Source organism: Melanostigma gelatinosum (genome assembly GCF_949748355.1).
Source record: "Melanostigma gelatinosum genome assembly, chromosome: 9".
Lineage (NCBI taxonomy): Eukaryota > Metazoa > Chordata > Actinopteri > Perciformes > Zoarcidae > Melanostigma > Melanostigma gelatinosum.
In genome coordinates this window covers 614746-686834 of record NC_136642.1, presented here as the reverse complement: position 1 = coordinate 686834, position 72089 = coordinate 614746, and the positions used below count along the sequence as shown (strand labels likewise).

The window sequence follows — 72089 nt, the reverse complement described above, 5'->3', positions numbered from 1 at the left end:
TGGCAGTAGACTTCATGATGCATCATCCAATGAGATCTACAGCGACAATAATGATCTCAACTCTTCAGAATAACAATAAAAACAAGCCAACGAGGATCCAATGACACTCATTAACATGAGGACATGTGTGCTGTATGCCTCATGCATCATGTACTGTATGTGTGTGTGTACATGTGTGTGTAGATCACATGTAGAACTAGCAGTGTGAATGTGTGTGTGTGTGTTATTCATCATCAGACATTCAATCAACTGAAGCAGTGAAGATCAATAGTGTGTGATTCTCTGTGTTCTCATCATGATCCACCTTCATCATGTTCTACAGTAATGATGTGCTGCTGTACTAATAACACTCATATCATTATGAGTGCTTTAACCTCATGTATGCAACCAGCCATCAAGAGGACATGAGAGCAAGTACACACTAAGCACACACACATGACTCAGAATGCTGAGTCAGCACAATATGTGCCATGGTGACGTGATGAACACATCCATAAGTTTATTAAGCGCCAAATCAACTGGACCAACAGCGCGGCATGCAGCGGCTTTCCCCATGTTCTCCGCATCGCCGACACTACAACAACGCAGCACTCGCACAACAGCTCAAGGCTGCATCCAGTCTGTGGGACAGGCAGTGTGGTGTTCAATGTCTGCTCCAGAAGCTCTGGAAAGAAATGATTCCTTGTGGGCAGAATGGACAGCGCTCGTACAGGAAGTCATCGTGATGTGATGACGGATCTTGGCGATGTGGAAGAAGTCTCTCCCTATAAAACGCTCATCTAACTAATATCCTCCTTCATCAGTGGATCTCTGAGGAAGGAGCTGCACATTAATGCAACAGAGGCTTCTTAGTTTGCTCCGCTGCTTTAAGGATCACGTGTGTCTCACTTTACATGCATTTCATCAACTCCCGTATAACCCCCAGTATATGCGCAAGCGCATCAGACTACCGTATGTGACGGGAGCGGCCATGTTTTCCGGGGGAGTGGCAGCTTATCCAGCTACCTTCAGTTAGCCTGCGCTGGAGCAGGTTCCAGCTTATGGATGTGTTGCCATGGTGATTTTGCCAAACTTGCTTTGTGGAACCAAAAAGCCTGACTTATGTAATCTTATCCTGAAAATGATCTGGCTAACTCAGTTAGCCACGTACGAGGAACGGGGCCCAGGTTCAGCAGGACTTGTTTTGTTGTTGTTGTTCTCTCTGACCTCTGACCTCTGACTTCCTCAGAGCCAGACAGTGCCGAGCTGCAGGAGGCCGTCAGTAAGACCACCTTCAGACACAAGTTCATCAACCTGGAAGCAGCCACCACCTATTCCATCTACCTGAAGGCCTACTCCGCTCTGGGAGGACGCCAGCAGTCCAACGCCATCACTGCCACCACACAGGGAGGCGGTACGTCCACCTTAAAACAATGTCAACCTTAAAAAACTGTCCACCTTAAAACATTGTCCACCTTAAACACTTTGACGCTGTCCACCTTAAATATCGTTCCACATGTAAATACAGTCTGTCTCTGTCTGTCCCACAGTTCCCAGTTCTCCCAGTTTCTTCACTAAGGTCCTGAACCAGACGGCCATGCAGGTGTACTGGGAGCTGCCCAGTAAGCCAGGGAAGCTGGAGGGCTTCAGACTGGAGTACCGTGGGGTTTCCAACCCAGAAGTCCACGGGCTGGAGACCTTCCCGGGACACATCAACACCCACTCTATCTCCCACCTGGGTCAGTTAAAGGAACAGTGCAACAATTCACAGTTAGTTATCCAGTTAGTTCGTTAACTAACCAGTCCAGCAGTCAGCTGATGTAGTAAACAAGATTCTGCAACAAACAAACAACCAAATAGCTCCAATGCTAAATTGCTAATGTCTCCTTTTACGTTTTTCTGATCAATGAACAACTACAAGCTATTTGATTTAGCTTGTTGGTATTTTGCTAATGTTTACTTAGCTGGATAATGGTTACTGTGTGGCTAACGGTGTCTCACTAACAGCCTAATATAGGTAGTTACAACATTAAAAGTAGGTTTAAAACATTAGCCTGAAGCTAGCATATCATCAAACATAATATGATAAAAAACAATAAAACGCTTTGTGGTTGTTGGAAGACTAGTAGTTTTCCCCTGCTTGCAGTTCTTTGTGCTAAGCTAGGCTAAACATTTGATATCATGCTAATACAAGTTCAGTGTGTTAACGAACAGCCCAGTGAAAAAATGTTCCTGTCAACCTCAAATAAAATGAATTTAGATTTAAAAGAACGACAGAAGTGTCGACTAAATAAACAGTCGCTAATGCTAACTGTTTAACATCAGTGGTTAACTTTCTAAAAGGTATGAGGACGAGGCTAACAGTCGGGTAGCCATCTTGGAATAAGTTGAGTACTAAATAAAAAGAATAACTGATAAATATGACTCAAAAATAAAATAACTAGCTTAGCATCGGACATGTAGCTGTAACAACATCGGCTACCAATGACCAGCTAACAACACCAAGCTATAAACAACATTGAGTATGCTAGCTGTTTTACGGCTGCAGTTTCCCCCTGCCTCCAGTGTTTATGCTAAGCTAGTCGTTAGCCTGTTTGACTGTTTTCTTCCTGCAGAGCCGGCAGCGGTTTATGAGATCCAGCTGGTGGCGTTTAACGGGAACGGAGACGGTCCGGCCAACCGCCGCCTCGTGTCTCTGTCTGAGGGAGGAAACAGTGCAGCAGGTAGGAGCCTCACCGTGACCTCTGACCTCTCTGTGACCCGTGAACAAACCAGTGGAACCAGTTTAACCTGCTTGTTGTCTCCACCAGCTGGTCCCACTGGTCCTACTGGTCCCAGCTGTAACTGTGATCAGTCCCACGGCTCCATGTCCGCTCTGCTGGTCGGCGTTCACAGCGGCTTCGCCTGCATCCTCTGCTGCCTGCTGCTCATCCTGCTGGGATACAGACGCAGGTAAGACCATCATCATCATCACCTTCATCACCATCATCATCATCATCGTCATCATCCTCACTCTGTTCTGGGTTCAGCTTCTTCTGCAGAAAGTCAACAAGCTGGGAGACTCCGCCCACTCTGAATGGTGTCAGAGGTGCTAAAGGTCACACACCTGAGAGCATCGAGCTGAGCCAGGTAACACACACACACACACACACACCACACAGGTGTACTTCTGTACTTGTGAGGACCTAAACTAAACCTCAACCTGAGTTGGGCCTGAAACCAGGTCTGAACCCTCAGACACCTGAAGGTTTGTCCAAAAAGTGAGGAAGAGACAAACTGTCCACGCTCAGAGAAGGATCTTCACAAAGATAGAACTACAATAATTCAAACACACACACAGATCCTGATCCAAAAAGTAAAGTTTTTGAGTCTCATTAGTGCATTTGTTCACGTTTTACGTCCTCTAATTGGGTTCTGGGTTTCGATCCCCGTTCTGGGCAGCCCCCTATTAACTTAAAGGTTTTATGTTACCATATTTTTTGTTAAATTCGAACTCAGCTCAGGATGGATTATGATGTGACTGGATAATATTTGGTGTCTAGGCTGACGAGTAATAACTTCCACCTTGTGAGAAGAGTCATGTGATGTCTAATGTGCAAACTAGTTTTCCTTTTTATACGTGTAACAAATCTTTTTTGTCGTAGTTTTCATTGACGTTACATTAGAAGAAAATCTGGGCTCTTATTTTGGTAGTTTGGTCCACGTGACATCACCTCACCATATAACATTGTCCCTGTCTGCTCCACCCACAGAGATGTGACTCCGCTCCTCCTCCAGTGATGGTCATGGTTGAACCGACTCCACCCGTCCAGCCCGGCACAGGCACCGGATAAAACACCACACAAACACACTGCTAACTCCTCCTCCTCCTCCTCCAGCCTGTGGTCACCTCCTCTCCTCCTGACAGCCTTACAGCCACTTCAGCCTTCATGAATGACTGAGATTAGAGTTTATTTTTGAGATTATTGATATGAGAGATAATGAGTCTGTCTGAGGAACTTTCAGAGAGCATCTGATACCACAAGGGAACGAAATAGTTCACAACACCTGGAGATACTTTACAACACCTCAAGATACCTCACAACACCTGGAGATACTTTACAACACCTCAAGATACTTCGCAACACCTCACAACACCTGGAGATACTTTACAACACCTCAAGATACTTCACAACACCTCACAACACCTGGAGATACTTTATAACACCTCAATATACTTTACAACACCTCAAGATACTTTACAACACCTCACAACACCTGGAGATACTTTACAACACCTCAAGATACTTCACAACACCTCACAACACCTGGAGATACTTTATAACACCTCAATATACTTTACAACACCTCAAGATACTTTACAACACCTCATAACACCTGGATATACTTTACAACACCTCAATATACTTTACAACACCTCAAGATACTTTACAACACCTCACAACACCTGGAGATACTTTACAACACCTCAAGATACTTCACAACACCTCACAACACCTGGATATACTTTACAACACCTCAAGATACCTTACAACACCTCACAACACCTGGAGATACTTTACAACACCTCACAACACCTGGAGATACTTTACAACACCTCAAGATACTTCACAACACCTCATAACACCTGGAGATACTTTACAACACCTCAAGATACTTTACAACACCTCAAGATACTTTACAACACCTCAAGATACTTTACAACACCTCACAACACCTGGAGTTACTTTACAACACCTCAAGATACTTCACAACACCTCATAACACCTGGAGATACTTTACAACACCTCAAGATACTTTACAACACCTCAAGATACTTTACAACACCTCACAACACCTGGAGATACTTTACAACACCTCAATATACTTTACAACACCTCAAGATACTTTACAACACCTCACAACACCTGGATATACTTTACAACACCTCAAGATACTTTACAACACCTAACAACACCTGGAGATACTTTACAACACCTCAAGATACTTTACAACACCTCAAGATACTTTACAACACCTCACAACACCTGGAGATACTTTACAACACCTCAAGATACTTCACAACACCTCACAACACCTGGAGATACTTTACAACACCTAAAGATACTTCGCAACACCTCACAACACCTGGATATACTTTACAACACCTCAAGATACTTCACAACACCTCAATATACTTTACCACACCTCACAACACCTGGATATACTTTACAACACCTCACAACACCTGGATATACTTTACAACACCTCAAGATACTTCACAACACCTCAATATACTTTACCACACCTCACAACACCTGGATATACTTTACAACACCTCACAACACCTGGATATACTTTACAACACCTCAAGATACTTCACAACACCTCGATATACTTTACCACACCTCACAACACCTGGATATACTTTACAACACCTCACAACACCTGGATATACTTTACAACACCTCATGATACTTTACAACACCTCACAACACCTGGATATACTTTACAACACCTCAAGATACTTCACAACACCTCAATATACTTTACCACACCTCACAACACCTGGATATACTTTACAACACCTCACAACACCTGGATATACTTTACAACACCTCATGATACTTTACAACACCTCACAACACCTGGAGATACTTTACAACACCTCAAGATACTGCGCAACACCTCACAACACCTGGATATACTTTACAACACCTCAAGATACTTTACAACACCTCAAGATACTTCGCAACACCTCACAACACCTGGATATACTTTACAACACCTCAAGATACTTTACAACACCTCAAGATACTTCACAACACCTCAAGATACTTTACAACACCTCAATATACTTTACAACACCTCAAGATACTTTACAACACCTCAAGATACTTCACAACACCTCAAGATACTTTACAACATATCACAACACCTGGAGATACTTTACAACACCTCAAGATACTTTACAACACCTCAAGATACTTCACAACACCTCAAGATACTTTACAACACCTCACAACACCTGGAGATACTTTACAACACCTCAAGATACTTTACAACATATCACAACACCTGGAGATACTTTACAACACCTCAAGATACTTCACAACACCTCAAGATACTTTACAACACCTTGAGATACTTCATAGATGTTCACGTCCTTTGATTCCAATTGATGATATTTTCGTCTTTAGACTGAAACCAAAGCAGAATTCTTCTGATTCGATCTTTAAAACAAAAGTTTGTCAGAACCTTGAATCCGGTGATCTGGTGATCCGGTTCCCGTGTGGTATCAGATGCTGACGTCACCGTTGTGGCGTCCCAGATGCTTCCTGTTGAAACCAAAACCTTTGTTCCTTCAGTTTGGGTTCATTTTTGGGTTTTTGTCACCGTCGGTGCCGAGTATCCTGAGACGATGAGGCCTTCCACCGGTCTGACCAGAGACCGGGTCCTCAGAGGATCCAGCGGTGGATTCAGGTGAACTACCTGAGCAGGTGTCGTTCGTCAGTCCTCTGAGGCCCAGAACCAAAGGGATTTATTATATCTCTGGTCAGCAGGTGACTGTGGAGGAAATCTCCTCTGCGCTGCTTTAGCCTTTTAGTGTTTGTTTGTGTCGCCGAGTTCGCCTCAGGTCAGGATGTAGAGGAAGCCGACAGTCAGCTGGTTGTTCTACCTCCCTCCCTCCCTCCCTCCCTCCTTCTGACTCCCCCACCAAACCCTTTACCTCCAAAGAGAGCTACCTCAGGCTCAACGCCAAACGCCTGAGCTACAGGCAACCGTTAGCCTCCTGATGCTGGTCAAGCTAACCTACCTCAAAACCAAAAGTCTCCTCTGGGGCCTCTTAGTCTACCTTTTTGTACCAATGCTGATGTCCTGTGCCGGACCATCACCCAAAACCCATTCGAACTCCGAATGTCGCTCCCCCTGACCCCTGGACCATCCCATCGTAGTCCTCCTCAAAGAGAAGCTTTGACTTTGTGTTCTTGTTTGACTCACGAGGGAGACTTCCTGTCTGACTCCAACAGCTTCCTCCAGTGCTGCTTTCAGGACCCCAAAAAACTGTTTCAGATTAGAAAAAACATCTTCTGAGCTCCATGAACCTGGATCGAACCGTCTAAGGTGCAAAACCTGCTCCAGATCTGAGCATATAGGTTCCAAAATCCTCTGGAGGGTGGACCATAGTCCTGATCCTCTACAGCAGAGCAACCTCATCGAAGTCTTCTTTCATCCTGGCAGTGTCTTAACTTTTGAGGTCCAACAAACTGGTCCAAAGCCTATAAACCTTCTGGCGGATGCAGGTATCAGCTTATAGAGCCCCATAACGGACCATAGTCCTGACCAGGGTCCCGGGCCATGGTCTTATCTTTAACAATCTGGGACTCAAGACTATTAGCTTCTAAATTAGCTTCTAGAACTCATTAACAAAAACCTGATCCAGATCCCAGCTTTCAGGTCTCAAAGTCTTACCCCAGATGTTACCTTTGAGCAGCATTGGGTCCCGGTTCATAGTCTTATCTTTCACGGTCTGGGAGTTTGTTTACTACCTAATTCTACTGATATTTCAGGGCTGTTAGCTTCTAGGTTTTCTTTTGGAGCTTAACAATGGACCAAAGTCTAGACCTTCAACAGTCAAAAACCTGATCCAGGTGCTCTGCTGAACACGTTTGGGTCCTGAAGCTCACTGGAGCTGTTTGGAGAACAAACCGAAACAAAGGCCGTGTCCCTCAGAAGCATCTGTCCTGGTCTTCATGGAGACGCCTCACCTCCACCTGAGGAGTTTAGTCGTCACCTGAGAGACAAACAGGTGAACCAGGAAAGTGTGGACACTGTGGACGTCTCGGTGCGGGATGTCTCGGCCCATTTTCTGTCCCGAGTTTTGAATGAAAGTTTTTTGATGTTTTATTTTGGCGGAAGGTGGCCCACTTCCTGTACAGCGTGTGCGGCCTCGTCGGCCATTTTAAAATTGACCTCTAATGTCTAAAGTTTCTCGTAGATGAATAGCAGCTTTCTGTAGAGTTTCAGCCAAAACTTCCAAATATTCTTAAAAAACAAGCTGAACGACGTCCAAAGATATAAAAAATAATAATAATAGTATTTCACCAATTTCTGTTCAAACAGTTTGTTTTCACTCTGCTTCCTGTTTCCAGAGTCGAAGAACAAACAAAACCAAAATAAATACTCACTTTCACATTTTTATATTTCAGATTAATACTTTGGAAGAAATGGAGTGAATATATATTTTCATATATTGTGACGATGTAGAGCTCCGAGTGTCAGGATGAGTTGAAAAAATAACCAAATAACTGAATGATAGAGACCAAAATACCTGAAATATTACCTCAGTTCTTTGTGTTCAGTTTGTGGTTTGTGGTCTTTATAGCTTCTGTCTGACTGTGAACCAGAGACCCTTAGACCAGGAGACCATTAGACCCAGAGACCCTGAGACCCTTAGACCCTGAGACCGAGAGACCCTTATGCTGCGTTCACACCGGTCGCGTTGATTTTTTGACGCGCGTCGAGATTACATACAAAGTCTCTGCACAGACGCGATGAGACTGGCGCGCCGCGATTTTGCGATGGCGCGGCGCGTTGGACGCGTTATTGCAGTGCGGTGGACGCGTTGGACGCCGCAAAATCGGCAAAGCGCGAGTTGAAATTTTTCAACTTCAGCGACATAATGGCGTGACGCTGTGGCGCGATAGCCTATCAGCGTTGAGTTGCTCCCCCTGTCATCACTGGCTTCCTGCCGTTGTTGAATCAGGAAATAAATCCTGTAGCCGTCTGTGTTCACCCAGAGCTCTACGATACCTCATATCAACAGAGACCGGACCAAACTATGTGTATGCATGTGTGTGTGTAAACCATACGGTACAAACAATGAATATACGCTGCCGTATTATGTCTACGTGACGTTATTGAGTGCTGGTGGAGCTGCTACGATGTTAGCATAGCCTAGCACCGATCCATCAGAGCTCCATTGAGAAGACCAGTAACCTACAAATCGGCATCATTACGTAGTTATTTCGGAGTCCCTTTTTGTCGGAGAAGACAAGTACAAATCGGCATCATTACGTAGTTATTTCGGAGTCCCTTTTTGTCGGTTTATTGCCGTTGAATCACAGCCAAATCAGTTTATGTTGTGTTCCTACAGCTGTAGTAAACAGCGACCGGTGGCTTGCTAGACAGTGAATACAGCTCGATACAATCCACGGAGCTCCTCTGAACAATATTATGAACCAGACATGACGGCGTTTGGCATTCCGATGTTTGAGGGACTTCCACAACACGTACAAAGCAGCAATTGTCCTTATTCCTTTCACGGTTGACAGCGCAAAGAAATGGCGGCGAGGTGAACGGCTTCCAGGACGATAAACCACGCCCCCTCTCCGGCGCTACGAGATTTTGCGGCGTTTGGTGTGAACACGACCGGCGGCGCGTTGGACGCGATTGTGCAGTGCGTTGGATGCTTTTTTGCAGTGCGTCAAAAAATCAACGCGACCGGTGTGAACGCAGCATTAGACTCTGAGATCCAGAGACCCTTTGACCCTTAGACTCTGACCGCCATAGACCCTTAGAGCTTGAGACTCTGAGACCCTTAGACCCTGACCCCCAGAGACCTTGAGACCCAGAGAACCAGAGTTCTAAACTAAAATGTTTATAAAAAATAATGTTGGCTGTTCTTTTTCTAGAACTTTCTTCTTTTCAGTTTTATTTTTAGAGAAAAATTCAGCCAAAATGAAAAACGTGTGAAGAAGAGCATTTAAATTATTTGTTATTATTGCAAATAATATTATGATTATTTCCATTTTACTTTTTCTGATTCTTTTTGTTAGTTGAATGATGTGAATTTGTAGAATTTAAGAAATATCGTGTTTTCAGCTGAAGGTTGAGTCACTAATGAGCCATATTTAATAATAAAACATACGAGTGATTTCTGAGCCATATTCTCCACAGATGTAATATTTTATGATGTTTAATTCAGGTGTCCTGTTGACACGTCATGTTGCACACCATAGACACTAAGACGTAGAGAACGTAGAGACCGAAGGCTAGAACCAATGAGAAAAGAGATGCTTTAATGTTTCTGATTTTCTTTTCTCTCAAAACATTTATTTTCATTCATGTGTCATTTAAAAAATAAATAAATGAAAAGCACCCCAAAGCTTTAAACGGTTGAACCGAACAGACAAAACGTGAAGAAGAGATCTATACGACGGAAGAGTTTGACTTGAGCTTCTTCTTCTGTGGTTTTGAAATGTTTCACGATCTGTTCTCCTTTCTGATGTTTCGACACATGAAAACCAAATAAAACTGAATTGAAATAGAAAACAGACGTCTTGTTATGTATTGATTAATCATTAAAAACAAAGAAAATTCAAAGTTTCTCTTCAATAAGTGTTAAAATTAAATAAAAAAATCTCCAGCGGTAATAAAGAGGTTTTTTAAGTTTAGTTTCAGCTAATTAATGTACATTGTTTACATTTTTGTGTCTATACATTTTTTTTAATTAATTAATTATTTGTTTGTTTTTAAGTTTGAAGGTGTAGAGCAGCGGTTCCCAAACTTTTTAGGCCGCGCACCCCCTTCTACATCCCGACCGGGTTCGCGCACCCCCCCCCCCCCCCCTTAATAAAAAAAAAAGAAAAGAAGCAACAGAGCCTTTTAAGCCTTCATAGCCGCATAAGAATCTGACCAATGAGAGAACAGTTTGCTCGCGCGTGGCATTTGTTTACAAGATTTAGTCCGCTGTTAAATGTTGCAGTGTGAACACAAACCGAACAAAGGAGCAAGTGCAACAAAGCAAACGAACTGAAGGTGTGAAAACGCCCTGAAACACTGCAACAAAGTTTCAATAACTTTCAGTGACACAAGGCGTCACTTTTAAAGAGCAATACGGATGCGAGCACACACGCACAGGCTCAGAGGCAGATTATCACATTTCATTTACAATTAATGAGCGACTAATCAAAAGATGACGCAGTCAACTTGGCCCATCACTTCATCCTCCAGCATCTGGACTCCCCAGGAACCTACGCCAGGATCCTGTTTGTGGACTTCAGCTCTGCTTTCAACACCATCATCCCGTCTCTGCTGCATGATAAGCTCTCCCAGCTGCAGGTGCCCGACTCCACCTGCAAGTGGATCACAGACTTCCTGTCCGACAGGAAGCAGTACATGAAGCTGGGAAAGCACGTCTCAGCCTCCAGGACCATCAGCACCGGTTCCCCCCAAGGCTGCGTTCTTTCCCCTCTGCTCTTCTCCCTGTACACCAACAGCTGCACCTCCAGTCACCAGTCCGTCAAGCTCCTGAAGTTGGCGGATGACACCACCCTCATTGGACTCATCTCTGGTGGGGATGAGTCCGCCTACAGGTGGGAGACTGACCATCTGGTGACCTGGTGCGGTCTGAACAACCTGGAGCTCAACGCTCTAAAGACAGTGGAGATGGTTGTGGATTTCAGGAAGAACGCAGCCCCACCAGCCCCCATCACTCTGTGTGACTCCCTCTATCACCCTGTGTGACTCCCTCTATCACCCTGCGTGACTCCCTCTATCTCCCTGTGTGACTCCCTCTATCTCCCTGTGTGACTCCCTCTATCTCCCTGTGTGACTCCCCCTATCACTGTGTGTGACTCCCCCTATCACCCTGTGTGACTCCCTCTATCACCCTGTGTGACTCCCCCTATCTCTCTGTGTGACTCCCTCTATCACCCTGCGTGACTCCCCCTATCACTGTGTGTGACTCCCCCTATCACCCTGTGTGACTCCCTCTATCTCCCTGTGTGACTCCCTCTATCTCCCTGTGTGACTCCCCCTATCACTGTGTGTGACTCCCCCTATCACCCTGTGTGACTCCCTCTATCACCCTGTGTGACTCCCCCTATCTCTCTGTGTGACTCCCTCTATCACCCTGCGTGACTCCCCCTATCACTGTGTGTGACTCCCCCTATCACCCTGTGTGACTCCCTCTATCTCCCTGTGTGACTCCCTCTATCACTGTGTGTGACTCCCTCTATCACCCTGCGTGACTCCCCCCATCACCCTGCGTGACTCCCTCTATCACTGTGTGTGACTCCCTCTATCTCCCTGTGTGACTCCCTCTATCTCCCTGTGTGACTCCCTCTATCTCCCTGTGTGACTCCCTCTATCACTGTGTGTGACTCCCTCTATCTCCCTGTGTGACTCCCTCTATCACTGTGTGTGACTCCCTCTATCTCCCTGTGTGACTCCCTCTATCACCCTGTGTGACTCCCTCTATCTCCCTGTGTGACTCCCTCTATCACTGTGTGTGACTCCCTCTATCTCCCTGTGTGACTCCCTCTATCACTGTGTGTGACTCCCTCTATCTCCCTGTGTGACTCCCTCTATCACCCTGTGTGACTCCCTCTATCACCCTGTGTGACTCCCCCTATCACCCTGTGTGACTCCCCCTATCACCCTGTGTGACTCCCTCTATCTCCCTGTGTGACTCCCTCTATCTCCCTGTGTGACTCCCTCTATCACTGTGTGTGACTCCCTCTATCTCCCTGTGTGACTCCCTCTATCACTGTGTGTGACTCCCTCTATCACCCTGTGTGACTCCCTCTATCACTGTGTGTGACTCCCTCTATCTCCCTGTGTGACTCCCTCTATCACCCTGTGTGACTCCCCCTATCACCCTGTGTGACTCCCCCTATCACCCTGTGTGACTCCCCCTATCACCCTGTGTGACTCCCCCTATCACCCTGTGTGACTCCCTCTATCACTGTGTGTGACTCCCTCTATCTCCCTGTGTGACTCCCTCTATCACTGTGTGTGACTCCCTCTATCACCCTGTGTGACTCCCTCTATCACTGTGTGTGACTCCCTCTATCACCCTGTGTGACTCCCTCTATCACTGTGTGTGACTCCCTCTATCTCCCTGTGTGACTCCCTCTATCACCCTGTGTGACTCCCCCTATCACCCTGTGTGACTCCCCCTATCACCCTGTGTGACTCCCTCTATCACCCTGTGTGACTCCCTCTATCATCCTGTGTGACTCCCTCTATCTCCCTGTATGACTCCCTCTATCACCCTGTGTGACTCCCTCTATCACCCTGTATGACTCCCTCTATCACCCTGTATGACTCCCTCTATCACCCTGTGTGACTCCCTCTATCACCCTGTGTGACTCCCTCTATCACCCTGTATGACTCCCTCTATCACCCTGTATGACTCCCTCTATCACCCTGTATGACTCCCTCTATCACCCTGTGTGACTCCCCCTATCACTCTGTGTGACTCCCTCTATCTCTCTGTGTGACTCCCTCTATCACCCTGTGTGACTCCCTCTATCTCTCTGTGTGACTCCCTCTATCACCCTGTGTGACTCCCTCTATCACTCTGTGTGACTCCCTCTATCACCCTGTATGACTCCCTCTATCACCCTGTATGACTCCCTCTATCACCCTGTATGACTCCCTCTATCACCCTGTGTGACTCCCCCTATCACTCTGTGTGACTCCCTCTATCTCTCTGTGTGACTCCCTCTATCACCCTGTGTGACTCCCTCTATCTCTCTGTGTGACTCCCTCTATCACCCTGTGTGACTCCCCCTATCACCCTGTGTGACTCCCCCTATCACTCTGTGTGACTCCCTCTATCTCTCTGTGTGACTCCCTCTATCACCCTGTGTGACTCCCTCTATCTCTCTGTGTGACTCCCTCTATCACCCTGTGTGACTCCCTCTATCACCCTGTGTGACTCCCTCTATCTCTCTGTGTGACTCCCTCTATCACCCTGTGTGACTCCCTCTATCACCCTGTATGACTCCCTCTATCACCCTGTATGACTCCCTCTATCTCTCTGTGTGACTCCCCCTATCACTCTGTGTGGCTCCCCCGTCGACGTGGTGGAGTCCTTCCGTTTCCTGGGCTTCATATCTCAGGACCTCAAGTGGGAGCTGAACATCGGCTCCATCACCAAGAAGGCTCAGCAGAGGATGTACTTCCTGAGGCAGCTGAAGAAGTTCAACCTGCCAAAGACAATGATGGTGCATTTCTACACAGCCATCATTGAGTCCATCCTCTGCTCCTCCATCACGGTCTGGTACGCTGCAGCCACTGCCAAGGACAAGGACAGACTGCAGCGCATCATCCGCTCTGCTGAGAGGTGATCGGCTGCAATCTGCCGTCCCTCCAGGACTTGTTCACTTCAAGAACCCTGAGGCGAGCAAGAAGGATTGTATCTGACCCCTCCCACCCTGGACATGACCTGTTGGTGCCCCTTCCATCTGGTAGGAGGCTGAGGTCCATCAGGACCAAGACCTCACGACACATGAACAGCTTTTTCCCGTCGGCAGTCGGGCTCATGAACAGAGCCCGGGACCCCCACTGACCCTGTCATCCACAGGACTAATTCCCACCGGTCACTCCCGCACATCCCTTCTGTCACACTGGACACTTTCACACTACACTTACATCTCACTGGTCTATAGTCCTGGTATCTGTTTGTTTGTGCACTTTATTTTATTTTATACTTCACCTTATTTTATACTCCACTTTATTCTATGTTTTACTTTATTTTATATTTTACTTTATTTTAAATTTTCTGTAAATTGAATATGTTTCTACTTTGCACTGTTGATTGTTGTTAAATGTTACGCACCTCCCGTCATGTCAAATTCCTTGTATGTTCAACATACCATTGCAATAAACGATTCTGATTCTGATTCTGATTTGAGTCATCTTAGCTATAATCATTGCAGCACTAGTTTGCTAACGTTAGCTAACTTAACGTTAGCAAACTTAACGTTAGCAAACTTAACGTTAGCTAGCCACCTAACGGAGCCGAGAGAGTGCAGCATTAGGGTTAGCATTAGCGTTAGCATTAGGGAAATCCTTCCCAGCTGTGCGCAAGCTGTCTGTGACGCTGAACACACCTCTACCTGCCTCAGCGGCCTGTGAACGGCTATTTAGCATCGCAGGACGAGTCTTCAGCCCAAGAAGAGAACCAACTTCTTTAGAAGATGAACAGGACATGTTTCAGTTTCCAGTAATGACTGTGTTGCTGCTTTAGTATTGATCATGTTTTGATGTTTGAGTCATGTTGTGGATGATCAGATGGAGTTATGATGGGAGCAGTCGCCCAATTGCAGATTCAGCTTCAGCAAAACCTTTGTGTTCAATCAGCCCACAGGAGTTTACAAGGCAGGCGTCCTTTCTCACAACACTGACCTGATGCATCAAGTGGATATGTTTTGCTGAACATAATATTATGCATTGGCCTCTACATCCTCTAGTCTAATGAGCAGACTTATAAACGCACTGTTACAACTCCTTCATAGTGTCATATCGCTTTACGGAGAATTATGATGATCAGTTCATAGTAGATGCAAAAGTATACTTATGTACAATATATTATGTTGAACATTGTTGCTCCTGGATGGATCACAGCAACCCAATTATGTTCAACACAGCTCCATGTCCTTGGTCATGGTGCCACAGCAACTTAAGCTCGGGCCCTATTTTTAGGCCTCTGCTCGAAAATGGCATACCGATACTAAAGAGACCACAGTTCTGTAACTACAAGCTCTATTTTAATAATTTCTGATGCTATAATCAGATAACACTCGTGAGATTGTTCAGTGGGTAATATTGTGTATATGTTGCTGGTTAATATAGTGCATGAAGACATTACACAGCTCAAATTGAAAATAATCAGGTTCGCGTGAAAAAAAAGCACTTTTATTGATATTACGTTGTTGAAATAATGCAGCAGCTCCCTAAAAACTCTCCCAAATCACAGCACAACCGATCAGTAGTCATAGAATAAAGGTTGGCTGGGATAAAGTGAAGAATAAGAAAGTTATAGATGCTTTAGTACAGAGAGGTCACGTGAGGTCGTCATTTTGGAACCAGCTGTTGCAGCTCTTACATTGTACTTTTACATACTATATAACTATATATTTCACTTTTGTATCACTCATATTATTCAATACATCCAAATACAGTTAGAAATCATTTTGACAGCAAGGGTCCTCTCAGAGCCTGTCTCTGGCTCTCATTCATAGGATTTTCTCTGTTGCTGTGTGTGTATGGGGCTCTAGCTCAGCCTATCATTGGTCGATTTCAGTCAATGAGCCCGCCTTCGACGCGTCAGAGTCTCAGGAAGGCGGGCGTGGAAGTGGGTGTTGATTGACAGATTGGCGAACAATAAGGGCATTTTCAGAACAATATTTTCAGGGGGGCTGAGCCCGAGAGCCCCCACATTCAGGGCCGTCGTGTGCAAGAAGAATAAACTTCATAAATCTCAAAATGCTGACGCTTTGCTTTGTTATGAACAGCATTTACCGTACTTGTACTTTCACTTTCAGTGAGTGAGTGAGTGAGTGATCGTGTGTGAGTGAGTGAGTGAGTGAGTGATCGTGTGTGTGTGTGTGATCGTGTGTGTGTGATCGTGTGTGTGTGTTCGTGTGTGTGTGTGATCGTGTGTGTGTGTTCGTGTATGTGTGTGATCGTGTGTGTGTGTTCGTGTGTGTGTGTGATCGTGTATGTGTGATCGTGTGTGTGTGTAGGTGTGATCATGTGTGTGTGTGTGTGAGTGTGTGATCGTGTGTGTGTGTGTGTGATCGTGTGATCGTGTGTGTGTGTGCGTGTGTGTGTGTGTAGGTGTGATTGTGTGTGTGTGTGTGTGTGTGTGTGATCGTGTTAGTGTGTGTGTGATCGTGTGTGTGTGAGTGAGTGAGTGAGTGAGTGAGTGAGTGAGTGAGTGTGTGAGTGAGTGAGTGAGTGAGTCAGTGAGTGAGTGAGTGAGTGTGTGAGTGAGTGAGTGTGTGAGTGATCGTGTGTGTGTGTGTGTGATCGTGTGTGTGTGAGTGAGTGAGTGAGTGAGTGAGTGAGTGAGTGAGTGTGTGAGTGAGTGAGTGAGTGAGTCAGTGAGTGAGTGAGTGAGTGTGTGAGTGAGTGAGTGTGTGAGTGATCGTGTGTGTGTGTGTGTGATCGTGTGTGTGTGAGTGAGTGAGTGAGTGAGTGAGTGAGTGAGTGAGTCAGTGAGTGAGTGAGTGTGTGAGTGAGTGAGTGTGTGAGTGAGTGAGTGAGTGAGTGAGTCAGTGAGTGAGTGAGTGAGTGTGTGAGTGAGTGAGTGTGTGAGTGATCGTGTGTGTGTGTGTGTGATCGTGTGTGTGTGAGTGAGTGAGTGAGTGAGTGAGTGAGTGAGTCAGTGAGTGAGTGAGTGTGTGAGTGAGTGAGTGTGTGAGTGAGTGAGTGAGTGAGTGAGTCAGTGAGTGAGTGAGTGAGTGATCGTGTGTGTGGTCGTGTGTGATCGTGTGTGTGTGTGTGTGATCGTGTGTGTGTGAGTGAGTGAGTGAGTGAGTGAGTGAGTCAGTGAGTGAGTGAGTGAGTGAGTGAGTGAGTGAGTGAGTGAGTGAGTGAGTGAGTGAGTGTGTGAGTGAGTCAGTGAGTGAGTCAGTGAGTGAGTGAGTGAGTGAGTGAGTGAGTGTGTGAGTGAGTGAGTGAGTGAGTGAGTCAGTCAGTGAGTGAGTGAGTGAGTGAGTCAGTGAGTGAGTGAGTGAGTGAGTGAGTGAGTGAGTGAGTGAGTCAGTGAGTGAGTGAGTGAGTGATCGTGTGTGTGGTCGTGTGTGATCGTGTGTGTGTGTGTGTGATTGTGTGTGTGTGAGTGAGTGAGTGAGTGAGTGAGTGAGTCAGTGAGTGAGTGAGTGTGTGAGTGATTGAGTGAGTGAGTGAGTCAGTGAGTGAGTGAGTGAGTGAGTCAGTGAGTGAGTGATCGTGTGTGTGGTCGTGTGTGATCGTGTGTGTGTGAGTGAGTGAGTGAGTGAGTGAGTCAGTGAGTGAGTGAGTGAGTGAGTGATCGTGTGTGTGGTCGTGTGTGATCGTGTGTGTGTGTGTGTGTGTGTGACTGTAAAACTAGATGAATGAACTCTTTCCAACAGAATCACAATAAAAACGTTTTCGTCCTTTTAAAGCTGCAGGAGGTGATTTTTTTGTCCAGACTCCAGAGTCCTGATCCACCTTCAGCTGAACCAGTTCAGGTTGTCATCATTAACTCCTGCTCTCTGATTGGTCGGTGGCAGTCTCCTGCCTGGTTGTTGGTGGCAGGCTCCGCCTCCTGCCCTGCGCTGCGAGGACTCCGCCCGGCGGACGGTCGGTCCGGAGGTCTCGGCGAAGCGTCGCTCTTCGTGCCACAGCAGCAGGCGGCGAGGTCGGCCTTGAAGGACGGCGTGTAGAAGCCGTAGATCACCGGGTCGCAGCAGCTGTTCAGGTTCCCGAACACGAAGAGGCCGTGGTGCACGTACTCAGGTGTGACGCGCAGCATGTCGGGCTGGAACCAGTACCAGATCCCCAGCAGGTAGTACGGAGTCCAGCACACCACGAAGGACAAGACGATGACCACCGTCATCTTCAGAGTCTTCATCCGGGCCTTGGGGATGATGTCGGTGCCGCTGCGCCGCAGGTACGACTCACCTGCTGAGAGAGGGAGAGGGAGGAGCATCGTTAGTGATGTCACACTGTCAGTGTGTTACAGGTGTGTCTTAGCTTTCAAGTGCTGCCGATGAATGTGCAGCAGGATGTAAAGGTACGATACAGGTGTGTTACAGATGTCACCGGTGCGTCTCACCTTTGTCTCTCAGGTGCTGCAGGTGGATGTGCAGCAGGATGCGGCTGTAGCAGCAGCTCATCACCAGCAGGGGGACGACGTACAGCGTGGTGAAGTGGAACATGTTGTACACCGTTTCCTGCCAGCGGCGGTTGAAGCTGCCGTGAGTCGCACACTGAGTGAAGTCCACGGCCTCGACTCTGATCGCCCGGAAGATGAACAGCTGGAGGGAGACAGACAGGTGGCGTCTTCAGGTAGAGTCCAGGTGAAGCTCATCGAGAGGCTCCAATCAGTTCGAACAAACCAAGTTTATCAATAAACGGTGTTTCTGCAGCTACAATTCAGAGAAACAGTTTGTTTCAGTTCTGTTTTCCAGCCTCTTAGTATTGTGAGCATTCCTCATCGAAACCAAGGGGAGCCGTTAGCCCAAGCTAACAGCAGGAGCTTTCACACATTTTAATCTCTCCATCAGAAACCAGAACATTCCTGCAGGGATTTCATGTTTCTGTCACCTGACGGAGGAACTTTCACCTGGGTCACAGAGAAGAACGACTTCATGACAATAAGTGTGATGATAAAGATAATAAAGATCATGTGATCTCTTCTGTAAACAGATCTCTTCTCCTTCAGTTTGTCCTTCAGCTCAGCAGATTATCATTACACAAATATTGATGTTAGAGATTCATATTAAAGACTCATGTAAAGCTCTCAGCTGCTGGATGAAATATTGAAAAGATTACCCGTGGTCGCGCGTTACCCGTGGTCGCGAGTTACCCGTGGTCGCTCGTTACCCGTGGTCGCGCGTTACCCGTGGTCGCTCGTTACCCGTGGTCGCGAGTTACCCGTGGTCGCGAGTTACCCGTGGTCGCGAGTTACCCGTGGTCGCGCGTTACCCGTGGTCGCTCGTTACCCGTGGTCGCGAGTTACCCGTGGTCGCGAGTTACCCGTGGTCGCGAGTTACCCGTGGTCGCGAGTTACCCGTGGTCACGAGTTACCCGTGGTCGCGAGTTACCCGTGGTCACGAGTTACCCGTGGTCACGAGTTACCCGTGGTCGCGAGTTACCCGTGGTCGCGAGTTACCCGTGGTCACGAGTTACCCGTGGTCACGAGTTACCCGTGGTCGCGCGTTACCCGTGGTCGCTCGTTACCCGTGGTCGCGAGTTACCCGTGGTCGCTCGTTACCCGTGGTCGCGCGTTACCCGTGGTCGCTCGTCACCCGTGGTCGCGAGTTACCCGTGGTCGCGCGTTACCCGTGGTCGCTCGTTACCCGTGGTCGCTCGTTACCCGTGGTCGCGCGTTACCCGTGGTCGCTCGTCACCCGTGGTCGCGCGTCACCCGTGGTCGCGCGTCACCCGTGGTCGCGCGTCACCAGTGGTCGCTCGTCACCCGTGGTCGCGCGTCACCCGTGGTCGCGCGTCACCCGTGGTCGCGCGTCACCCGTGGTCGCGCGTCACCCGTGGTCGCGCGTTACCCGTGGTCGCGAGTTACCCGTGGTCGCGCGTTACCCGTGGTCGCGCGTTACCCGTGGTCGCGCGTTACCCGTGGTCGCGCGTTACCCGTGGTCGCGAGTTACCCGTGGTCGCGCGTTACCCGTGGTCGCGCGTTACCCGTGGTCGCGCGTTACCCGTGGTCGCGCGTTACCCGTGGTCGCGCGTTACCCGTGGTCGCGAGTTACCCGTGGTCGCGCGTTACCCGTGGTCGCGCGTTACCCGTGGTCGCGCGTTACCCGTGGTCGCGCGTTACCCGTGGTCGCGCGTTACCCGTGGTCGCGAGTTACCCGTGGTCGCGCGTTACCCGTGGTCGCGCGTTACCTGTGGTCGCGCGTTTTCCGTGGTCGCGCGTTACCTGTGGTGATGCAAGCAGCAGGCTGAGGCTCCAGGCCAGCAGTAGCATGACTCGGTTCCTGCGGTGAGCACTCAGGGCGTCCAGCGGGTGCAGGATGGCGTGTTGGCGGTCGAGGCTGATGACCACGAGGATGAAGGCGGAGGCGTGCATGGCGAACAGCTTCAGGAAGCACAGCAGTTTACAGAGAGCGTCACCTCCGTACCACTGCACCGTCACGTTCCACACCGCGTCCAGAGGCATCACCACGAACGTCATCATGAGGTCGGCCGACGCCAGGCTCAGCATCAGCGGCCGCAGGTGAGACGCCAGCCGCCGGCCACGCCCACACCACACGCTGGCCAATAAGGCGAGGTTACTGCCCGCGGCGAACAGGAAGAGGACGAAGGTGGCTCCCACACGGAACTGAGCAGCTCGGGTGAAGCTGGGAGCCTCCCAGTCCGTGAGAGGGGGGAACTGGGACGTGTTGAGAGGGAGCGGGGCCACATAGCTGGTGGGTGGAGCCAGTGATGACGGCTGCACCACGGACCAGTTACCTGACATCCTGCAGAGAACAAGAAGAAGAAAAGGTTTTGTGTGTTTGGACAATTTAAAGGACCGTCATTGGTCAGGGTGAATCATCACCATGGTAACAGCTCAGGTTCTCTGAATAGACTTTTTATCTTTGATCTTTAATCGCACTCACAGACAGGAAGTCCCCGTCACAATAAGAGCTGATGGACCGTTGGCTGGTAGATAAACAGGCAGACAGACGGGTGGTCTACAGACGTCCAATCAGGGCTCAGCAGGTGATGCTGCTTACATCAAACACCTGCTATCAGAGTTTGGTTTACTGGTGGTCAACATAGGGTTCTGGACACATAAACATTGTGTGTAATAGACACACACACACACACACACACACACAGATCCAGCTGCCAAGAATAACTGCAGAAAGCTCTATGTAACCTGTAACCTGACCTGTGTGTGCTCATGTCACCGTGGAAACCTCCACATCTCTCCGCAGACCAACAGAGTGCCAGGCCCCTCCCCCCCTCCCCTGATTGGCTGACACTGTGGGCAGGCCTCTTGATTATGAAACCATTGTGATTGATACCAGATTTATTCCCCAGCAGCTTGTTATTGATCGATGACTCCACGACTTTGGTTTCTGATCTTCCTCATCATTGTCCTACTGAGCATGCTCAGCAGCGTTTCCTTTAGCCCCGCCCCCAGCCCTGTTCTCATTCACATGAATGAAGGATGTTAGTGCGCTTTACGACTTTCAGGACCTGATGATTTAAATTAGAGATATTTAAATGTTCATGCAGGAAGTGAAGTAACAGACGTCTCTTTCTCAATGTAAGTCAATGTTATTCAATGTAAGTCAATGTTATTCAATGTAATTCAATGTAATTCAATGTTATTCAATGTAAGTCAATGTTATTCAATGTAATTCAATGTTATTCAATGTAAGTCAATGTTATTCAATGTAATTCAATGGAATTCAATGTTATTCAATGTAAGTCAATGTTATTCAATGTAAGTCAATGTAAGTCAATATAAGTCAATGTTATTCAATGTAATTCAATGTTATTCAATGTAAGTCAATGTTATTCAATGTAATTCAATGTAATTCAATGTTATTCAATGTAAGTCAATGTTATTCAATGTAAGTCAATGTTATTCAATGTAATTCAATGTAATTCAATGTTATTCAATGTAAGTCAATGTTATTCAATGTAAGTCAATGTAAGTCAATGTTATTCAATGTAATTCAATGTTATTCTATGTAATTCAACGTAAGTCAATGGCAGTCATGTGACAAACCAGGAAGTTGTTTGTAAGTCGTATCCTTAAATCTAGAGTTAAAACTGTAACAGACCTTCATCATCACCTTCATCAGGTCTAGAATATGGTTTTAATTTCAGACTATTTACACAGAGAATCAATTCGATTTTTTCCAAACTGATCAGTTATCAATGTGATCAATACACACACACCTTATTGTGATAATTATATAAATATTATTATTTTAAAATCAATAAACCTCACTGTTTTAAGGAGATCAATAATGATCCAAAGAGATCTTTAAAGTAAACAGGAAGTAAAACATGTCTAATACTTATCTTTAATATTAGTTCTTAATGACGTGAACAATCTTAATAAATCTAAATAATAATAAATGTACTTAGTTACTTTGGTAAAAATCATTTAAATCTTGTTTGTAGTTAAAATCAATTAAGATACAAAGATTATAAATCAACATGTCTTATCTATAAATGTAAATCAGCTGAGTGTGTGTTGAGGCTTTTATTGTGAAAGAGTCTGTGTCTTTACCTGATCAGCAGCTCTGAATGTTTCTCCTCCTCATGGCCGAGAACCCTGGAGAACCCTGGAGAACCCTGGAGAACCCTGTCTGATGAACAGAAGCCGGTGTGATCCGGATCAGTTCACATTCCTGTCGACTGCAGCAGCTTCTGAAGAGAAACCTTCAGACTGCAGCGCAGGGAGGAGGAGCGCCATGTGTGTGTGTGCGCGTGTGTGTGTGAGCGTGTGTGTGTATGCGTGTGTGTGTATGCGTGTGTGAGCGTGTGTGTGTATGCGCGTGTGTATGTGAGCGTGTGTGTGCGTGTGTGTGTATGCGTGTATGTGAGCGTGTGTGTGTGAGCGTGTGTGTGTATGCGTGTGTGTGTATGTGTGTATGTGAGCGTGCGTGTGTATGCGCGTGTGTATGTGAGCGTGTGTATGTATGCGCGTGTGTATGTGAGCGTGTGTGTGTGTACTGTCTGCTACTAGTACTACTACTACTGCTACTTCAAAAACTGACTTTACTATTACTACTACTACTACTTATTATACTACTACTACTGTTATATAAAATACTACGACCACTACTACAGCTATTACTACGACTACTGATACTACTACTTCTACTACTTCTTCTAATTACTAATACTTCTACTACTACTGCTACTACAAGAGGTGCGATATGACTTCATATTTGTAATCTTTCGACTTTTGAATTATTAAGCTTTTTGCAATTTTGATAATCCCCAGGACAGAGAGTCTATAGAACTATGTGGTGTCCTTGATAACTATGATCTGACTCAGCATGTGACAGGACCCACCCACAACAGGGGGTACACTCTGGACCCAATCATCACCAAAGGTGTAAACATTTCCAAGGTTTCTGTGACTGATGTTGCACTCTCTGATCATTTCTGTGTTCTGTGTAGAAACGAGAGTGTCGGAAAGCTGAGCGCAGGTGGCGAAAAACTAATCTCCAGGTTCACTGTGACATCTATAAAGAGAGACTTCGCAATTATAATTTGGAACTTAGAAATGCAAGGCAGTCATTCTTCTCTGACATCATAACCAAAAACAAGAACAATACACGCGCCTTATTTGCTACCGTCGACAGGCTAACAAACCCTCCAGTGTCGGTAGCTGCTGAGCTCCAATCCACCGGCATGCAATCAATCTGCCTCCTTTTTTACTGACAAAATTCAGAAAATTAGACAAGCAGTCAGTGCCTCCACACCAACCACAGGATATGTGTTGTCCCGATCTCTGAATAACATCCATTCAAATATCATGACACAATTTCATTCAATCGACCGTAGAAGCCTAGAAGACATTATACAACATCTGAAGTCATCCTCCTGCTGCTTGGATATTCTACCAACACACTTTTTCAAAAATATTTCAAACTGCATGACCACTGATCTCTTACATATTGTAAACACATCCCTTCTCTCAGGTGTCTTCCCACAAGCCCTAAAAACTGCAGTTATTAAACCACTCCTAAAGAAGGTTAGTTTAGACTCCGCAACGATGAAAAATTATAGGCCAATATCAAACCTCCCATTTTTAAGTAAAATAATTGAAAAAGCGGTTTTCCAACAGCTGACCAACTTCTTGGCCGTAAATAACTGCTTTGATGTTTTCCAGTCAGGCTTTCGACAGCACCACAGCACTGAAACTGCTCTTGTTAAGGTTTTCAACGACATCCACTTAAACATAGACAATGGCAGAAGTTCAGTCTTAGTCTTACTAGATCTCAGTGCTGCATTCGACACGGTCGACCATGCCATACTCCTAGAAAGACTAAACATCTGGGTGGGACTCTCTGGCACAGCACTTAACTGGTTTGAATCCTACTTGAAGGGCCGAGAATACTTTGTGTCTGTAGCTGATTACACATCAGAGCTGACTAAAATGACATGTGGTGTTCCCCAAGGTTCAATACTGGGGCCTCTTCTGTTCAACATCTACATGCTTCCACTAGCTCAGATTATGGAAAGCAACAAAGTGTGTTATCATAATTATGCAGACGACACACAAATCTACATAACTATGTCACCAGGGGACTATAATCCCATACAAGGGCTGGGTAACTGCATTGAACAAACCAACAACTGGATGTGCCAGAATTTTCTTCAATTAAACAAAGATAAAACAGAAGTAATTGTTTTTGGTACCAATGACGAACAATTGAAAATCACCGCTCAGCGTCAGTCACTGATGTTAAAACCCACAAACCAAGCCAGAAATCTAGGTGTAGTTATGGATTCAGACCTCAACCTGAACAGCCATATCAAGACAATTACAAAATCAGCCTCCTATCACCTGAAGAATATATCAAGGATTAGAGGACTTATGTCTCAACAGGATTTGGTAAAACTTGTCCACGCATTTATCTTCAGCAGACTGGACTACTGTAACGGTGTGTTTACAGGTCTCTGTAAAAAGTCCGTCAGAAAGCTGCAGCTGATTCAGAACGCTGCAGCTCGAGTCCTCACTAAGACCAGGAGGGTGGATCACATCACTCCAGTTCTGAGGTCTTTGCACTGGCTTCCTGTCCAACAAAGAATTGACTTTAAAATCCTGCTGTTGGTTTACAAAGCACTGAATGGTTTAGGGCCAAAATACATCTCTGATCTGCTGCTACCTTATGAACCATCCCGACCCCTCAGGTCGTCTGGGACCGGTCTACTTCCTGTTCCCAGAGTCAGAACTAAACATGGAGAAGCAGCGTTCAGTGTTTCTGCTCCACATATCTGGAACAAAGTCCCAGAAAGCTGCAGGTCTGCTGAGACCCTCAGCTCATTTAAATCAAGATTGAAGACTTTTCTGTTTGCTGCTGCCTTTAATTGAACCACATTCAATTCATATATTTATCAATTTCCTGAATTTCTGCATTTTATCACTGTATTTTATCTCTTACACTGTTTTTTAAATCTCCTTTTCTTTTGCCTTATGTTTTGATGCTTTTAATGGTTTTATGTGAAGCACTTTGAATTACCGTGTTGTTGAAATGTGCTGTACAAATAAACTTGCCTTGCCTAATAATCATATTCTTATTATAATTATCATTATGATTATTATTAATTGTCATGATTATTATGATTATTATTAATTTTCATTATTTTTGTTATTATAAACCCATTTATTGCTCCAGAGGAGTTTGTCCCCATGATCAGGCAGATTATTGGTCCTCTCTCCTCTGCTTCCCATTGCAACCTGTGTAATCTTGGGATTTTCTTTGATCGATCCATGTCGTTTGACCCTCATGTTAAGCAGCTGTCCAGGTCATGTTTCTTCCATCTAAGAAATATCAGTAAACTGAGATCTGTATTATCAACACCTGAATTAGAGATGATCATACACACATTTATCTCTTCACGCATTGACTACTGCAACTCACTTTTCACATCACTCAGTGTATCTGCTCTTAACCGTCTGCAGGTCATCCAAAACGCTGCCGCCAGATTACTCACCAGGACAAACCGACGGTCTCACATCACCCCCGTACTCCGATCTCTCCACTGGCTCCCTGTAGCATCTCGGATACACTTTAACATTCTCACCATCACTTACAGAGCACTTCACGGTCAGGCTCCGGCTTATGTAGCTGATCTACTTCACCCATATTCACCCGCCCGCACTCTCAGGTCAAACGCTCCAGGTCTTCTGTCCCACGCACACGATGTAAGAGCCGTGGTGACCGAGCCTTTGAGGCAGTGGCCCCGTGGTGACCGAGCCTTTGAGGCAGTGGCCCCGTGGTGACCGAGCCTTTGAGGCAGTGGCCCCGTGGTGACCGAGCCTTTGAGGCAGTGGCCCCGAGGCTCTGGAATGCTCTGCCTGCAACTCTGCGCCTCGCAGATACTGTGGATACTTTTAAAAGCCAGCTCAAAACCCACCTGTTTAGGCTGGCGTTTGTGTAAAAGTAAACTCATGTCCTAGACCTGCTCTTAAAATATGTTTTACATTTTTATTTTATTTTTTATTTTCTCTATGTATGTCATTTATTGACCCTAGGGTCACATTGTGTTTTTTATGCTTTTAAATGTCTGCTCTGTTAAGCACTTTGTGATGTTATGTCTGTGAAAAGCGCTCTATAAATAAAATTCATTCATTCATTCATTTATTTTTTTCTCTTCCAGTTGTTTTCAGCTGAAAGCTAATGCTAAGCTAACAGCGCCCTCTGCTGGAGGAGTCAGCTCATCAACATTAAACTGAATTCTTCACTTTTCACCCCAGAAACAGATTAATAAATAAAGCAGATAAATAAATGTGAACTTTAAGAGAATGAATATTAAACAAGAGATTGTATTGTCAAGAAATCTGTTCATTTACTTCATTAATAGCTTAACACGGGTTAATTTATGTTTCTATCTAATATCTAAGAATACAATGTTTACAATGGCATCTAATTATTATTGTTATCATTTGTGAATTTATAGAATATCAAAAACTTTACTTCCTGCTGCTCTTAGCGTCACAGTTGTCGTTGTTGTTAGCATCAGCTACTGCTAGCCTGCCTTTAGCAGAGTGTTAGCAGTGCTAGCTAGCACTGCTAACACTCTGTGAATCAATAACTGATGTAAGATCGATACGTTTCAATAAGTGACGTGTTTAATGGAGCAGCTATTACATTAGCTACTTGCTAACTGATGACTGTTGTTGACTCGGTTGCCATGGCAACATGAGGACGGGACAATACAAAGGAGACAAATTAAAAATTAAAAAGGATAAACTGAATAAATGATCCACAAAATATATATCATGTTAGTTATAGTTTCACAAACACTTACGTTATCATAAATGTTTATTTAAACGACAGAAAATACACAAACTACATGGACCACAATCCAACGCGACAACGTTCCAGCCAATGGGCGGAGCGGCCTGGTCGTTCGGCCAATCAGAGAGCGGCGGGAGCTTTTCAAACTGCGGACCGGAAGCAGCTGCGAGCAGTTAGAACCGGGAGGAAGAAGAACCGGAGAGTTTGAGACGTTTTTTACGGTTTGAATTGACGGCTGAGAAACTTCCCGTCGGTCTGATTCACGGAGTTAACTCTCCCACCGGAGACACGGAGACAACATGGCGGATTCATCCGGACGATGTGAGTCAAACCTTCTTCTTCATGTTTCACCGAAACAACAATAAAACGTGTTTAATGTTTTTATGGTCCGATGAATAATCGTGACACGTGCTCTTATTGATCTGATCAGATCGGATGACGTTTTCACTTTATTAACATGAATTATTCCAAACATCACAGAAACATGTGGATTCTTTATTCTTCATGTACAAACAACAAACACTTAAAACCGAATATTACTGTTTCATGTCTGACAGATTCAGACTGACTAGTATTTCATCTAAATCAGGGGTCAGCCCAAGACCCCTGACCTCTACCTCGTGACGGGCATCTACCTGTTGAGAAAAAGACTGTCCAGACCAGGGGCGTCTCTAGGATTCACAGAAAGGGGGCTTAGCCCCAAGGGGAGTGTGTCATGTTTGAAAATCCATCGTTTCAGACAGTTCATCGACTGGTTCAATCAGAAGAGTGTGATTCTGCTCTGTAGTTCTGCTTGCATTCAGTATATGACAACACAAGAGACAGAATTTCAGGGTCATAGTGAAATTTGACAACAGAAATATGAACTTTTCTCAAATAAAGAGAAATAATTTTCCTGCTTGTAAAGGAAAGACGGATAAACTAGCTTTCATATCCGCGTCCTAAATCCTAACTCTTAAAGGGACGCACACAATGGCTGCAGAATGGACCCGACAGGGTCAACTTTTGACTTGTTGACCTGTTTTATTATGAGCAGAAGGGAATAAGATGTTGATCAACATTTACATCTTGTTGTTCGTGTAGTTTTTACATACAGTGATATTTTATGCTCATTTGGACACTATCACTGAGATAAAGATGAACTCGTTCAGTGTCAAATATAACATTCAATGGAGAAAAACATGAACAACAAAAATAAAAGAACACATTTCAAGTACATCTTAGTTATGGAATGATAAATATTGTATGATGGGCTGAAATGGAAGGCACCCGATGCATTCACTAACCAAGTCAAACTAGGATTACAATGTAGAGACAAACTCTCCAGGACCAGATCCGGACAGGACTTTCTGCTTTCACCTGATCTTAATCAGTCTGAAGTTGCTTTCGCGTTGCCTATGGAGTCGGTCGATTGTGCACACGTCTCTTCAGTTGCATGCCCTTATAAGGAGCTGTCGGGGCGTTTCTGTGTGCAAACCCAGGTGCACGAGAACGCGAGTTCAATTTAAGAATCCTCATTCGGGGAGCACAGCTGAGGACACTTCGGCTGTAAGAACCCATTTTCAGGCGTTCGTGAATCAGGCGGAGATCTTTTCTGACGTTGGTCTTCCGAAGTCCGTAAAACATTTCAGAAGACACTCCAGAAACTGTTGGGGAATGAGGCCCAATGTGTTTCTGAATTTATTTTAATTCTATTTTGGAGCGACAGGGAAAGTCTCCGCGATCGACGGGTTGGCGACCGCTGATCGTGTGTGTGTTCCAGATGAGCGTCTGACAGCAGAGCAGATGGATGAACAGAGGATCCAGAATGTGGCCTATCAGTACCTCTGCAGGCTGGAGGAGGCTAAGAGGTCAGTAAAGTCCACTCAGACCTGGTCCAGGTCCACACTGAACTGGTTCTTCTTCTTTGGCGGCTCATACATAATTTCACTGTGTTGTGTCACATATGACATCACCTGTGACATCACTTCCTCAGGTGGATGGAGGCGTGTCTGGGGGAGGAGCTTCCTGCTCCCACTGAGCTGGAGGAGGCTCTGAGGAACGGAGTGGTTCTGGCTAAACTGGGTCATCGATTCGCTCCGAAGGCCGTCAATGTGAAGAAGATCTACGACCCGGACCAGCTCCGGTACCAGGTCTATAACACACACACACACACTAACCAGGACCAGGTCTATAACACACACACACACTAACCAGGACCAGCTCCGGTACCAGGTCTACAACACACACACACACTAACCAGGACCAGCTCCGGTACCAGGTCTACAACACACACACACACTAACCAGGACCAGCTCCGGTACCAGGTCTATAACACACACACACACACACACTAACCAGGACCAGCTCCGGTACCAGGTCTACAACACACACACACACACACACACACACTAACCAGGACCAGCTCCGGTACCAGGTCTACAACACACACACACACACACACACTAACCAGGACCAGCTCTGGTACCAGGTCTATAACACACACATATTAAAACACAATATTTACACACAGTGTGTGAACACACGCAGTGAACGTGTCACTAATCAGCTGTTATTGATCATCAGGCGGTCGGTCTTCAATTCCGTCACACTGACAACATCAACCACTGGAGGATCGCCATGACGACACTCGGCCTGCCAGCGGTCAGTGATCAGAGTATTGACCAGAGTATTGATCAGAGTATTGATCTATTGATCACTGGTTGTTGTTGTTTTCAGATCTTTTATCCAGAAACTACAGACGTCTACGACAAGAAGAACATGCCGAGAGCTGTTTACTGTATCCACGCACTCAGGTGAGCTCACCTGTCCGTCTCTACACTTGTCTGTCTCCACATCTTTCTGTTAACAGCCCGTCTCTCTCTCTACCTGTCTCTCTGCAGCCTGTACCTGTACAGACTGGGTCTGGCTCCTCAGATCCACGACCTCGATGGAAAAGTCAAGTTCACAGGTGGATATGATTCCTTACAGTCGGACAGTCGGACAGACAGACAGTCGGACAGACAGACAGTCGGACGGACGGACGGACGGACGGACGGACAATTGTCTGTCACGATAATTAAATAAACAGATTTAAGGGAACTTAATCAATCATGTTTATTTATGTTAATAATGCAATACAAATTAATATCAGCTGATGAATAATGATCAGTGTGCGTAGCATCAACAGATAGGAGCGTAGCATCAACAGATAGGAGCGTAGCATCAACAGATAGGAGCGTAGCATCAACAGATAGGAGCGTAGCATCAACAGATAGGAGCGTAGCATCAACAGATAGGAGCGTAGCATCAACAGATAGGAGCGTAGCATCAACAGATAGGAGCGTAGCATCAACAGATAGGAGCGTAGCATCAACAGATAGGAGCGTGGCATCAACAGATAGGAGCGTGGCATCAACAGATAGGAGCGTAGCATCAACAGATAGGAGCGTAGCATCAACAGATAGGAGCGTAGCATCAACAGATAGGAGCGTGGCATCAACAGATAGGAGCGTGGCATCAACCGATAGGAGCGTAGCATCAACAGATAGGAGCGTAGCATCTACCGATAGGAGCGTAGCATCAACAGATAGGAGCGTGGCATCAACCGATAGGAGCGTAGCATCAACAGATAGGAGCGTAGCATCAACAGATAGGAGCGTAGCATCAACAGATAGGAGCGTGGCATCAACAGATAGGAGCGTGGCATCAACCGATAGGAGCGTAGCATCAACAGATAGGAGCGTAGCATCAACAGATAGGAGCGTAGCATCAACAGATAGGAGCGTAGCATCAACAGATAGCAGCGTGGCATCAACAGATAGGAGCGTAGCATCAACAGATAGGAGCGTAGCATCAACAGATAGGAGCGTAGCATCAACAGATAGGAGCGTGGCATCAACAGATAGGAGCGTAGCATCAACAGATAGGAGCGTGGCATCAACAGATAGGAGCGTAGCATCAACAGATAGGAGCGTAGCATCAACAGATAGGAGCGTGGCATCAACAGATAGGAGCGTAGCATCAACAGATAGGAGCGTGGCATCAACAGATAGGAGCGTAGCATCAACAGATAGGAGCGTAGCATCAACAGATAGGAGCGTGGCATCAACAGATAGGAGCGTAGCATCAACAGATAGGAGCGTAGCATCAACAGATAGGAGCGTGGCATCAACAGATAGGAGCGTGGCATCAACAGATAGGAGCGTAGCATCAACAGATAGGAGCGTGGCATCAACAGATAGGAGCGTAGCATCAACAGATAGGAGCGTGGCATCAACCGATAGGAGCGTAGCATCAACAGATAGGAGCGTGGCATCAACAGATAGGAGCGTGGCATCAACAGATAGGAGCGTAGCATCAACAGATAGGAGCGTAGCATCAACAGATAGGAGCGTAGCATCAACAGATAGGAGCGTAGCATCAACAGATAGGAGCGTAGCATCAACAGATAGGAGCGTGACATCAACCGATAGGAGCGTAGCATCAACAGATAGGAGCGTAGCATCAACAGATAGGAGCGTAGCATCAACAGATAGGAGCGTAGCATCAACAGATAGGAGCGTGGCATCAACCGATAGGAGCGTAGCATCAACAGATAGGAGCGTGGCATCAACCGATAGGAGCGTAGCATCAACAGATAGGAGCGTAGCATCAACAGATAGGAGCGTGGCATCAACCGATAGGAGCGTGGCATCAACAGATAGGAGCGTGGCATCAACCGATAGGAGCGTGGCATCAACAGATAGGAGCGTAGCATCAACAGATAGGAGCGTAGCATCAACAGATAGGAGCGTGGCATCAACCGATAGGAGCGTAGCATCAACAGATAGGAGCGTAGCATCAACAGATAGGAGCGTAGCATCAACAGATAGGAGCGTAGCATCAACAGATAGGAGCGTAGCATCAACCGATAGGAGCGTAGCATCAACAGATAGGAGCGTAGCATCAACAGATAGGAGCGTAGCATCAACAGATAGGAGCGTAGCATCAACAGATAGGAGCGTAGCATCAACAGATAGGAGCGTGGCATCAACAGATAGGAGCGTAGCATCAACAGATAGGAGCGTGGCATCAACAGATAGGAGCGTGGCATCAACAGATAGGAGCGTAGCATCAACAGATAGGAGCGTAGCATCAACCGATAGGAGCGTAGCATCAACAGATAGGAGCGTAGCATCAACAGATAGGAGCGTAGCATCAACAGATAGGAGCGTAGCATCAACAGATAGGAGCGTAGCATCAACAGATAGGAGCGTAGCATCAACAGATAGGAGCGTGGCATCAACAGATAGGAGCGTGGCATCAACAGATAGGAGCGTGGCATCAACAGATAGGAGCGTAGCATCAACAGATAGGAGCGTAGCATCAACAGATAGGAGCGTAGCATCAACAGATAGGAGCGTAGCATCAACAGATAGGAGCGTAGCATCAACAGATAGGAGCGTGGCATCAACAGATAGGAGCGTGGCATCAACAGATAGGAGCGTAGCATCAACAGATAGGAGCGTAGCATCAACCGATAGGAGCGTGGCATCAACAGATAGGAGCGTAGCATCAACAGATAGGAGCGTAGCATCAACAGATAGGAGCGTAGCATCAACAGATAGGAGCGTAGCATCAACAGATAGGAGCGTAGCATCAACAGATAGGAGCGTGGCATCAACCGATAGGAGCGTAGCATCAACAGATAGGAGCGTGGCATCAACCGATAGGAGCGTAGCATCAACAGATAGGAGCGTAGCATCAACAGATAGGAGCGTGGCATCAACCGATAGGAGCGTGGCATCAACAGATAGGAGCGTAGCATCAACAGATAGGAGCGTGGCATCAACCGATAGGAGCGTGGCATCAACCGATAGGAGCGTAGCATCAACAGATAGGAGCGTAGCATCAACAGATAGGAGCGTGGCATCAACCGATAGGAGCGTGGCATCAACCGATAGGAGCGTAGCATCAACAGATAGGAGCGTAGCATCAACAGATAGGAGCGTGGCATCAACCGATAGGAGCGTGGCATCAACAGATAGGAGCGTGGCATCAACAGATAGGAGCGTGGCATCAACCGATAGGAGCGTAGCATCAACAGATAGGAGCGTAGCATCAACAGATAGGAGCGTAGCATCAACAGATAGGAGCGTAGCATCAACAGATAGGAGCGTAGCATCAACAGATAGGAGCGTGGCATCAACAGATAGGAGCGTGGCATCAACAGATAGGAGCGTGGCATCAACAGATAGGAGCGTGGCATCAACCGATAGGAGCGTGGCATCAACCGATAGGAGCGTAGCATCAACAGATAGGAGCGTGGCATCAACCGATAGGAGCGTGGCATCAACAGATAGGAGCGTGGCATCAACCGATAGGAGCGTAGCATCAACAGATAGGAGCGTAGCATCAACAGATAGGAGCGTAGCATCAACAGATAGGAGCGTAGCATCAACGGATAGGAGCGTAGCATCAACGGATAGGAGCGTAGCATCAACGGATAGGAGCGTAGCATCAACGGATAGGAGCGTAGCATCAACGGATAGGAGCGTAGCATCAACGGATAGGAGCGTAGCATCAACGGATAGGAGCGTAGCATCAACCGATAGGAGCGTAGCATCAACAGATAGGAGCGTGGCATCAACAGATAGGAGCGTAGCATCAACAGATAGGAGCGTAGCATCAACAGATAGGAGCGTAGCATCAACCGATAGGAGCGTAGCATCAACAGATAGGAGCGTGGCATCAACAGATAGGAGCGTGGCATCAACAGATAGGAGCGTAGCATCAACAGATAGGAGCGTAGCATCAACAGATAGGAGCGTGGCATCAACAGATAGGAGCGTGGCATCAACAGATAGGAGCGTGGCATCAACAGATAGGAGCGTGGCATCAACAGATAGGAGCGTGGCATCAACAGATAGGAGCGTGGCATCAACAGATAGGAGCGTGGCATCAACAGATAGGAGCGTGGCATCAACAGATAGGAGCGTGGCATCAACAGATAGGAGCGTGGCATCAACAGATAGGAGCGTGGCATCAACAGATAGGAGCGTGGCATCAACAGATAGGAGCGTAGCATCAACAGATAGGAGCGTAGCATCAACAGATAGGAGCGTAGCATCAACAGATAGGAGCGTAGCATCAACAGATAGGAGCGTAGCATCAACAGATAGGAGCGTAGCATCAACAGATAGGAGCGTAGCATCAACAGATAGGAGCGTAGCATCAACCGATAGGAGCGTGGCATCAACAGATAGGAGCGTAGCATCAACTGATAGGAGCGTAGCATCAACAGATAGGAGCGTAGCATCAACAGATAGGAGCGTAGCATCAACTGATAGGAGCGTAGCATCAACAGATAGGAGCGTAGCATCAACAGATAGGAGCGTGGCATTGTTGTGGCAAAATGACGAGAAAGGCGGCGAACTGGAGTTGCAACCAGCGTGAATTGTTTTAATGCATATTCGTCAACATCACACGAACTTGGCATATCGAAACAAATTCAAAATCTTACTGTCCTCAGATCACTTTTATAGTCAAATTTCACGCCCCTTTAGCTGTGTTCCATCAATCAAACCTGTCTGTTGAATCAAAACAGGACACATCTGGACTCCATGTAGTGATGCTATTTTGACCTCTTGCCCTCTGATAGGACACGGCCCCAAGTACGGAAATGTTTTGGTACACTTGAGAGATTAATTACTTTTTGTCTGGCGCCGATCATCCTTTCCCACGAACGTTTTGTGAGAACCAAATGTGTGTTACATAACACGTTATATTAACTGTTTACGTGTGAGCCCAAATGAGTTCAGTTCAATTCAAGTTCAATTCAAAGTTAGGATGATTTTCTTCAACAGCATCAACCGATAGGTGCGTAGCATTAACCTGTGTGTGTGTGTTCAGAGGAGGAGATCAACAACATGAAGTCAGAGTTGGAGAAATATGGAATCCAGATGCCGGCGTTCAACAAGATCGGAGGACTTCTGGCCAATGAGCTGTCAGAGGACGAGGCTGCAGGTAGAGAGAGAGAAGATGTGATTGGCTGTGAGCTCACACCGTGGATGAGGAGGCGGTAACTCTGTTTTCCCATCAGGCCATGCAGCGGTGATCGCCATCAATGAGGCGGTAGACAGAGGTCATCTGGAGGTGACGGCGGAGGCTCTGAGGAACCCTAACGCCCTGATCACTGACCTGCAGGAGGCGCTGCTGAGCGCCTATCAGGAGGTGCTGCAGCAGGCCAAAGCCAGGAAGAAGGAGAAGGCAGCCAATAGGGTGAGAGACCAGACTGCTCTCTGACCAATCAGAAAACTCTGTCTGTAGTCCAGCTGTGTTTAATGTGTGTGTGTGTGTGTCAGTGTGGAGATCAAGAGGAGAAAGATATCTACGAAGAGTTTCTGACTCGGAGAGAAATTCAGAACAACATCAACCTCGTGAACGGTGAGTTTGTCTCCTCACCTCTCCGTCTCCTCACCTCTCCGTCTCCTCACCTGTCCGTCTCCTCACCTGCCCGTCTCCTCACCTGTCCGTCTCCTCACCTGTCCGTCTCCTCACCTGTCCGTCTCCTCACCTGTCCGTCTCCTCACCTCTCCGTCTCCTCACCTCTCCGTCTCCTCACCTCTCCGTCTCCTCACCTCTCCGTCTCCTCACCTCTCCGTCTCCTCACCTGTCCGTCTCCTCACCTGTCCGTCTCCTCACCTGCCCGTCTCCTCACCTCTCCGTCTCCTCACCTCTCCGTCTCCTCACCTCTCCGTCTCCTCACCTGTCCGTCTCCTCACCTGTCCGTCTCCTCACCTGCCCGTCTCCTCACCTGCCCGTCTCCTCACCTGCCCGTCTCCTCACCTGTCCGTCTCCTCACCTGTCCGTCTCCTCACCTGTCCGTCTCCTCACCTGTCCCTCTCCTCACCTGTCCGTCTCCTCACCTGCCCGTCTCCTCACCTGTCCGTCTCCTCACCTGCCCGTCTCCTCACCTCTCCGTCTCCTCACCTCTCCGTCTCCTCACCTCTCCGTCTCCTCACCTGTCCGTCTCCTCACCTGCCCGTCTCCTCACCTGCCCGTCTCCTCACCTGCCCGTCTCCTCACCTGTCCGTCTCCTCACCTGTCCGTCTCCTCACCTGTCCGTCTCCTCACCTGTCCCTCTCCTCACCTGTCCGTCTCCTCACCTGTCCGTCTCCTCACCTCTCCGTCTGCTCACCTCTCCGTCTGCTCACCTGTCCGTCTCCTCACCTGCCCGTCTCCTCACCTGTCCGTCTCCTCACCTGCCCGTCTCCTCACCTCTCCGTCTCCTCACCTCTCCGTCTCCTCACCTCTCCGTCTCCTCACCTGTCCGTCTCCTCACCTGCCCGTCTCCTCACCTGCCCGTCTCCTCACCTGCCCGTCTCCTCACCTGTCCGTCTCCTCACCTGTCCGTCTCCTCACCTGTCCGTCTCCTCACCTGTCCGTCTCCTCACCTGTCCCTCTCCTCACCTGTCCGTCTCCTCACCTGTCCGTCTCCTCACCTGTCCGTCTCCTCACCTGTCCGTCTCCTCACCTGTCCCTCTCCTCACCTGTCCCTCTCCTCACCTGTCCGTCTCCTCACATGCCCGTCTCCTCACCTGTCCGTCTCCTCACCTCTCCGTCTCCTCACCTGTCCGTCTCCTCACCTCTCCGTCTCCTCACCTGTCCGTCTGCTCACCTGTCCGTCTCCTCACCTGCCCGTCTGCTCACCTGTCCGTCTCCTCACCTCTCCGTCTCCTCACCTGTCCGTCTCCTCACCTCTCCGTCTCCTCACCTCTCCGTCTGCTCACCTGCCCGTCTCCTCACCTGCCCGTCTCCTCACCTGCCCGTCTCCTCACCTGTCCGTCTCCTCACCTGTCCGTCTCCTCACCTCTCCGTCTCCTCACCTGCCCGTCTCCTCACCTGTCCGTCTCCTCACCTGTCCGTCTGCTCACCTGCCCGTCTCCTCACCTGCCCGTCTCCTCACCTGCCCGTCTCCTCACCTGCCCGTCTCCTCACCTGTCCGTCTCCTCACCTCTCCGTCTCCTCACCTGCCCGTCTGCTCACCTGTCCGTCTCCTCACCTGTCCGTCTCCTCACCTGCCCGTCTCCTCACCTGCCCGTCTCCTCACCTGTCCGTCTCCTCACCTCTCCGTCTCCTCACCTGCCCGTCTCCTCACCTGCCCGTCTCCTCACCTGTCCGTCTCCTCACCTGTCCGTCTCCTCACCTGCCCGTCTCCTCACCTGCCCGTCTCCTCACCTGTCCGTCTCCTCACCTGTCCGTCTCCTCACCTGTCCGTCTGCTCACCTGTCTGTCTCCTCACCTGTCCGTCTCCTCACCTGTCCGTCTCCTCACCTGTCCGTCTCCTCACCTGCCCGTCTCCTCACCTGTCCGTCTCCTCACCTGTCCGTCTCCTCACCTGTCCGTCTCCTCACCTGTCCGTCTCCTCACCTGTCCGTCTGCTCACCTGCCCGTCTCCTCACCTGTCCGTCTCCTCACCTGTCCGTCTCCTCACCTGTCCGTCTCCTCACCTGCCCGTCTCCTCACCTGTCCGTCTCCTCACCTGTCCGTCTCCTCACCTGTCCGTCTCCTCACCTGTCCGTCTCCTCACCTGTCCGTCTCCTCACCTGCCCGTCTCCTCACCTGTCCGTCTCCTCACCTGTCCGTCTCCTCACCTGTCCGTCTCCTCACCTGTCCGTCTCCTCACCTGCCCGTCTCCTCACCTGTCCGTCTGCTCACCTGCCCGTCTCCTCACCTGTCCGTCTCCTCACCTGCCCGTCTCCTCACCTGTCCGTCTCCTCACCTGTCCGTCTCCTCACCTCTCCGTCTGCTCACCTGTCTGTCTCCTCACCTGTCCGTCTCCTATATATATTTATAATATAAAGATTGATGATCTCTCCCTCAGTCCGGTCTGCGGTGGAGCAGGTGGATGAAGCTTTGGACTCTGCAGATGAACTGGCTCTGCTCTCCGCTCTGCAGCTACCATGTTTGGCCCTCAGGGGCCTGCGTACTGACAACGGGCCCTGGTACCTGGACCAGCTGTCAGCAGACCGCCAGCAGAACGCCCTGGTACTCATACAAATACTGAAACACACAGAAATACAACAACATATTTTAACCTCATCGGATAAAACACTTCAGTGTGGAAACAAAATTAAAGTTGATCTGGTTTAACCTCTGACCCCAGGATGAGGGATGTGTGGATCCTCTGGAGCCTGAAGAGCTACAGGAAGGTGTGACCATCGTCAACCAGGACGCCCAGAGAGCCAGAACCAGTAAGTCACACACCTGGGCCTATCCCAGTCCATACTGGACTAACACCACTTCAACGCACTACAGGTACCCTGACACCACTTACTGTGTGTGTGTGTGTGTGTGTGTGTGTGTGTGTGTGTGTGTGTGTGTGTGTGTGTGTGTGTGTGTGTGTGTGTGTGTGTGTGTGTGTGTGTGTGTGTGTGTGTGTGTGTGTGTGTGTGTGTGTGTGTGTGTGTGTGTGTGTGTGTGTCAGTGAATGCAGCGGTGCAGAGTGTTAATGCCTCGCTGCGTCTCAGTGACCCCCGACGCACCGTGAGCTGCCTGATGACCGCTGACCTCCAGCTTCCAGAAGTGTTTCCATTCGCTGCGACTCTTTATCACAGAGAGCTGCAGCTGCTGCAGAGACAGACCGCCCAGGTACACTTGACGCGCACCTGACGCGCACCTGAGGTACACCTGAGGTACACCTGAGGCACACCTGAGGCGCACCTGAGGTACACCTGAGGTGCACCTGAAGTACACCTGAAGTACACCTGAGGTACACCTGAGGCGCACCTGAGGTGCACCTGAGGTGCACCTGAAGTACACCCTCCACTTTATTTTTTATATCCACCAGGAGCATCAAAGTTCTGATCCTGGACCAGAGACATAATCAATAATATGAATGCCGTTTTAATGAGTGTTTCCTGTCTGTCTCTACCAGGGGGAGCTGCAGCAGGAGGAGCTGTTTGTTGCCGTGGAGATGCTGTCAGCCGTCGCTCTCGTCAATCAGGCGTTGGAAGCGGGGGAGCTGCAGCAGTTCAGCTCGTCATTGGTCAGTCCGTCAGCAGGACTCTCTGATGTGGACCACGCCCTGCTGGACAGGTACGACTCCTTCGACCTGATCCTCTCTATATACATATCAATGAAATGTAAACCGGTACGTTTGTAACAGGAATGTAAAGGTGGTGGTGATGATGTCACCGTCAGGTACTTTGAGTGTCTGGTTGCAGCAGTGAAGCAGCAGGTGAGCAGAGATCTGCTGACCTGGAATCAGCTGCAGGAAGGAATCAACTCGGTCAACAACTCAGTGCAGGACGAACACCAACGTAAGCAAAATACACCTCCACCTGACCTCTGTGTGACCTCCACCTGACCTCTGTGTGACCTCCACCTGACCTCTGTGTGACCTCCAGAGCTGCTGTCTGTCGGCCTGGTGAACGAGGCGGTGCTGAGAGGAGACGCTCAGAAGCTGCTGTCTGCGCTGCTGCTGCCCTCCTGTGGTGTGGAGGAGGTTCTACCTGCCAACACCTGCAGATACCTGAGCCTGCTGACCAGAACCAGGCATCACAAAGCTCAGGTAGCCGATCGCAGGCGGCCAATCACAGCTAAACAGGGATTCAAACCGACATCTCCGACTTGAACTTGATCTTTAACGTTGAGTTGATTTGAGTGAACCTGAATTTTTTTCTGTTTTGTCCAATCAGGTGAGCAGACAGCCAGGAGCTGAGCTGTGGTTGGCTGATGTCCAGGAGGCAGTGAAGAGAGCCAATCAGCAGAGTCAGAAAACGCTGAAGAGTGAGTCCTGGTCTTTATTGATCACAGCTTGTTGTTATTATTTGAGTGTAATTATTCTGTTGCTCCATGAATGTGTGTTGTTGTTATTAATGGTGGTGTGTGTGTCTCTCAGTGTGTCTGTCAGTAGCTGCAGTGAATCAGGCTGTGAAGGAGAACAAAGTGAACCAGACTCTCCGTGTCCTGAGTTTACCTGAAGTCCAGCTGCAGGGCGTCGATCCCTCGTGTGCTGCAGATTACCAGAGAGAGCTGTACGGCCTGCTGACGGACAGGACGCGCTCAGGTACGACCGACCGCTTCACTTCATCTCACCTGATGAGAACAAAAACATCTAGAGCTGTAAACGTTGTCCGTTTGTGTTCAGGAGACAACAGGAGTCCGTGGGTTCGAGTCCGGCTGGACGACGGCTCGTTTTACTACCTGCACCTGAACAGACTGGAGGGCACCTGGGAGGAGCCCAACGGCTTCATCAACAACAGTGTGTTCCTCGACCGGCCCCAGATACAGGTGAGATGCACACACACACCTGAGGGTCAGGTTCTACTACAGGTACAGTCACACCTGCAGTGGAGACCATGTGACATCATGTGACCTCCTTACAGGAAGTAGTCGGCAGCGTTTCAAACTCGCACAGTCGCAGCGTCCTTTGGAGGAGCAGCGAAGCCCTCGTCACTCGTCTGCAGGCGGTCAGTCGAGGGTTCCTGCTCAGACAGAAGCTGGAGGCTCGACGGCATTACCTGAGCAGTCAGACCCCTGCTGCCATCACCATCCAGGTGAGCTGATACTTCTACATGATGCTCACTGGTTTATACTGGATCATACTCACTGGTGTGAGCGGGTGTGTTCAGGCTCACTGGAGGAGGTTGGTCCAGCAGGAGACGTACAGACGCCGGCTGCAGCTTCTCTACATGAACTGGAGAGCTGTCGTCAAGGTAACGCCTGCCTGCCTCATGACTCAAACTACAGGTGATGTTTGAAGCCTCCAAGGTCTCACAAAGAAATGTCTGGACAGTTCATCTTCAAAAACACACAATTCAAATACCGGTAATAAGGAAATCATAGATTATATTTTTATAATCCTTATTGTTATTAATGAAGTATAATAATGAGCTTAGAGCTCGTGTTATGAAGTTAAACATCATAATTCATCTCTAATATCTGTTTTATATTAACGTGAAAACATCTTCAAACTACTGGATTTATTCAAGTTTATCACCAAAACTACATTTTACAGATGACATGTGAACACATCATGATAACGTTATAATGAACCTTCAGCCAGTACTCATGTTCACTGAGCAGAGCCTGAAGGCATCATAGTGTAACTGAAGTGAACCGCTGTTAGTTAGCCGTTAGCGGTGCTGCTAAAGTTACTAGCTCTCCTCTGATTGGTTGTTTACAATGAAACATGATCAGAGACTAGAAACACATGTTCTACTGAGTCAGTAAAACTTTATTTACACTCTGACGGTTAACGGTAAACTTTATTTACACTCTGACGGTTAACGGTAAACTTTATTTACACTCTGACGGTTAACGGTAAACTTTATTTACACTGTGACGGTTAACGGTAAACTTTATTTACACTGACGGTTAACGGTAAACTTTATTTACACTGTGACGGTTAACGGTAAACTTTATTTACACTGACGGTTAACGGTAAACTTTATTTACACTGTGACGGTTAACGGTAAACTTTATTTACACTGACGGTTAACGGTAAACTTTATTTACACTCTGATGGTTAACGGTAAACTTTATTTACACTGTGACGGTTAACGATAAACTTTATTTACACTGTGACGGTTAACGGTAAACTTTATTTACACTCTGACGGTTAACGGTAAACTTTATTTACACTCTGATGGTTAACGATAAACTTTATTTACACTCTGATGGTTAACGTTAAACTTTATTTACACTCTGATGGTTAACGATAAACTTTATTTACACTCTGATGGTTAACGGTAAACTTTATTTACACTGATGTTAACGGTAAACTTTATTTACACTGACGGTTAACGATAAACTTTATTTACACTGTGACGGTTAACGGTAAACTTTATTTACACTGTGATGGTTAACGGTAAACTTTATTTACACTCTGATGGTTAACGGTAAACTTTATTTACACTGTGACGGTTAACGATAAACTTTATTTACACTGTGACGGTTAACGGTAAACTTTATTTACACTCTGACGGTTAACGGTAAACTTTATTTACACTCTGATGGTTAACGATAAACTTTATTTACACTCTGATGGTTAACGTTAACCATCAGAGTGTAAATAAAGTTTAACGATAAACTTTATTTACACTCTGATGGTTAACGGTAAACTTTATTTACACTGATGTTAACGGTAAACTTTATTTACACTGACGGTTAACGATAAACTTTATTTACACTCTGACGGTTAACGGTAAACTTTATTTACACTGACGGTTAACGATAAACTTTATTTACACTCTGATGGTTAACGTTAAACTTTATTTACACTCTGATGGTTAACGGTAAACTTTATTTACACTCTGATGGTTAACGTTAAACTTTATTTACACTCTGATGGTTAACGTTAAACTTTATTTACACTCTGATGGTTAACGTTAAACTTTATTTACACTCTGATGGTTAACGTTAAACTTTATTTACACTCTGACGGTTAACGGTAAACTTTATTTACACTGATGGTTAACGATAAACTTTATTTACACTCTGATGGTTAACGTTAAACTTTATTTACACTCTGATGGTTAACGTTAAACTTTATTTACACTCTGATGGTTAACGATAAACTTTATTTACACTCTGATGGTTAACGTTAAACTTTATTTACACTCTGATGGTTAACGGTAAACTTTATTTACACTGACGGTTAACGATAAACTTTATTTACACTCTGATGGTTAACGTTAAACTTTATTTACACTCTGACGGTTAACGGTAAACTTTATTTACACTGATGGTTAACGTTAAACTTTATTTACACTCTGATGGTTAACGATAAATTTTATTTACACTCTGATGGTTAACGTTAAACTTTATTTACACTCTGATGGTTAACGTTAAACTTTATTTACACTCTGACGGTTAACGGTAAACTTTATTTACACTGATGGTTAACGTTAAACTTTATTTACACTCTGATGGTTAACGATAAACTTTATTTACACTCTGATGGTTAACGTTAAACTTTATTTACACTCTGATGGTTAACGGTAAACTTTATTTACACTCTGATGGTTAACGGTAAACTTTATTTACACTGTGACGGTTAACGTTTTTTATTCACAGATCCAGTCGTTTGTGAAGATGTGGTCTGCGAGGAGGAAATATCGAGCTCGACTGAGTTTCTTCAGAAGTCATGTGAGTCGTCCTGATTTCTCAGATTCACACTGTACTGTGTCCACACTTGGAACAGATCTGAGAAGTGTGTGTGTGTGTGTGTGTGTGTGTGTGTGTCCCCCACAGGTGGGTGCTGTCGTAAAGATCCAGGCCTTCTTCAGAGCCAACAGAGCTCGAGACCAGTACAGGATGCTGGGTGAGTTCACTAATGAGGGAACGCTAACGAGGGGTTACCTGTGATTGGAACAGCTGTGAGCATTAATGGCCCCTCCTCTCACCTGTCTCAGTGCACTCGGCCACACCCCCCCTGTCTGTGGTCAGGAAGTTTGTTCACCTGCTCGACCTGGGTGACGCCGACATCAGAGAGGAGGCGGAGCAACTGCGTCTGAGGGAGGAGGTGGTGAGGAGCATCCGCTTCAACCGACAGCTGGAGGCAGACCTGGACCTGATGGACCTGAAGATCGGCCTGCTGGTCCGAAACAGAGCCACACTGCAGGTAACTCACCTGTTAACAGGTAACTCACTGCTTAACAGGTAATTCCTACCCAGATTACATAAACCAGACCCCATCATGCCTTGTTAGTGGTTGTGTCCTCGTTAACGAAGCTCTCTCTTTAACAGGAAGTGGTGTCGCACTGTAAGAAGCTGACGAAGAAGAACAAGGAGCAGCTGTCAGACATGATGGACCTGGAGAGAAGTAAAGGACTAAAGGCTCTGAGCAGAGAGAGGAGGGAGCGACTGGAAGCCTACCAACACCTGTTGTACCTGCTGCAGGTGAGACACACACACACCTGTTGTACCTGCTGCAGGTGAGACACACACACACCTGTTGTACCTGCTGCAGGTGAGACACACACACACACCTGTTGTACCTGCTGCAGGTGAGACACACACACACCTGTTGTACCTGCTGCAGGTGAGACACACACACATCACCTGTTCTACCTGCTGCAGGTGAGACACACACACACACCTGTTGTACCTGCTGCAGGTGAGACACACACACATCACCTGTTCTACCTGCTGCAGGTGAGACACACACACATCACCTGTTGTACCTGCTGCAGGTGAGACACACACACATCACCTGTTCTACCTGCTGCAGGTGAGACACACACACACACCTGTTCTACCTGCTGCAGGTGAGACACACACACATCACCTGTTCTACCTGCTGCAGGTGAGACACACACACATCACCTGTTCTACCTGCTGCAGGTGAGACACACACACACACCTGTTGTACCTGCTGCAGGTGAGACACACACACATCACCTGTTCTACCTGCTGCAGGTGAGACACACACACATCACCTGTTGTACCTGCTGCAGGTGAGACACACACACACCTGTTGTACCTGCATATCTTAAGGGAGTGTGTGTTGTTTCAGACGCAGCCTCTCTACCTGGCTCAGCTGATCTTCCTGATGCCTCAGAGTCGCTCCACCTCCTTCATGGAGATGTTTGTGTTCAGTCTGTTTAACTACGGCTCCGACTGCAGAGAGGCCTTCCTGCTGCTGCAGCTGTTCACTGAGGCGCTGCGATACGAGATCAGGTGATGCACTCACAACACGCACACATTAACACGCACGCTGTGACTGTGTTGTAACCTTTACCTGTGTGATGGTGTCAGACTGAAGGTGGAGCAGCCTCAGGACGTGGTCACAGGAAATCCCACCGTCATCAAGATGTTGGTGAACTTTTACCGTCACGCTCGCGGTCAGAACGCCCTGCGGGAGTGTCTGGGTCCGGCTCTGCAGGACGTCCTGCTGGACAGGACTCTCAGCATCAGGACCGACCCGGTGGACGTCTACAAGACCTGGATCAACCAGACGGAGACCCAGACCGGACACAAGAGGTCTGAACAGACACTGATTCACCTGCAGGGCTGTAGATGTCTGTGGACATCTGTCTTTGTGACCAGTGCATCTTTCTTTACCTGACTCCCCCTGCAGCTCTCTGCCGTACGAGGTTTCACCTGCAGACGCTCTGAGTCACCCTGAAGTCCAGAGACGCATCGCCATCGCCATCATCAACCTCAAGAACCTGACAGACCGAGTTTTCAAAGCCATCACCTCCAACCTCTACAAACTACCGTAGGTCTCCGGAAACTGCCGGAGGCCTCCGGACTTTATTTACTCCGCCCTTTACCTCCACAGACATCACATTGATGTTGTGTGTTTTGTGTTTGTTGTAGTTATGGATTACGTTACGCAGCGAAGGTTCTCAGAGACGCTCTGAAGGCAAAGTTCCCTGAAGCCAGCGAGGACGAACTCTACAAGGTAGGCTCCAGGAATTAGACAGAGCCTCAACCAGTACCAGCCCCATAATCCACCACCAGTGTCAGAGTTGTCTCACTGCCTCCTGTCCCTCAGATCGTTGGTAACCTGGTCTACTATCGCTACATGAACCCGGCCATCGTGGCCCCGGACGGTTTTGACGTGGTGGACCGGTCCGCCGGCTCGTCCCTGCAGCCGGAGCAGCGGCACATCCTGGGCTCCGTCGCCCGGATGCTGCAGCACGCCGCCGCCAACAAACACTTCCACGGAGACGGGTACCACGTCAGAGCCCTGAACCAGTACATCAGCCAGACCCACTACAAGTTCAGGTCAGAGTCCTGACACGACTTTTGAGCTCTGGATTCAGAACAAGCACACAAGACTTTATTTACTATTTCCTTCTTGACAGGAAGTTCCTGTTGTGCGTTTGTGACGTTCCTGAACCAGAAGACAGATTCAACATGGACGAATACTCGGAGCTGCTCATCGTCAACAAACCCGTCGTCTACATCTCCGTCAGCGAGCTGCTCAACACTCACCAGGTCTGTATGGAGTCTAGACCTGGACCTGTACCTGAGTCTAGACCTGGACCGTACCGGGAACACCACGTCTGCATCTTCATTCTGTGTGTTTGTGTGTTTAGTTGTTGTTGGAGCAGCAGGAGGTTTTGTGTCCGGACCCTTCAGACTCTCTCAGACTGCTGCTGAAGGACCTCGGATCAGTTCCCACCCTGCAGGACCTCATTGGTACTGCAGCTAATACTACTTGTACTACTTGATCCTGTTCGTACCAGTGTGACTCCACATTTTAATTTGTGCATAAAAACCTGAGTGGACACCAGAACCAGGATCTGACGTCTGTGCTTTCTGCTCTTCAGGGGAGTCTTCATCAGCAGATCCAGGATCAGAGTCCAGTCTGTGTCAGAGCAGCAAGATGGAGGTTTCTCTGACTCTCACCAACAAGTTTGACATCTTCAACGAGTCCAACGACAAACCAGACGCCAGAGGACTGCTGCTCAGGTGACTTAACATGTTAGCTTCACTTGCTCAGCTAGCTTAGCATGTTAGCCTGTTAGCTTCACCTGCTCATGAATCACACTAAATAGTTTTTCTTTTGTTGTTTTTTCAGCACAAAGCAGCTGATCATTGATGTCATCAGGACTCAGTCAGGTGACTCTCTGAGTGACATCCTGAGAGCATCTGTGTCACGTGACCAGGTACGCACACACACACACACACACACACAGAGCCCCCACACACACACACAGGTGAACCTCAGTCTCTGCTCCTCACAGGAGGCGTGTCACGATTGGCTGGTCCAGCAGCGAAATCAGCGAGACGCTCGCACACCTGAGAAGATGAAGAGGAACCAGTCGCTGGTCGCAAACAGCAACCTGAGTTTAGAGGAGAAGAAGAGGAAGATCCTGAGGTGTCTTCGTCGTCTGGAGGGTCTGGGAGTCCTGAGACCACCTCAGACCGAGAACCAGATCCTGCAGATGATCGCAAAGGTGACCGAGCAAACGCACACACGCGGGAAGTTCAGGTCTTTGTGAGCTAAACTTCCTGTCGGGTCACAGTTAAAGGTGCAGTAACGTGAAATACTCACTCATGAGCTTTAAGTCGTAATGTGGAAACTCACCATTTCATTTCTTTCCGTCGTGGACCAAAATATTAGCAAATGAATAATGATGATGATGATGATGATGATGATGATGATGTAATACTCCCACCACCACCAGGACATCCGTCAGCAGCGAGTGCACCGTCAGCGTCGGGGGGCGGAGCTACAGAAGCTCCGTCAGACTCTCAGCAGCCTGCAGGCAAAGAGCAGCTTCCACAGCCAGCAGGTGGACTACTACAGACATTACATCACTTCCTGTCTGGACAACCTGACCGCCAACAGGTGCACTCACACACACTATTAGTGTTGTTGTTATTCTGGTTTAAACATGACGTCAGTATCAGCCAGCTGAGTATTGTGACGTAGACAGACGGGTGGAGGGTGAGAGGTCGTGCTGGGCGTACACCGCTCTGTCTGTCTCCAACAGGAAGCAGAATATACTGTTCACTGCTAACAGCGCTACAGTCAGAGCTAGTTATGGTGAGTGTGTTGAGAGCTTCATAACAACAATTAATAACCCGCAACTAACGCAACATTAAAGAAGAGGACAGAGCGACGCAGGAGGAACACAGAGAACCGGAGAGGGGGGGGGAGGGGAGGTCAAAGGTGAATGTTGTGATTGGTTATGTGTTGCAGTAAATCGACCAATAAGGGGAAGAAGAAGCTTCCTGCTCTGAGCTACAGCGCCACCCGACTGCAGGAGAAGGGAGTTCTGTTAGAGATCCAGGACCTACCAGCTACACAGTGAGACACACAACTACACACACAGCTACACACACAGCTACACACAGCTACACACACAGCTACACACACAGCTACACAGTGAGACACACAACTACACACACAGCTACACACACAGCTACACACACAGCTACACACACAGCTACACACACAGCTACACACACACAGCTACACAGTGAGACACACAACTACACACACAGCTACACAGTGAGACACACAGCTACACACAGCTACACACACAGCTACACACACAGCTACACACACAGCTACACACACAGCTACACAGTGAGACACACAGCTACACACAGCTACACACACAGCTACACACACAGCTACACACACAGCTACACACAGCTACACAGTGAGACACACAACTACACACAGCTACACACAGCTACACACACAGCTACACACAGCTACACACACAGCTACACACACAGCTACACACACAGCTACACACACAGCTACACACACAACTACACACACAGCTACACACACAGCTACACACACCGCTACACACACCGCTACACACACCGCTACACACACAGCTACACACACAGCTACACAGTGAGACACACAGCTACACACAGCTACACACAGCTACACACACAGCTACACACACCGCTACACACACCGCTACACACACCGCTACACACACCGCTACACACACCGCTACACACACAGCTACACACACAGCTACACACACCGCTACACACACCGCTACACACACAGCTACACACACAGCTACACACACCGCTACACACACCGCTACACACACCGCTACACACACAGCTACACACACAGCTACACACACAGCTACACACAGCTACACACAACTACACACAGCTACACACAGCTACACACAGCTACACACAGCTACACACAGCTACACACAGCTACACACACCGCTACACACACAGCTACACACACCGCTACACACACCGCTACACACACCGCTACACACACCGCTACACACACCGCTACACACACCGCTACACACACCGCTACACACACCGCTACACACACAGCTACACACACAGCTACACACAGCTACACACAACTACACACAGCTACACACAGCTACACACACAGCTACACACACAGCTACACACAGCTACACACAACTACACACAGCTACACACACAGCTACACACAGCTACACACACACAGCTACACACACAGCTACACACACAACTACACACACAACTACACACAGCTACACACACAGCTACACACACAGCTACACACACAGCTACACACAGCTACACACACAGCTACACACACAGCTACACACACAGCTACACACACAGCTACACACACAGCTACACACCGCTACACACACCGCTACACACACAGCTACACACACAGCTACACACACAGCTACACACACAGCTACACAGTGAGACACACAACTACACACACAGCTACACACACAACTACACACACAGCTACACACACAGCTACACACACAGCTACACACACAGCTACACACACCGCTACACACACAGCTACACACACCGCTACACACACAGCTACACACACAGCTACACACACAGCTACACACACCGCTACACACACAGCTACACACACCGCTACACACACAGCTACACACACAGCTACACACACCGCTACACACACAGCTACACACACAGCTACACACACAGCTACACACACAGCTACACACACAGCTACACCGCTACACACACAGCTACACACACAGCTACACACACAGCTACACACACAGCTACACACACAGCTACACACACAGCTACACACACAGCTACACACACAACTACACACACAGCTACACACACAGCTACACACACAGCTACACACACAACTACACACACAGCTACACACACAACTACACACACAGCTACACACACAACTACACAGCTACACACACAGCTACACAGTGAGACGCACAACTACACACACAGCTACACACACAGCTACACACACAACTACACACACAGCTACACACACAACTACACAGCTACACACACAGCTACACACACAGCTACACAGTGAGACGCACAACTACACACACAGCTACACACACAGCTACACACACAACTACACACACAGCTACACGCACAGCTACACACACAGTGAGACGCACAGCTACACACACAGCTACACACACAGCTACACACACAGCTACACGCACAGCTACACGCACAGCTACACGCACAGCTACACACACAGTGAGACGCACAGCTACACACACAGTGAGACGCACAGCTACACACACAGCTACACACACAGCTACACACACAGCTACACACACAGCTACACCGCTACACACACAGCTACACACACAGCTACACACACCGCTACACACACAGCTACACACACAGCTACACATGTTCTCTCATGAAGTGAACCGATCTGATCTTCCAGGTTTAAGAACGTGGTCTTTGACATCGTTCCTGGACCTGAGAGAGGAAGCTTCAACGTCAAGACTCGATTCCTCGGAGTCGAAATGGAAGAGTTCCTCCTTAAATACCAGGTAATAAAGCAGACCAACTACTGAGCTAAAGCAGACCAACTACTGAGCTAAAGCAGACCAACTACTGAGCTAAAGCAGACCAACTACTGAGCTAAAGCAGACCAACTACTGAGCTAAAGCAGACCAACTACTGAGCTAAAGCAGACCAACTACTGAGCTAAAGCAGACCAACTACTGAGCTAAAGCAGGCCAACTACTGAGCTAAAGCAGACCAACTACTGAGCTAAAGCAGACCAACTACTGAGCTAAAGCAGACCAACTACTGTGCTAAAGCAGACCAACTACTGAGCTAAAGCAGACCAACTACTGAGCTAAAGCAGACCAACTACTGAGCTAAAGCAGACCAACTACTGAGCTAAAGCAGACCAACTACTGAGCTAAAGCAGACCAACTACTGAGCTAAAGCAGACCAACTACTGAGCTAAAGCAGACCAACTACTGTGCTAAAGCAGACCAACTACTGTGCTAAAGCAGACCAACTACTGTGCTAAAGCAGGCCAACTACTGAGCTAAAGCAGGCCAACTACTGAGCTAAAGCAGGCCGAGTACTGAGCTAAAGCAGGCCAACTACTGAGCTAAAGCAGGCCAACTACTGTGCTAAAGCAGACCAACTACTGTGCTAAAGCAGACCAACTACTGTGCTAAAGCAGACCAACTACTGTGCTAAAGCAGGCCAACTACTGAGCTAAAGCAGGCCAACTACTGAGCTAAAGCAGACCAACTACTGAGCTAAAGCAGGCCAACTACTGAGCTAAAGCAGGCCAACTACTGAGCTAAAGCAGGCCAACTACTGTGCTAAAGCAGACCAACTACTGTGCTAAAGCAGACCAACTACTGTGCTAAAGCAGACCAACTACTGTGCTAAAGCAGACCAACTACTGTGCTAAAGCAGACCAACTACTGTGCTAAAGCAGACCAACTACTGTGCTAAAGCAGACCAACTACTGTGCTAAAGCAGACCAACTACTGTGCTAAAGCAGACCAACTACTGAGCTAAAGCAGGCCAACTACTGAGCTAAAGCAGACCAACTACTGTGCTAAAGCAGACCAACTACTGTGCTAAAGCAGACCAACTACTGAGCTAAAGCAGGCCAACTACTGAGCTAAAGCAGACCAACTACTGTGCTAAAGCAGACCAACTACTGTGCTAAAGCAGACCAACTACTGAGCTAAAGCAGACCAACTACTGTGCTAAAGCAGGCCAACTACTGAGCTAAAGCAGGCCAACTACTGAGCTAAAGCAGGCCAACTACTGAGCTAAAGCAGACCAACTACTGAGCTAAAGCAGGCCAACTACTGAGCTAAAGCAGGCCAACTACTGAGCTAAAGCAGGCCAACTACTGAGCTAAAGCAGGCCAACTACTGAGCTAAAGCAGGCAGAGTACTGAGCTAAAGCAGGCCGAGTACTGAGCTAAAGCAGACCAACTACTGAGCTAAAGCAGGCCAACTACTGAGCTAAAGCAGGCCAACTACTGAGCTAAAGCAGGCCAACTACTGAGCTAAAGCAGGCCAACTACTGAGCTAAAGCAGGCCAACTACTGAGCTAAAGCAGGCCGACTACTGAGCTAAAGCAGGCCGACTACTGAGCTAAAGCAGGCCGACTACTGAGCTAAAGCAGGCCGACTACTGAGCTAAAGCAGACCGACTACTGAGCTAAAGCAGGCCGACTACTGAGCTAAAGCAGGCCGACTACTGAGCTAAAGCAGGCCAACTACTGAGCTAAAGCAGGCCGACTACTGAGCTAAAGCAGGCCAACTACTGAGCTAAAGCAGGCCAACTACTGAGCTAAAGCAGGCCAACTACTGAGCTAAAGCAGGCCAACTACTGAGCTAAAGCAGACCAACTACTGAGCTAAAGCAGGCCAACTACTGAGCTAAAGCAGGCCAACTACTGAGCTAAAGCAGGCCAACTACTGAGCTAAAGCAGACCAACTACTGAGCTAAAGCAGACCAACTACTGAGCTAAAGCAGGCCAACTACTGAGCTAAAGCAGGCCAACTACTGAGCTAAAGCAGGCCAACTACTGAGCTAAAGCAGGCCAACTACTGAGCTAAAGCAGGCCAACTACTGAGCTAAAGCAGGCCAACTACTGAGCTAAAGCAGGCCAACTACTGAGCTAAAGCAGGCCAACTACTGAGCTAAAGCAGACCAACTACTGAGCTAAAGCAGACCAACTACTGAGCTAAAGCAGGCCAACTACTGAGCTAAAGCAGGCCAACTACTGAGCTAAAGCAGACCAACTACTGAGCTAAAGCAGACCAACTACTGTGCTAAAGCAGACCAACTACTGAGCTAAAGCAGGCCAACTACTGTGGTAAAGCAGACCAACTACTGAGCTAAAGCAGGCCAACTACTGAGCTAAAGCAGGCCAACTACTGAGCTAAAGCAGGCCAACTACTGAGCTAAAGCAGGCCAACTACTGAGCTAAAGCAGACCAACTACTGAGCTAAAGCAGACCAACTACTGTGCTAAAGCAGACCAACTACTGAGCTAAAGCAGACCAACTACTGAGCTAAAGCAGACCAACTACTGAGCTAAAGCAGACCAACTACTGAGCTAAAGCAGGCCAACTACTGAGCTAAAGCAGGCCAACTACTGAGCTAAAGCAGACCAACTACTGAGCTAAAGCAGACCAACTACTGTGCTAAAGCAGACCAACTACTGTGGTAAAGCAGACCAACTACTGAGCTAAAGCAGACCAACTACTGAGCTAAAGCAGACCAACTACTGAGCTAAAGCAGGCCAACTACTGAGCTAAAGCAGGCCAACTACTGAGCTAAAGCAGGCCAACTACTGAGCTAAAGCAGGCCAACTACTGAGCTAAAGCAGGCCAACTACTGAGCTAAATCAGGCCAACTACTGAGCTAAAGCAGGCCAACTACTGAGCTAAAGCAGACCAACTACTGAGCTAAAGCAGGCCAACTACTGAGCTAAAGCAGACCAACTACTGAGCTAAAGCAGACCAACTACTGAGCTAAAGCAGACCAACTACTGTGCTAAAGCAGGCCAACTACTGAGCTAAAGCAGGCCAACTACTGTGGTAAAGCAGACCAACTACTGAGCTAAAGCAGGCCAACTACTGAGCTAAAGCAGGCCAACTACTGAGCTAAAGCAGGCCAACTACTGAGCTAAAGCAGGCCAACTACTGAGCTAAAGCAGGCCAACTACTGAGCTAAAGCAGGCCAACTACTGAGCTAAAGCAGGCCAACTACTGAGCTAAAGCAGACCAACTACTGAGCTAAAGCAGGCCAACTACTGTGCTAAAGCAGACCAACTACTGTGCTAAAGCAGGCCAACTACTGTGGTAAAGCAGACCAACTACTGAGCTAAAGCAGGCCAACTACTGAGCTAAAGCAGGCCAACTACTGAGCTAAAGCAGGCCAACTACTGAGCTAAAGCAGGCCAACTACTGAGCTAAAGCAGGCCAACTACTGAGCTAAAGCAGGCCAACTACTGAGCTAAAGCAGACCAACTACTGAGCTAAAGCAGACCAACTACTGAGCTAAAGCAGACCAACTACTGAGCTAAAGCAGGCCAACTACTGAGCTAAAGCAGGCCAACTACTGAGCTAAAGCAGGCCAACTACTGAGCTAAAGCAGACCAACTACTGAGCTAAAGCAGACCAACTACTGAGCTAAAGCAGACCAACTACTGAGCTAAAGCAGGCCAACTACTGAGCTAAAGCAGGCCAACTACTGTGGTAAAGCAGACCAACTACTGAGCTAAAGCAGACCAACTACTGAGCTAAAGCAGGCCAACTACTGAGCTAAAGCAGGCCGACTACTGAGCTAAAGCAGGCCGACTACTGAGCTAAAGCAGGCCGACTACTGAGCTAAAGCAGGCCGACTACTGAGCTAAAGCAGGCCGACTACTGAGCTAAAGCAGACCGACTACTGAGCTAAAGCAGGCCGACTACTGAGCTAAAGCAGGCCGACTACTGAGCTAAAGCAGGCCGACTACTGAGCTAAAGCAGGCCAACTACTGAGCTAAAGCAGGCCAACTACTGAGCTAAAGCAGGCCAACTACTGAGCTAAAGCAGGCCAACTACTGAGCTAAAGCAGGCCAACTACTGAGCTAAAGCAGGCCAACTACTGAGCTAAAGCAGACCAACTACTGAGCTAAAGCAGGCCAACTACTGAGCTAAAGCAGGCCAACTACTGAGCTAAAGCAGGCCAACTACTGAGCTAAAGCAGACCAACTACTGAGCTAAAGCAGACCAACTACTGAGCTAAAGCAGGCCAACTACTGAGCTAAAGCAGGCCAACTACTGAGCTAAAGCAGGCCAACTACTGAGCTAAAGCAGGCCAACTACTGAGCTAAAGCAGGCCAACTACTGAGCTAAAGCAGGCCAACTACTGAGCTAAAGCAGGCCAACTACTGAGCTAAAGCAGGCCAACTACTGAGCTAAAGCAGACCAACTACTGAGCTAAAGCAGACCAACTACTGAGCTAAAGCAGGCCAACTACTGAGCTAAAGCAGACCAACTACTGAGCTAAAGCAGACCAACTACTGTGCTAAAGCAGACCAACTACTGAGCTAAAGCAGGCCAACTACTGTGGTAAAGCAGACCAACTACTGAGCTAAAGCAGGCCAACTACTGAGCTAAAGCAGGCCAACTACTGAGCTAAAGCAGGCCAACTACTGAGCTAAAGCAGGCCAACTACTGAGCTAAAGCAGACCAACTACTGAGCTAAAGCAGACCAACTACTGTGCTAAAGCAGACCAACTACTGAGCTAAAGCAGACCAACTACTGAGCTAAAGCAGACCAACTACTGAGCTAAAGCAGACCAACTACTGAGCTAAAGCAGGCCAACTACTGAGCTAAAGCAGGCCAACTACTGAGCTAAAGCAGACCAACTACTGAGCTAAAGCAGACCAACTACTGTGCTAAAGCAGACCAACTACTGTGGTAAAGCAGACCAACTACTGAGCTAAAGCAGACCAACTACTGAGCTAAAGCAGACCAACTACTGAGCTAAAGCAGGCCAACTACTGAGCTAAAGCAGGCCAACTACTGAGCTAAAGCAGGCCAACTACTGAGCTAAAGCAGGCCAACTACTGAGCTAAAGCAGGCCAACTACTGAGCTAAAGCAGGCCAACTACTGAGCTAAATCAGGCCAACTACTGAGCTAAAGCAGGCCAACTACTGAGCTAAAGCAGACCAACTACTGAGCTAAAGCAGGCCAACTACTGAGCTAAAGCAGACCAACTACTGAGCTAAAGCAGACCAACTACTGAGCTAAAGCAGACCAACTACTGTGCTAAAGCAGACCAACTACTGAGCTAAAGCAGGCCAACTACTGTGGTAAAGCAGACCAACTACTGAGCTAAAGCAGGCCAACTACTGAGCTAAAGCAGGCCAACTACTGAGCTAAAGCAGGCCAACTACTGAGCTAAAGCAGGCCAACTACTGAGCTAAAGCAGGCCAACTACTGAGCTAAAGCAGGCCAACTACTGAGCTAAAGCAGGCCAACTACTGAGCTAAAGCAGACCAACTACTGAGCTAAAGCAGGCCAACTACTGTGCTAAAGCAGACCAACTACTGTGCTAAAGCAGGCCAACTACTGTGGTAAAGCAGACCAACTACTGAGCTAAAGCAGGCCAACTACTGAGCTAAAGCAGGCCAACTACTGAGCTAAAGCAGGCCAACTACTGAGCTAAAGCAGGCCAACTACTGAGCTAAAGCAGGCCAACTACTGAGCTAAAGCAGGCCAACTACTGAGCTAAAGCAGACCAACTACTGAGCTAAAGCAGACCAACTACTGAGCTAACGCAGACCAACTACTGAGCTAAAGCAGGCCAACTACTGAGCTAAAGCAGGCCAACTACTGAGCTAAAGCAGGCCAACTACTGAGCTAAAGCAGACCAACTACTGAGCTAAAGCAGACCAACTACTGAGCTAAAGCAGACCAACTACTGAGCTAAAGCAGACCAACTACTGAGCTAAAGCAGGCCAACTACTGAGCTAAAGCAGGCCAACTACTGTGGTAAAGCAGACCAACTACTGAGCTAAAGCAGACCAACTACTGAGCTAAAGCAGGCCAACTACTGAGCTAAAGCAGGCCAACTACTGAGCTAAAGCAGGCCAACTACTGAGCTAAAGCAGACCAACTACTGTGCTAAAGCAGACCAACTACTGAGCTAAAGCAGGCCAACTACTGTGGTAAAGCAGACCAACTACTGAGCTAAAGCAGACCAACTACTGAGCTGTGTGTGTGTGTGTGTGTTACAGGACCTGCTACAGCTGCAGTATGAAGGTGTGGCGGTGATGAAGATGTTCGACAAGGCGAAGGTCAACGTTAACCTGCTCATCTTCCTTCTCAACAAGAAGTTCTTCAAGAAATGAACCAAGTGATTCACTGTACACTCCGATCTCTCTTTGTGTGTTCATTTATATATTATATGTGTTATGTTTTAATACATAGAACAGAGTGAAGCATCTTCTATCACTCCTATCTGTCTATATCTCACTAAAGTTTACAGAGTGAGGCATCGTGTTTTTTATAATCTCTTCACTCATCAGTCAAATAAGCTTTATATTGACATAAATGTCATTACATTATTACCAAAGCTCAGTTACATATTACCTTACTGTAGCAATAAAGTACAACATGTTTATGCTCCTAACCACTCCTCCTGATCAACAGCTGATGACTGATCAACAGCTGATGACTGATCGACGACTAAATATTTTCTGTCACTTTGTTTTATTTGAACGTGTTTGGGTTTTACTTGTCTAAACAGTTTTGTCTTCATTAAACATCTGAACGTCTTCAGCTGTTTCTGACTGGAATCAATTTGTTCGTTGATTAGCTCATTGAGATCAGTATGAAGATGATGTCGTTCTGCTGGTTTAGTCAGACAACCTCCTGTTTAAGTGAAGTCAGTGCTTCAAGTGTTGAAGCTGCATTCTCTCTAGTGTCCACCAGGGGGCGACTCCTCTGGTTGTATAGAAGTCTATAGAAAATGACTCTACTTCTCTCTTGATTTATTACCTCAGTAAACATTGTAAACATGAGTTTATGTCTCAATCTCTAGTTTCAAGTCTTCTTCAATACAGCATGATGTTCATTTAGTACATTATGGTCCATTTAGAGTCACACAGACCATAAAGCAGGGGATGCTTTAGGGCGGGGCTACACGCTGATTGACAGGTCTCTACCAGAGACGTACACGGCGTCTCTACGTCACTCCTCAGTCCTGATATGGTCACTTCCTGTTCACTGGTTGTAACACGCTTATCACTTGTTCACATCATGTTCTCGAAGATATAGCTTTAACTTTAAATGTGATTTTGTTTCTCCTGCTGAAAGATCGATGGTTGGTTTTTCACGTTTTAAATGCTGATGTTGATATTTTTCTATTTATAGTATTTTCTGATACACTCTTCTATATATAATTTCTGCCTGACTGAACAGATTCAGAGTTTACTCTGCAGATAAACAATCAAATATGTTTTTATTCCACAGTTGAATCAAGGTGCAAGACTAAAAATAGATTACATATTCAGTTTGTGGTATTTCCTCATTAAACGTTAAAGACATCAAAAGGTAATCAGCTGATCTGAGCTCAGTTTTAGAAACTTAAATGAGGTAAAACAATTTCCCCTGAACATATTTACAGTTTTGTCCGTAAATATCTGAATGTGATCAGTTAAGTGTTGATTACACTAAATGGTGTCATGACGTAAATCAGATCAGTGACGTGAAGCTCATTGAAGTGTTTGGAACTCTCAAATCATTCCATTCTATGCAATAATTGAATTATAATGGTGTGAACACGGCTTAAAAACTCCTGATTGCCATCAATCATATTTTGTGGTCTAAATATTATGTCACACAAAGAGATGGTGGTCATCAGGGGGCGTGGCCTTTGCTTCGATGCTGCCGGGGCCATCGCATCGGTGGGCAGGGTTTGATGTATGGGCGGAGTCTCTACAGTCACTGAAGCAGTTCCGTAGAGTTGGTTGGTGATGGTTAACGGCTGCAAAAACAACACATTTGTGTTTTTAAACAAGAAAGATACTGATGTTAAAATACATGTATTCACAAAACGTCTGCTGACATCAAGACTACTGAAGATGAGGAGGACCCAAATGCAGACTCTAGGGAAGGCTGAAGCAATGAAGACACTTAAATGACCTTACAGGAGTGAGAGTCCAGAGAGCAGGCAGGTATCAAGCAGGTATTTAATCAGTTCACAGACGCTCCAAATGACAAAAAAGGAAGCAACCAACAGGGACAAAGTGGCCAGGGAACTGAAGAATGGGGGCGGAGCAGGGGACCTCAGATGCATGGCGTGGGGGCACGGCAGATGGGCACAATCTCTCAGGGGGGTGGCCAAACAAACTGAACCGAAGAGCAAGATCGCTCTGGTGGATGGGTTAGGAGGCATGACCGAAGAGCAAGATCGCTCTGGTGGATGGGTTAGGAGGCAGGATCGATGAGCAAGATCACTTCGGTTGACAGACAGGTGGTAGGACTGAAGAGCAAGATCGTTCTGGTGGATGGCCAGGAGACTGGACCGAGGAGTGAGAGCCCTCTTGAGGCCTGTAAGGAATACGGACCAGAAGTCTACAAAGGAGGCTAGCTGGCTGGCTAACTGAGGAGCAGACTGGAGGTTAGCAGGACAGGACAGAGAGACGGACCGAGAGACAGAGAGCGACAGTCACCGCAGGGAGGGTTGTCTCAGTAGAATGACCCACCTTAAACCCGGACTGGTGGTCCAAGAGGCTGTTCTGGTGGAGATAGGAAGACAGTTGAGTAGAGACAGCACGTTCAAGTGTTTTGGAAAGAAAGGGGAGAAGAGGTTGAGGAACAAGGTTGAGGACCTCGTTGGGGGAGTCAGATAGGGTAAGATGGGGCATGGAGAGCGGAGGGAGAGCTGAGGGGGAGGGGGGCTGAGAGAAGGAGGATCTGATATCGTTTACCTTCTTGTAAAAGAAGTTGGCGAAATCGAAAGTTACGAATGTAACTACGGTTCTATGAATCCTGGATGACCGCTAGAGGCAGTGCTTCACACTGGATATCTTCCGTCTCGCGCATGCGCAGGTCGAATATTTATATCAACAAAGTCACGTGTGACCTAGGATGACCCCGTCGTCTATAAGTTCCGGTGTCATCCTGAGCTCAGTCCTATGGAATCTTCTCGCGAGTTCACGGGATTCCGAGTGACCAAGAACTCTGGCGGTCATCCAGGATTCATAGAACCGTAGTTACATTCGTAACTTTCGTTCTATTTCATCCTTACTGACCGCCAGAGGCAGTGCTTCACACTGGATGACTTATACCAAAAGAGTCACGAGGAAGCACAGTAACTACCTCTTATAGCTCCGGCAGAGAAAATTGGCCAAAGAACCCTCCCCAGTGGGTGAGGGGTGGCAAAGTTAACTCTGTAGTGTTTGGTGAATGTGCTCGGTGATGCCCATGAGGCCGCCGCACATATATCCCCCACAGGCACACCTCTCAGGCTTGCCCTCGGTGTGGAGACACTCTTGGTAGTGACCCTACACCCCGGATGGCCGAGCGCAGCCGCTCGCCTTGTATGTATCGGCAATGGCCTCCACTATCCAGTGGGACAGGTGCTGTTTTTTTTTTTTTAAAGGAGCACAGTATATATATATATATATATATATTTCTATATATATATATATATATATATATATATATATATATATATATATATATATATATATATATATATATATATATATATATATATATAGAAATATATATATATAACCAACTATTTTAAGACTATTTGCTAGCTGCGTTAGCAGTTAGCGCTGTTATTATGTTGAGGCAAATCAAAACACTCCCACTCTGGTATTTAGCACCTGTAGGTCTTTATACATCATTATTTCTGTTCTGGACACACAGAAAATAAAAACATGGGACTGTTCCTTTAAGTGTCCTTCGGCGCCCCCTTGAGTCCAACCAGATGAAGTGCTTCAGCATTGACATTACAGTACAGGCTCATCTTTACAGTATTTACAGTCTCAGCAGGTTTTGATTCACATCGTCCACACGACTTCTTTGGAATTTCACGAAGACGAAAACCATTTTAAGTTCATCTCAAAAACAAATCAGATCAAAACATCACCCCGGTTAAAGTACGGAAACATCGTCAGGGTGGACGTTTCAAACGTCCCTCTGAACAGTAAAATGAAGAGTATTCATTCAGAGGAACTCTGCATCATTTACACTGAAATAGTGGATTAAGTAGAGCACATACAGTGCAGTAGGTAGTTTCACACGTCATCACATTCTTCAATCAGAACAGGAGCTTATCAATTCAAATATAAATATGTTAGCTTTATTGATGAGAAGATGACAGTTTGTTTTCAAGAGTTCCACCTTCAGGATGAACTTCAGGTCCAGAAGAAGAAAGTTCATGTTTTTCATTCGTTACCGTGAGAAAAAAATGGACCTCAGTGCAAAATTGTGCATCTGTAAACATCAAACAAGTCAGGTTATATGTCTTCTTTTTTATAGTTTAATGATGAGGAAGCATCAGGAATGTTTTTGTAAACCGATCGTTGACCCGGAAAAGAAGCTTCCTGGAAAACTGGAGAGCTGCAACGACTTCTCTTATTGATCTAAAAGACGTTCAGCTTTTTAGGAAATAAGAGGAAATAAAGGAACGCTGGATGTGTTGGTCTTCTCTGAAGGTTGATTTTAAGTTGTTTTGAGCCGTGATTGGTTCTCGTTTAGAATCTAGAATTGCTGAGTCAGCTGAAAAGGTTCGGTCTGGTCTCTGGCTCTAAGAGGACAGAAGAGTCTTTAACAGTTATATTTGATTGTTAACCTCAGAACCAGAGGTCCTAATTTAAAATTGTGACTCAAATTTTAAAAACTCGAATTGAACCCTATTTCTCTGTTTGAATAACCTCCTAGTTGGTGCAGCCCTTCATGAAGACCAGGACGTGGTTTTTTAAATTGTTATCTGATGGATAAGCTTCACAGTAAATCACCACCCTTAAAAAAAAAGTCTCTGCAAGCTATATCCCATCATGCTTTGCTCCTCCCCATCATCAATCCCCGTGGGACTCCATGACCTTCTCGGCCAGAATCTCCTGGAAGGTGGAGAGCTGCTTCATCTGCTCCGTCTGCATCGAGTGCCTCCTCATCAGCTTCTTCTTCGTCTTGAAGTCGGGGCCCCGTTTGGGCGATGTGGGGGCCACAGGGACCAGGATCTTGTGGACTGGCGACGTGGGCTTGCCGTTGGCCCGGATGTCGGGTATGGGTCTCTGGGGGTTGATGTTGAGCGGTGGCAGGAAGCCGGGTCTGGTGTGGGAGATGTGGTCCAGGAGGAGGGTCCCGGACCCCCGGCGCTCCAGCAGCCCCGGGGGTCGCCTGCGCACCGTGATGGGGGACACCGAGTTGGGGATATTCTCCAGAGACTCCCTGGAGGAGCTGGTGACCAGGGACAAGGGGGAGGCATTGTACCTCCTCCGCTCCACGGACACCCGACCAGAGTCCGGAGAACCGGGGATGGACTCCGGGCAAAGGTGAGTGTCCGACTCGTAGTGTTCCATCCGGGTCAGTTTCGGGTGAGGCAGGGCGCGAGCCGCGACCGCCCCGGCGTTCTCGTGGGACTCCGGCGCTGTGTTCCTGCGGTACAGGATCTGATGCTGCTGGACTTTGTCGGCCCAGGAGGAACCAGAGAGTGCCGCGTAGTCCTCGGAGCAGGACCGGTCGATTAGTTTTGGGGAGCAAGGGTCGTGGGTCTCGATGCTGTGTCGCCGCGACAACAGAGGTCTCCCTTGCTGCTCGGCCATGGACAGGCCGTTGATCTCGCCGATGGTCCTGCTCAGGTCCCATCCCCCCTCCTCCTGTAGACCAGCGTCCACCCTCTCCTGAGGGACGCCGCTCAGGACCGAGGGCGCCACCAGGCCCCAGGGCTCCGAGTTCAGCCTCTTCAGGAGCTTGCGTGGCGGCGGCCTCTTTTCTCCCGGAGGTCGAGCCGAAGGTAACGGCAAAGCCGAGGTGAGTGCGAAGTTGAAGATCCCCTCCACCTGGTTTTTGCTCGGGTCTTCCGCCGGTGAGGAGGAGGTGCCGATCTCCACCTCGGAAGGGGACATGCAAGCTGGGGACAGATTGTCCACGATGCACGGCGACGGGGGTGCGTTGAGGTACTGCTTGGTCTTCTTGGTGCCGGAGGGAGACGTGTCGGTGGTGATGATGATCACCTCCTTGCCTTTGGCCTTGCAGGCGTCCAGCAGCACCTGCAGGGTGTCGCGGTCCCCCTTGTTGATGGCGTGGACGAGGGCGGAGGAGCCAGAGTAGTCCTTGAGGCTCGGGTCGGCTCCGTTCTCCAGCAGGAGCGATACCACCTCCATCCCTGCCTGTTCGGCGCAGGCGTGCATCAGCGCCGTCCTGCCGCTCTTGTCGGGGATGTTGGGGTCGGCGCCTTTCTCCAGCAGGTACCTCACCATCCTCTGCCGGGTCTGCGGGTCGTCGTAGGCCGCCAGGCAGGCGGAGGACACCGGCGTCTCTCCGCGCTCGTTGCCCTCGTTGATGTAAGCTCCGCCCTCCAGCAGCAGGCGGGTCAACCGCAGCTTTCCCTGGAAGACGGCCTTGAGGAGGGCGTTACCCTCGGTCTGCAGGGGTCCTCCATCTCCCATGATCACCTTCGACCTCTTCCTCAGACCTCCTGACCGCTGGAACAAGCCCCGCCTCCACGAGAAGTCACGTGATCTGCAGGAGAAAGAAAACACACCAGGTGAGTTCAGCAACACACCTCACAAGTAAGTTTATCACAACAAGTGACCAATAAGCAGAAAATCAACCTGTTTGTGGAGCAGCCATCAGGTAACGGTGGTGATGTCATACGTTAGTGATGTCATATGGAGTTTAATCAGAAAAACAGGATCATCAATGAAAGATAATCACTGGGATTATTGATTGGATGAGAATATAATTTAAAGATTTTAGAACTTGCGTTGTGTTTCTTCCTATTTCTGGTTTCCTATTTCTTGTTTGCCAGTGTTGCTGCTCAATAAAGACTATTTGTTTATATACAAGAATAATCAAACAATGTGGATTATTTTCTTAATAAATTGTCTTTTTTTCTCACAAAATCATCAAAAAAAACAATAAGAGTCCTATTATTGATATGAGTCCCAGTATTGATATGAGTCCTAGTATTGATAAGAGTTCTAGTATTGATAAGAGTTCCAGTATTGATAAGAGTTCGAGTCTTGATAAGAGTCCTAGTATTGATTGTAGTATTGATGAGAGTCTGAGTATTGATAAGAGTTATAGTATTGATTAGAGTATTGATAAGAGTCCTAGTATTGATTAGAGTTACAGTATTGATTAGAGTATTGATAAGAGTCCTAGTATTGATAAGAGTTCTAGTATTGAATAGAGTCAGAGTATTGATTATAGTATTGATAAGAGGCCTAGTATTGATAAGAATCAGAGTATTGATAAGAGTCCTAGTATTGAGTAGAGTATTTATAAGAGTCCTAGTATTGAATAGAGTATTGATAATAGTTCTAGTATTGATAAGAATATTGATAATAGTCCTAGTATTGATTTGAGTATTGATAAGAATCCTAGTATTGATAAGAGTATTGATAAGAGTTATAGTATTGATAAGAGTATTGATAATAGTCCTAGTGTTGATAAGAGTATTGACAAGAGTCCTATTATTGATAAGAGTATTGATAAGAGTCCTAGTATTGATAAGAGTATTGATAATAGTTCTAGTATTGATAAGAGTATTGATAATAGTCCTAGTATTGATTAGAGTATTGATAAGAGTCCTAGTATTGATAAGAGTTTTGATAAGAGTTATAGTATTGATCAGAGAATTGATAGAACTAACGATACCCATCAGACAGAATAGAGTTAAAAGATGCAGCAGGTTAATTCACAAACTTCACAGTATTTATTCATTTTTGCTTTTTTAATTTTAACTTTTTAACTTTTAATTGTCGAGGGTTTGACTTTCTAACATGGACTCTTTTCTGCTGATTCAACGTTTCGCACTAGAAGAGATCACTGTGTTTTCACCTTGCTGACTCATTTACACCTTAGATTGTATTGATACATATATTTATATTATTTTATATTTACAACCAACTATTTAATACATATATAACCATCCATTTAATGCATATATAACCAACTATTTAATACATATAAAACCAACTATTTAATACATATATCACCAACCTTTTATTACATACAACCATCTATTTCATATATATATAACCATATATAAATATATATATGTAACCATCTCTTTCATATATATGTAACCATCTATTTCATACATATATAACCATCCATTTCATATATTTATATATAACCATATATTTCATACATAGATAACCATCTATTTCATATATAACCATCTATTTCATATACATATAACCATATATTTCATATATATATAATCATCTATTTCATATATATAACCATCTATTTCATATACATATAACCATATATTTCATATATATATAATCATCTATTTCATATATAACCAACTATTTCATACATATATAACCAACTATTTCATGTATATATAACCAACTATTTCATATATATATAACCATCTATTTCATATATATAACCATCTATTTCATATATATATATAACCATCTATTTCATATATATATAACCAACTATTTCATTGACATAGATAACCATCTATTTCATACATATATAACCATCTATTTCATAAATATATAACCAACTATTTCATATATATATAACCATCTATTTCACATACATATATAACTATCTATTTAATACATATATAACCAACTATTTCATATACATAGATAACCATCTATTTCATTCATATATAACCATTGATTTCATTCATATATAACCATCGATTTCATATATATATATCACCATCTATTTCATACATATATAACCATCTATTTCATACATATATAATCATCTATTTCATACATATATAATCATCTATTTCATATCTATAACCATCTATTTCATACATATATAACCATCTATTTCATATATATATAACCATCTATTTCATACATATATAACCATCTATTTCATACATATATAACCATCTATTTCATACATATATAACCATCTATTTCATATATATATAATCATCTATTTAATCCATATATAACCATCTATTTAATCCATATATAACCATCTATTTCATTCATATATAACCATCGATTTCATCTATATATATATAACCATCTATTTCATACATATATAACCATCTGTTTCATATGTATATAACCATCTATTTCATACATATATAACCATCTATTTCATATATATATCACCATCTATTTCATCTGTATATAACCATCTATTTCATACATATATAACCATCTATTTCGTACATATATAACCATCTATTTCATATCTATAACCATCTATTTCACATATATATAACCATCTATTTCATATGTATGTAACCATCTATTTCATATATATAACCAACTATTTCATATATATATATATAACCATCTATTTAATACATATATAACCATCTATTTCATATCTATAACCAACTATTTCATATGTCTATAACCATCTATTTAATACATATATAACCATATATTTCACATATATTTCACATATATATAACCATCTATTTCATACATATATAACCAACTATTTCACATATATAACCATCTATTTCATACATATATAACCATCTATTTCATACATATATAACCAACTATTTCACATATATATAACCATCTATTTCATATGTATATGACCAACTATTTCATATACATAGATAACCATCTATTTCATACATATATAACCAACTATTTCACATATATAACCATCTATTTCATACATATATTATCATCTATTTCATATCTATAACCATCTGTTTTATATATATATATAACCAACTAGTTCATATATATATAAAACCAACTATTTCATATATATATAACCATCTATTTCATATATATGTATAACCATCTATTTCATATATATAACCAGATATTTCATATATATATTACCATCGATTTCATATGTATATGACCAACTATTTCATATACATAGATAACCATCTATTTCATACATATATAACCAACTATTTCACATATATAACCATCTATTTCATACATATATTATCATCTATTTCATATCTATAACCATCTGTTTTATATATATATATAACCAACTAGTTCATATATATATAAAACCAACTATTTCATATATATATAACCATCTATTTCATATATATGTATAACCATCTATTTCATATATATAACCAGATATTTCATATATATATTACCATCGATTTCATACATATCTAACCATCTGTTTCATATGTATATAACCAACTATTTCATATGTATATAACCATCTATTTCATACATATATAACCATCTATTTCATCTATATATCACCAACTATTTCATATTTATATAACCATCTATTTAATACATATATAACCATCTATTTCATATATGTATATAACCATATATTTCATATATATATATAACCATGTATTTCATATGTATATATAACCACCTATTTCATATGTATATATAACCATGTATTTCATATGTATATATAACCATGTATTTCATATGTATATATAACCATCTATTTCATATGTATATATAACCATGTATTTCATATGTATATATAACCATCTATTTCATATATATATCACCATCTATTTCATTCATATATAATCATTGATTTCATTCATATATAACCATCTATTTCATACATATATAACCATCTATTTCATATATATATATATATATATAGCCATCTATTTCATATATATATCACCATCTATTTCATTCATATATAATCATTGATTTCATTCATATATAGCCATCTATTTCATATATATATAACCATCTATTTCATTCATATATAATCATCTATTTCATACATATATAACCATCTATTTCATATATGTATATAACCATATATTTCATATATATATAACCATGTATTTCATTCATATATAATCATCTATTTCATATATATATATATATAGCCATCTATTTCATATATATATATATATAGCCATCTATTTCATATATATATCACCATCTATTTCATTCATATATAATCATCTATTTCATACATATATAGCCATCTATTTCATATATATATCACCATCTATTTCATTCATATATAATCATCTATTTCATTCATATATAACCATCTATTTCATATATGTATATAACCATATATTTCATATATGTATATAACCATATATTTCATATATATATAACCATATATTTCATATATGTATATAACCATATATTTCATACATATATAACCATCTATTTCATATATGTATATAACCATATATTTCATACATATATAACCATCTATTTCATATATGTATATAACCATATATTTCATATATATATATATATATATATAGCCATCTATTTCATATATATATCACCATCTATTTCCTATATATATAACCATAGTACTTGAACTGACGGTACAGTAACACATGAGGAGCAAGTCACGTGTCTCTGCTGTTACTCAGGTGATGATGACGATGATGACGAAGCTGTGTGTCTGTAGCGGAATGCGGCCAGAACCGGATATTTATTGTACATATTATTTCTTGTTATATTTATATTTACCGGGTTTCTACGTCACTCCGCCGCTCTGACGCAGTGATTCTATATTTACACACCGGTCGCGAAGTTAACGGCAGCGTGTGTGTGTGTGTGTGTGTGCGTGTAGTACGGACGCACACACACACACACACACACAGGATCAGATGGTTTGTTTTTGCTGCATCATCATCAAATCGTCACATCTGGAGACTTCACAGCGTTTCATCTCAATAAAATCACAGTATACACTCACACACACACACACACACTCACACTCACGCACTCACACACAGAGACACAGACACACACACACACACACACACAGAGACACAGACACACACACACACACACACACAGAGACACTCACACACACACACACACACTCACGCACTCACGCACTCACACACAGAGACACAGACACACACACACACACACAGAGACACAGACACACACACACACACACACACACACACAGAGACACTCACACACACACACACACACTCACGCACTCACACACAGAGACACAGACACACACACACACACACAGAGAGACACTCACACACACATACACAGAGACACAGACACACACACACACACACAGAGACACAGACACACACACACACAGAGACACTCACACACAGAGACACAGACACACACACACACACACCCACTCACACACTCACACACAGAGACACAGACACACACACACACACAGAGACACTGACACACACACACACACACACACAGAGACACTCACACACACACACACACACTCACGCACTCACACACAGAGACACACACACACACACAGAGTTACAGACTCACACACACACACACACACTCACACACAGAGACACAGACACACACACACACAGAGTTACAGACTCACACACACACACACACACACTCACGCACTCACACACAGAGACACACACACACACACACACAGAGACACTCACACACACACACACACACTCACGCACTCACACACAGAGACACAGACACACCCACACACACACACACACACACTCACACACTCACACACAGAGACACACACACACACACACACACACACAGAGACACAGACACACACACACACACAGACACTCACACACACAGAGACACACACACACACTCACACACAGAGACACAGACATACACACACACACAGACACTCACACACACACACAGAGAGACACAGACACACACACACACACACAGAGACACAGACACACACACACTCACACACAGAGACACAGACACACACACACACACACACAGAGACACAGACACACACACACTCACACACAGAGACACAGACACTCACACACACACAGAGAGACACAGACACACACACACACACACACTCACACACTCACACACAGAGACACACACACACACACACACACACACAGAGACACAGACACACACACACACACAGACACTCACACACACAGAGACACACACACACACTCACACACAGAGACACAGACATACACACACACACAGACACTCACACACACACACAGAGAGACACAGACACACACACACACACACACAGAGACACAGACACACACACACTCACACACAGAGACACAGACACACACACACACACACACAGAGACACAGACACACACACACTCACACACAGAGACACAGACACTCACACACACACAGAGAGACACAGACACACACACACACACACAGAGACACAGACACACACACACTCACACACAGAGACACAGACACACACACACTCACACACAGAGACACAGACACACACACACACACACACAGAGACACAGACACACACACACTCACACACAGAGACACAGACACACACACACACACACACAGACACACACACACACACTCACACACAGAGACACAGACACACACACACACAGAGACACAGACACACACACACACACACAGAGACACTCACACACACTCACACACAGAGACACAGACACACACACACAGAGACACAGACACACAGACACACACACACAAGCTCCGGTCGCAGCAGCTGATGAAGATGGAGGATGATGAAGGAAACGGGAAGACATGAAGGATCTTTTCTTTCCTTACCACCGAGCTGAAGAGGCTTCATCATCTTCATCATCTTCATCATCATCGGACTGACCGTTACCGACGGTTACTGACAGTGCCGACTGTTTACTGACTGACGGAGCCGCTGCACCGACTCTCCTCCTCTTCCTCCTCCTCCTCCTCCTCTTCCTCATATCAGAGCTGCTCCAAACAGATTCACGGACCAAAGCCCCCCCCCCATCACAGAATACAGAAACATAAACATCTGATGTTTAATAAAGTTTAAATTTGAACAGATTCACATTTATTAGTTATTGATATATATTTCTGTATGAATATATATTGATACACAAATATATGTGTGAATGTATTTGTATGTATTCATATTAATATATTTATATGTATATATATATATATACATATACATATATGTACACAAATATATGTAAAAATAGATATATGTATTCACATATATATATTTTATATGTATATATATGTGAATACACATATACATATATTTGTAAATGTAGAATTTATATATATAAGTATATTTGTATGTATATATATATTATAGTATAATATAATGTAAATTATAGTATATTGTATCAATATTGCTATCAGTAGTATGAGTATTATATTGTTTATATTATATATATTATATATTGTTATATATTGCAGTCAGATAACTAATTTATTATTATCATAAATCATAATATTTAAAGTTTTATTCGCGGAAGAGGTTATGTCAAAAATGAAATACTGCAGGAGACGCACACAGACACACACACACACACACACTCACACACACAGACACACGCACTCACACACACACACGCTCACACACTCACACACACACACACGCACTCACACACACACACACACGCACTCACACACACACACGCTCACACACACGCACTCACTCACTCACACACACACATACACACACGCACTCACACACACACACACACACGCACTCACACACACACACACACACGCACTCACACACACACACACGCTCACTCACACACACGCACTCACTCACTCACACACACAAACACACACACGCACTCACACACACAAACACACACACTCACACACACACAGACACACACAGACACAGAAAGAGACTGTTGCTATTATGGAAACACAGTTTCTATGGCAACTGATGTGCTGGATTCCTGCAGAAGCGTTCCCACGGCGACACACAGCTCTTTACCTCACACACACACACACACACACACAGGATGATGGAGGTTTTACTGACGTAGCAGAAACAGTTTCCTCTAGTCCTCCACCAAACTTCTCTATTCCTCCACCAGACATCTCTAACCTCTCTAGTCCTCCATCAGACATCTCTAGTCCTCCACCAGACATATCTAGTCCTCCACCAGACTACCTCTCTAGTCCTCCATCAGACATCTCTATTCCTCCACCAGACATCTCTAACCTCTCTAGTACTCCATCAGACATCTCTAGTCCTCCACCAGACATCTATAGTCCTCCACCAGATATCTCTAACCTCTCTAGTCCTCCATTAGACATCTCTAGTCCTCCTCCAGATATCTCTAACCTCTCTAGTCCTCCACCAGACATCTCTAGTCCTCCACCAGATATCTCTAACCTCTCTAGTCCTCCACCAGACATCTCTAGTCCTCCACCAGATATCTCTAACCTCTCTAGTCCTCCATCAGACATCTATAGTCCTCCACCAGATATCTCTAACCTCTCTAGTCCTCCACCAGACATCTCTAGTCCTCCATCAGACATCTC

General features: G+C 46.0%; 4 protein-coding genes across 6 annotated transcripts in view; 2 read left to right on the top strand and 2 right to left on the bottom strand.

The window, feature by feature from the left end:
* LOC306782455 (immunoglobulin superfamily DCC subclass member 3-like) overlaps positions 1-3812 on the top strand; it is a gene marked incomplete at both ends in the record, with an annotated part of 17862 nt that extends 14050 nt beyond the window's left edge. The window contains 6 exons of the mRNA XM_079275823.1: positions 1229-1393; positions 1530-1718; positions 2595-2702; positions 2790-2931; positions 3009-3108; positions 3732-3812. Of these exons, the coding sequence (XP_079131949.1) occupies positions 1229-1393; positions 1530-1718; positions 2595-2702; positions 2790-2931; positions 3009-3108; positions 3732-3812 (785 nt within the window). The remainder of the gene's footprint in view (positions 1-1228; positions 1394-1529; positions 1719-2594; positions 2703-2789; positions 2932-3008; positions 3109-3731) is intronic.
* A 14156-nt stretch (positions 3813-17968) lies between these two features.
* LOC306782628 (gonadotropin-releasing hormone II receptor-like) lies at positions 17969-20923 on the bottom strand (the record flags this gene model as incomplete). The annotated part of the gene is made up of 3 exons (XM_079276071.1): positions 17969-18408; positions 18560-18761; positions 20384-20923. 3 exons carry the CDS (start codon positions 20921-20923, stop codon positions 17969-17971), a joined length of 1182 nt encoding a protein of 393 aa, XP_079132197.1.
* A 6718-nt stretch (positions 20924-27641) lies between these two features.
* Positions 27642-57457, top strand: iqgap3 (IQ motif containing GTPase activating protein 3). 3 transcript variants are annotated; one of them, XM_079275814.1, is made up of 37 exons: positions 27642-27770; positions 29212-29299; positions 29425-29581; positions 30015-30092; positions 30168-30244; positions 30332-30399; positions 35322-35435; positions 35512-35690; positions 35774-35855; positions 38296-38459; positions 38578-38665; positions 38899-39062; positions 39349-39509; positions 39615-39733; positions 39821-39984; positions 40112-40202; positions 40315-40706; positions 40802-40972; positions 41048-41131; positions 43494-43565; positions 43671-43740; positions 43832-44040; positions 44166-44318; positions 44935-45098; positions 45177-45401; positions 45499-45639; positions 45741-45825; positions 45919-46151; positions 46232-46364; positions 46466-46568; positions 46700-46841; positions 46951-47038; positions 47117-47329; positions 47561-47724; positions 48079-48186; positions 50587-50695; positions 56928-57457. In XM_079275814.1, the coding sequence occupies exons 1-37, from the start codon at positions 27749-27751 to the stop codon at positions 57039-57041; spliced, it is 4989 nt and encodes a 1662-aa protein (XP_079131940.1). In that variant the 5' UTR covers positions 27642-27748; the 3' UTR covers positions 57042-57457. The 3 variants fall into 3 exon arrangements, with proteins under 3 accessions (XP_079131940.1, XP_079131938.1, XP_079131939.1); XM_079275812.1 differs by having other exon boundaries at positions 27660-27770; positions 29158-29299; XM_079275813.1 differs by having other exon boundaries at positions 27660-27770; positions 29158-29299; positions 30015-30244; positions 40315-40482; positions 40564-40706.
* A 4270-nt stretch (positions 57458-61727) lies between these two features.
* On the bottom strand, positions 61728-63320 carry ankrd34a (ankyrin repeat domain 34A; the record flags this gene model as incomplete). The annotated part of the gene is made up of 1 exon (XM_079275824.1): positions 61728-63320. The coding sequence occupies one exon, from the start codon at positions 63318-63320 to the stop codon at positions 61728-61730; it is 1593 nt and encodes a 530-aa protein (XP_079131950.1).
* Between the last annotated feature and the right edge of the window lie 8769 nt (positions 63321-72089).

Coding starts and splice junctions, on each gene's coding strand:
- iqgap3 (XM_079275812.1), top strand. CDS start 27,749: ATGGCGGATTCATCCGGACGAT. Junction 45,402..45,498: donor ACCCAGACCGGACACAAGAG/GTCTGAACAGAC, acceptor CTCCCCCTGCAG/CTCTCTGCCGTACGAGGTTT. Junction 46,569..46,699: donor CACCCTGCAGGACCTCATTG/GTACTGCAGCTA, acceptor TCTGCTCTTCAG/GGGAGTCTTCATCAGCAGAT.